The sequence below is a fragment of the Loxodonta africana genome, chromosome 7, assembly GCF_030014295.1.
Source record: "Loxodonta africana isolate mLoxAfr1 chromosome 7, mLoxAfr1.hap2, whole genome shotgun sequence".
NCBI lineage: Eukaryota > Metazoa > Chordata > Mammalia > Proboscidea > Elephantidae > Loxodonta > Loxodonta africana.
Genome location: NC_087348.1, coordinates 79125433 through 79197239, shown reverse-complemented (window position 1 = coordinate 79197239; position 71807 = coordinate 79125433). Strand labels below are relative to the sequence as shown.

At 44.1% G+C, this 71807-nt stretch overlaps 3 protein-coding genes across 10 annotated transcripts; 2 read left to right on the top strand and 1 right to left on the bottom strand.

Moving 5' to 3' along the window:
• Nucleotides 1-24083: 24083 nt before the first annotated feature.
• On the top strand, nucleotides 24084-25137 carry LOC104846101 (olfactory receptor 52W1). The gene has a single exon (XM_010592329.3). The coding sequence runs from the start codon at nucleotides 24147-24149 to the stop codon at nucleotides 25107-25109; it is 963 nt and encodes a 320-aa protein (XP_010590631.2). The 5' UTR covers nucleotides 24084-24146; the 3' UTR covers nucleotides 25110-25137.
• Nucleotides 25138-29743: 4606 nt separating this feature from the next.
• On the bottom strand, nucleotides 29744-65124 carry FHIP1B (FHF complex subunit HOOK interacting protein 1B). 8 transcript variants are annotated; one of them, XM_064288525.1, is made up of 13 exons: nucleotides 65023-65086; nucleotides 63768-63860; nucleotides 50940-51266; nucleotides 50170-50808; nucleotides 49646-49804; nucleotides 49379-49465; nucleotides 48964-49164; nucleotides 45146-45225; nucleotides 44727-44932; nucleotides 43564-44343; nucleotides 40711-40889; nucleotides 40392-40554; nucleotides 29744-37867 (listed from the first exon to the last, which is right to left on the bottom strand). In XM_064288525.1, the coding sequence occupies exons 3-13, from the start codon at nucleotides 51075-51077 to the stop codon at nucleotides 37506-37508; spliced, it is 2994 nt and encodes a 997-aa protein (XP_064144595.1). In that variant the 5' UTR covers nucleotides 51078-51266; nucleotides 63768-63860; nucleotides 65023-65086; the 3' UTR covers nucleotides 29744-37505. The 8 variants fall into 8 exon arrangements, with proteins under 8 accessions (XP_064144595.1, XP_064144593.1, XP_064144597.1 ...); XM_064288523.1 differs by lacking the exon at nucleotides 63768-63860 and having other exon boundaries at nucleotides 65023-65124; XM_064288527.1 differs by lacking the exon at nucleotides 63768-63860 and having other exon boundaries at nucleotides 44769-44932; nucleotides 65023-65124.
• On the top strand, nucleotides 32078-37071 carry C7H11orf42 (chromosome 7 C11orf42 homolog). The gene is made up of 3 exons (XM_003412059.4): nucleotides 32078-32149; nucleotides 35821-36619; nucleotides 36885-37071. The coding sequence occupies exons 1-3, from the start codon at nucleotides 32078-32080 to the stop codon at nucleotides 37013-37015; spliced, it is 1002 nt and encodes a 333-aa protein (XP_003412107.1). The 3' UTR covers nucleotides 37016-37071.
• Nucleotides 65125-71807: the final 6683 nt, after the last annotated feature.

Sequence of the window (71807 nt, the reverse complement as noted above, 5' to 3'; positions counted from 1 at the left end):
GCTGAACAAGAAAAAAGGGCCAGAATGGTAGAGAAAGGGCAGAAAGCCATGTTGAATGGAAGAGAATGCAGTGCAGTAGGTGAGGATGTGAAGCTCTGGAGCCAGGCTTTCTGAGTTCATTTCCCAGTTCTTCCCTGACTAGCTGGGTGATTTTGAGCAAGTTAGGTAACTTTTGCCTGCCTCGTCTTTTTCACCTGTAAAAAGTGGATGTCATGGATTGAATTATGTCTCCCCAAAAATGTGTGTATCAACTTGGTTAGGCCATGATTCCCAGAATTCTGTGGTTGTCCTCCATTTTGTGATTGTAATTTTATGTTAAAGAGGATTAGGGTGGAATTGTAACACCACCCTTACCCAGGTCACATCCCTGATCCAAAGGAAAGGGAGTTTCCCTGAGGTGTGGCCTGCACCACCTTTTATCTCCTAAGAGATAAAAGAAAAGGGAACCAAGCAGAAGAGTGGGGAACCTAATACCACCAAGAAAGCAGCACCAGGAGCAGAGTGTATCCTTTGGACACAGGGTCCCTGTGCCTGAGAGGCTCCTCAGCCAGGGGAACCCTTCCTCCAGAACCAACAGAGAGAGAAAGCCATCACCTGGAGCCTATGCCCTGAATTTGGACTTGCAACCTATTAGACTGTGAGAACATAAATTTCTCTTTGTTAAAGCCATCCACTTTTCGTATTTCTGTTATGGTAGCACTATATGACTAAGACAGTGGATAACAAACTTAATGAGGTAATTGTAAAGCTTAAATGAGTTAATCCTTATATAGTGGTTGGAAGAGTGGGCTATTATTTTTATTTATAACTGTTTGGCCATCATCCTATTATAGTTTTTCCAGGAGGCAAAAGACATTAATGAATATTTAGCAACATTAAAGGCTTATTCTCACCCAAATATGGGTAAAGGAAGCCCTTTCCTAGGAAGAGGAGGGAAAGGGATGAAAGAAGTGCCCAAGAAGAGAAAAATAGCACTGAGATCAGGCCTCTTAGATGGACCCAGTATCTCAGAATGTAGACCTGAGAAGCTTTGGCTGTGCGTCAGGCAGGCCTACTAGCAGATGGACTTAACTTGGGTCAGAATTACCCAGCCAGTAGCCATTCCCACCCTGAGAAATGCAAATCAAAACCACAATGAGATACCATCTCACCCCGGTATTACTAGCACAAATAAAAAAAAAAAAACAGGAAATAACAAACGTTAGAGAAGCTACAGGGAGATTAGAACTCTCATGCACTACTGGTGGGAATGCAAAATGGTAAAACTATTTTGGAAAATAATATAGCACTTCCTTAAAAGGCTAGAAATAGAAATACCAAATGATCCAGCAATCCCACTCCTAAGAATATATCCTAGAAAAATAAGAGCCGTCACATGAATAGACATATGCACATCCATGTTCATTACAGCATTGTCCACAACAGCAAAAAGATGGAAACAACCTAGGTGCTTATCAACAGATAAATGGATAAACTATGGTACATACACACAATGGAATTCTACACAACAGTAAAGAACAATGATGAACCTGTGAAGCATCTCACAATCTGGAGGGCATTATGCTGAGTGAAATAAGTCAATCACGAAAGGACAAACATTGCATGAGACGACTACTATAAAAACTCACGAAAATATTACACACAAAAAGAAACATCTTTGATGGTTATAAGGAAGGAGAGGGGTGGGAAGGGAAAAATGCTAAATAGACAACAGATAAGTGGTAACATTGGTGAAGAGTAAGACAGTACACAATACTGGGTAAGCCCACACAACTTGACCAAGACAAAGTCACAGAAGCTCCATAGGCATATCAAAACTCCTTGAGGGACCAAATTACTGAGTTGAGGGCTGTGGGACCATGGTCTCAGGGGACATCTAGCTCAACTGGCATAACATAGTTTGTAAAGAAAATGTTCTTTGTTCTACTTTGGTGAATAGCATCTGGGGTCTTAAAAGCTTGTGAGCGGTCATGTAAGGGAGAATGAAGAAGACCAAAGACACAATGGAAATATTAGTCCAAAGGGTTAATGGACTACAACCACCACAGCCTCCACAAGACTGAGTCCAGTATAACTAGATGGTACCCGGCTACCACCACTGACTGCTCTGACAGAGATCACAATAGAGGGTCCCAGACAGGGATGGAGAAAAATGTAGAACAAAATTCTAACTCACAAAAAAAAAGGCCAGACTTACTGGTCTGACAGAGGCTGGAGAAATCCCGAGAGTATGGGCCCTGGACACCCTTTTAACTCAGTAGTGAAGTCACTCCTGAGGTTCACCCTTCAGCCAAAGATTAGACAGACCCATAAAACAAAATGAGACTAAATGGACATATCAGCCCAGGGGCAAGGACAAGAAGGCAGGAGGGGACAGGAAAGCTGGTGATGGGGAAGATCAAGAAGGAGAGAGTGTTGACGTGTCATGGGGTTGGCAACCAATGTCACAAAACAATATGTACACTAATTGCTTAATGATAAGCTAGTTTGCTCTGTAAGCCTTCATCTAAAGTGCAATAAAACACATAAATAAAAAGAATTACCTAGGCAGCTTTCCTCAAATGCTTGAAAACACCTATCTCTCTCAGTAGAAGCAGAGAGAGATTCTCTCCATCATTTTCAGAAGCCCCCAGGGAGATGGCAGAGGGGTGGGAGTCATTGCCTCAGCTCTAGAACAAGGGAGAATTGGGAGTGGACATCATATGGAAGACATGGTCCAGGCTAAGGAGAAATGGAGCCACTTCTAGCTGCAGCCCCTGACCAGACTCTGCTCTCCCTTCCTCTTCCAGTGTCTTCCCTTCTTCTGTGAGCCCCACCCAACTTTATATTTGGGTGATGTCCATTCCCTATTTAGGGGCTTATGTAAAGGCTTTTTATGTCTCTACACAGTCTTAATTTTGAAAGACCCTCCTAATAACAGAAAAACATATTAAGATGCACCCAAAGACCACATTAGATATATATTTCAGATAACTATATAGGGGGTTGAGTTACAGTTACTTTTTTGCTTAATTGCATAGTCTAGACATTTATTTAAACAAGTATTAATTTCATTTTTTCATGTTCCTTGTACATTTGTTTCAGATTTTTCACCACTAAGTTTCTTCAGGAAACCCTGGTGGCATAGTGGTTAAGCGCTATGGCTGCTAACCAAGAGATTGGTGGTTTGAATCCTCCAGGCGCTCCTTGGAAACTCTATCGGGCAGTTCTACTCTGTCCGATAGGGTCACTATGAGTCGGAATCGACTCAACGGCAATGGGTTTTTGTTTTGGAAGTTTCTTCAAAATGCACAGGCTCTATACACTGAAGACTTGTCCCTAGTAGATAAAACAGCTCTGCCCTCCCCTCAGGCCATAGGCCTGGACTCTGTTTGCAGCACACTACATGGCAGACACTATTGCAAGAAGTTTGTTTCTAGTAATACATAAAGTACCAAACTTTGGAAATGGTTTACTCTCTTAATAAATTGGAGCAAGTTCAGATTTATACCTCTAATAACCTCACTCCCATTCACATGCACTTAAAAGATGGCATGTAAAATGTTTTCATAATCTAAAGCCAGTCTTCTCTACACTGCAGAGGTTCTGAGCTAGATTTACTGACATACTCTTAGAGGAGACTCACATTTTTTAATGGCTACGCACCTCAAGAAAAATATTCATCTGCCCATTTGTTTTATTTCCCATAAATATCTTAGGAATTCTGTCAAAATTTCAGTAAGCATATGGTGGTGTATCATGTATAAACGTTATCTGCCATGTCCTTGTGATGTGGTAGCAAAAATAGGGAGAACCCCAGCTCTAAGCCACAATATCTTCCTTTCCCAATTTCTGTATATGTTCTGCAAAATGCAGGACAAGTCAGGGCAGAGAACAAGGAGAATTTTTCAGGTTTAGATACTGTTGACATCCAGATTCCCAAGAGAGCTTCTTCAAGATTCCTCCCCACTTTGAGACCGGGGAGTTCATAGTAATAAGCACAGAGCCTGCACATCAATAGGTACATAGGAAATATTTGAACATAAAAGGCATGGAATTAGTGAATTAATCCTTCTTTAGTAGCTTTCTTGTTTTGCCCAAAAATGAGGTGGTTTTTAAAACCTGAACCATTTTCATGAATAGCCCTACTAGTATCCCCTATCCTGGCTGTGTTTATTCTGACCTCTATTTGAGCTGTCCTCTAAGCTACCCTTATTACAAACCTATTTATTAACAAGTCTCTATTCCCTAGATCTTCCTTGAGCCTTATGTGATCCCCCTCTGCATTCCTATTCCTGTCTCTAACCAGTGTCCACGGACTAGTGCCACTGATATCTCCTCCAGTGCCCATACTCCTCCCGTGTCCTATTGTGCTGCAATTTCTTTCTCAGTCTTTGGCTTATTGATCCTTTGTCCTTCCACTTCCTCTCTCCTAGCCCCCGGTCTCCATCCCTTACAGGTACTCCTAAATATTCACATACACACACACACATCCTTGCCAATCCTTCCACCTTAAATGCTTCTAAACTCACCTACTACATCACAGTATCAGATGAACGATTAAAAAGTGTTAGAGAAGAGCTGAAAACAGCTTACTCTGAAAGAAGAGGAATAAGACGAGTAGGCTGGAGACTGATCATGTTGGCGTGAGGGATGTCACTGTTCCCACTCTCTACAGGGCCTTTATATCTAGACACTGAGAAGCCACATGCTCCTTCTTCTGGACGCGGGTGTCAGAGTCACCCCTGGGATCATTTAGCACAAGGTCAGTTAGCCAAGGGAAAAATGAAAACCTTTCCCCTAGTGTCAAGAGGGAGCACTAGACATGTAGTGGCTCCAGATAAAACGTACATAGACTATTTAAAGGCACAGCATAAGGTTAGAAAGGAGGCAGGAATCCTAGCAAAATAATATAACTGCTAACATTTTCAAGGCCTCTAAGTTTCACAGAAGCACTGGTGGCACAATGTTAAGCTCTCAGTTGCTAACCAAAAGGTCAACAGTTCAAACCCACAAGCAGCTCCAAAGGAGACAAGGCTTGGCAATCTGCTCCCTCAAAGATTATAGCCTAGGAAACCCTGTGTGGCAGTTCTACTCTCATATAGGCCACCAGGAGTTGGAATCAACTCCATGGCTCACAACAACAAATATTTGTTGAGCTACATCCTTATCATCGGGTTAAGGGTTTAAAATAAATTACCTCATTTAATTCTCACGACAACTCAATGAGATAAGACACTATTATTATACCCATCTGACAAGTGACAAAATAGAGGCTTAGAAAGACTAAGTAGCTGATAAGGAGAAAAAAAAAATGCCTTTAGCTGACCATATCAAATCATTCAGATTTAGTCCAGAAACACTGGTTATGGGTAGCTAGGAGGGATAATTTTGAAGCAACATTGTACAGTCAATAATTCAACACAAGTTCAAGAAAAAAAATAGAACAGAATAAATGAAAAGGCAATAAAAAACTTTTTCACTATTAAAACAAAAATTTATCTTGTGTGAGAGTTTAATTACAGTATTCTAACATCGTTGGAAGGAGAGTACTTTTTCCCACCTCTTCTTGTAAAGTTTGGAGTAAAGATGTTGCTTGGAATCCAATAAGGCAAAAAGAAAAAAGAAAATAATGGCATGAATCTAGCAATCCTACTCCTAGGTATTTACCCAAAAGAAATAAAGATGTAAGTCTACAAAATCCTTGAACATAAATACTCATAGCAGTTTTACTTGCAGTACTGAAAAACTGGAAAAAACCTGTATGTCCATCAATAGGAGAATGGATAAACAATTTGTGGTATATTCATACAATGGAATATTACTCAGCAATTAAAATAAACAAACTACTAAAACATGTAGCAATATAAATTAACCTCAAAATAATTATATTGAGTGAAAAATGCCAGACACAACAGCCTATGTACTGTATCAGCCTGTTCATATGAAGTTCTGCAACAGGAAAAACACTATTAATCAAAACAGTGGTTGCCTCTGGGGTGGAAGGGAGCAGAAGGAACTTTTCTTTGAAGAAAAGATTCTATATATTGATGAGTGTGAGTTACATGTGTGTTTGCATTTGTCAAAAGTCATTAAACTGCACTTATAAATTTTGCTGTATGAATATCTCAAAAAAATGTTACCCGTGTTGCAGCAGTGTCCCCTTCTTCTAGGGAACCAAAGAAGAAAGAGGAGAGGTTGGAGACATGAAGTGGGAGAGAGAATAGAGAGAGAGGCAAGATCTTTCTCCTTTTCTTACAATCTCTTGCCTTAGATTTATTTGTCCTCTTTATGTAATAGAAAAACTTATATCCAAGCCTATGGTCAACCACATATCTCTGGACTGTGATAAGAGAAGAAATATATTTCTTTGAACTACTGTGTTTTTGCATTACTGTGCTATTCCTTGTATCCTAACAACAACAGAGCTCACATTTCAACTTTGCTTGTAGGGGCCTGTCTTTCCTTGGGTTTTGTGATGGGTTACGATTGTGTGTCCACTTGGCTGGACCATGATTCTCAGTGGTTTGGCAGTTGTGATGTAGTTTGGCAGCTATGTAATGATGTAATCACCTCTGCAATGAGATCTGATATAATGTAATCATCTCCATGAAGATATCTGCTTTAAGCAGCCAATCAGTTGAAAGAGAGTTCCCTTGGGGGTGTGGCTGACATCCAATGTGTGTGGACTTTATGGCAAAGCTCACTGGCTATTGCTCACTCTGGATGCAGCAGCTGGCTCCTCATCTGATCTCCAGTTCTTGGGACTTGAGCTAGCAGCTTACCAGCTGATCTTGGGATTTGCCAGCCTCCTCAGCCTGTAAGTCAGTGGGCTACCCATCTTACCTGCCAATCTTGCTGATATTGGGATTTGTTGGCCTCTGCAGCCTGTGAGCCAGCAGCCTGCTGTCTGACCTGCCAACCTTGGGTTCACCAGCCCCTGCAGCTACATGAGCCAGGAGAAGCCTCCAGCCTGGCCCACAGACTTGGGGCTTTCCAGCCTCTACAACCTGTGTGAGTCATTTCCTTGATATAAATCTTCCTCTTGCTCTTTCTCTGTCTCTGCCTCTCTCTCTCTCTCTGAACTGCCAACCTTTTGGTTAGCAGACAAATTCTTAACCACTATGCCACCAGGGTTTCCATATATATATATACACACCCATTGCTGTCAAGTCAATTCCGACTAATAGCAACCCTATAGGACAGTGTAGAGCTGCCCCATAGGAGTTTTCAAGGAGTGGCGGGTGGATTCAAACTGCCAACCTCTTGGCTAGCAGCCAAGCTCTTAACCACTGCACCACCAGGGCTATATATATATATATATATATATATATATATATATATATATATATATATATATATCACTGGTTTTGCTTCCGTAGCAAATCCAGCCTATAAAACATTTGGAACCAAAAGTTGTTCTAGAGAAACAAAATTTTAAGGATGAGTTTTCTAAATTGATTCTCAAGCCTGGTTAGTCTTAAAGATGTTGATTACTCTGCTTCCAGTAGTAAAGAGGGCACTGCTAATCTATGGCATGAGGTAGCAATAGATATATGCAAAATATCACCACAAATTGATCAGGCATTGGTGAGAAGCAAGGTTCTGGGTGATCACATGTTTGATACCTTTCTACAAAATTTCTCAGAATGCAAAATATAAGGAAGCTGGTTGGTTGGTCCTATTTTCACTAGACAAAGTGGTGAAAGAAAGAGATGATGCCAGGGATTCAGGGTCATAGCTCAAATGCTGCATAAATGACCTCAAAGTTTCCACCTGTACCTTGAAAAAAAGCCTTATTTCTTGCAGCAACAGAGTTGAAAACCAAACCCAGGGCCTTATCTTAAGAGTGGCTGAATTGCAATGCAATTGAAGTCCCAACTCAAATGGTGTCTGAAGTTAAGGTAAGGGCATTGATTGGAAAGAAATGGGATCCTGAAATTTGAGAAGGGGACATATGAGCAGATAATCAGGAAGCTGGGGATGCTGAGCCCCTACATTCTTTTGAGTCACTCCTGCCAACAGAATCGGCCTCTCACTCCTGAATCTGAAGCGATTACTCCATCTTGTCTGCTAGCCACCCTCCCCAGTAAAACAACTATCCCCTCCACCCCCATTTGATGAGATTAATCCAGCTGTGGCTGAAGAGCCTTTGTCTAAATCATCCCCTGGGGAGGTGTCAGAGTCATTGCCTGGGGCCTTGTCTGAGGCAGATGCCCTACAGGATGTTGCTGAATGTTCTCAGAACACGTCCCCACAACCCATTTTTGCTTCTAATCCTATAACCAGATTTAAGTCCCAGCGAGCCCCAAAAGGTGAAGTACAAACCATGACCAGGAGGAGGTATGCTACACTCCAAAAGAACTGTTTGAGTTTTCTAACGGGTACAAAAGAAATCTGGGGAATATGTGTGAGAATGGCTATCAAGGGTGTGGGATAGTAGGGCAAGGAACATAAAGTTGGATCAGTCTGAGTTTATTGATATGGGCCCACCAGGCACAGATTCTTCATTCCACGTTTCAGCTGGAGAGATTAGGAAAGGATCTAATAGTTTTATTTGGTTGGTTCACTGAAGCATGGATTATGAAGTGGCCTACACTAAATCAAGCTGAAGTTCCAGACCTGCCTGGGTAAACTGTAAAAGAAGGAATCCAATGTCTTAGGGAAATTGGCATCTTAGAGTGCATTTATCAGGTGAGACCACAGAGCCACATATGAAGTGCCCAGGGGACACACCTTTTACCACAATGATGAGGAACAAATTTGTGAAGGGAGCCCCAGCATTCTTGAAGACTGCTGTGATTGTTATTTTATGTAAGTCAGATTTGACAGTGGGAACTGCCCTAACTGAATTAAGATACCTAACTATAATGGGGCTGATCAGACCTCAGGGTGGTAGGAGCCAAGTGAGGGCACTCAATTGACAAAGACAAGGTGGGCTTGGTTACCATAATGGATAGTGAAGTCAAAGCAGTAATCAGAATAGTCTGACTCATACGGACTTATGGCAATGGCTACTTATCATGGTGTCCCTACGAGTGAAATAGATAGGAAATCTAAATATTTACTTGATCTCTACAAGCAGAAGAATTCTAGGTCAAGTGAACAGCAGTCTAACTCAAATTGCCAGAATAGAGAGTCATGGCCCCTCAATCAATTCCCAAACTTGAGCCAGTTTATAGACCCACAACCCCTTAAATGAATAGGAGACTATGTCCCCTTGGGGAAGGGGACACTACACTACCAAAAACTTATACTGTTAATCTTTCTCCCAGCCTTCCCCAAAGGGAACTACTACTTTTTATGAGAGTGACTATTCAATGGGGAAAAGGAAATAATCAGACTTTTCAGGGATTACTGGATATGGCTCTGAACTGACACTAAGTCCAGGAGACCCAAAATGTTACTGTGGCCCACGAGTCAGAGTGAGGGCATATGAGGGTCAGGTTATTAACGAAGTCTTAGCTCAGGTTCAGCTCACAGTGGGTCCCCAAATTCATCTTGTGATTTTCCCAGTTCCAGAATGCATAATTGGAATAGATATACTCAGCAACTGGCAGAACCCCACACTGAATCTCTGACAAGTGCAGTTAGGGCTGTTTTGGCAGGAAAAGCCAAGTGGAAGCCATTAGAACTGCCTCTACCTAGGAAAATAGGAAACCAAAAGCAATACCGCATTCCTGGAGGGATTGCAGAGATTACTGCCACTGCCATGGATTGAATTGTGTCTCCCAAAAAATATGTGCATCAACTTGGTTAGGCCATGATTCCCAGTATTCTGTGGTGGTTCTCCATTTTGTGATTGTAATTTTATGTTAAAAGGATTAGGGTGGGATTGTAACACCCTTACCAGGTCACATCCGTGAGCCAATGTAAAGGGAGTTTCCCTGGGATGTGACCTGCACCACCTTTTATCTCTCAAGAGATAAAAGGAAACGGAAGCAAGCAGAGAGTTGGGAACCTCATACCACCAAGAAGGCAGCACCAGGAGCAGAGCATGTCCTCTGAACCTGAGTTTCCTGTGCTGAGATGTTCCCAGACCAAGGGAAGACTGATGACGAGGACCTTCCCCCAGAGCCGACAGAAAGAGAAAGCTTTCCCCTGGAGCCAGCACCCTGAATTCAGAATTGTAGCCTATTGGACTGTGAGAGAATAAATTTCTCTTTGCTAAAGCCATTCACTTATGGTATTTCTGTTATGGAAGCACTAGATGACTAAGACAGCCACCATCAAGGACTTGTAGGATGCAGGGGTGGTGATTCCCACTACATCCCCCATTTAACTCATCTATTTTTTTTTTATTGGCCTGTGCAAGAGAACAGATGGATCTTGGAGAATGACAGTGGATTATTGAAAGTTTAACCAGGTGGTAACTCCAATTGCAGCTGCTGTTCCAGAAGTGGCTTCATTGCTTGAGCAAATTAATACATCTTCTGGTACCTGGTATGCAACCATTGATCTGGCTAATGCCTTTTTCTCCATAGCTGTTTTAAAAGGCCACCAGAAGCAGTTTGCCTTCAGCTGGCAAGGCCATAATACACCTTCATTGTCCTACCTCAGAGCTATAGCAACTCTCCAGCTCTATGTCATAATTTAGTCCACAGGGAACTTGGTCGCTTTTCCCTTCCACAAGGCATCCCACTGGCCCATTACATCGATGACATTATGCTGACTGGACCTAATAAGGAAGAAGTGTAATGACTCTGGACTTATCGGTAAAACATTTGCATGCTAGAGGGTGGGAAATTAATCCAATAAAAATTCAGGCATCTTCCACATCAAAGAAATTTCTATAGGTTCAGTAGTGTGGGGGCATGTCAAGATATTCCTTCTAAAGTGAAGAACAAGTTATTGCATATGCACCTTCCACAGCTAACGAGAAGGCACAACACCTGGTAGGCCTCTTTGGATTTTGGAGACAACCAAAAACCCATTGTCGTTGAGTCGATTCCAACTCAAAAGTAAACCTATAGAACAGAGTAGAACTGCCCCATAGAGTTTCCAAGAAGCGCCTGGTAGATTCGAACCGCTGACCTTTTGGTTAGCAACGGTAGCACTTAACCACTATGCCTACCCCTAATTTGGATGTGCTATTCTGGCCTAAAATCAAGTGACTCAAAAAGCTGCTGGTTTTCAGTGAAGCCCAGAACAAAAGAAGGCTCTGCAACAGGTTCAGGCTGCTGTGCAAGCCACTCTGCCACTTGGGTCATATGATCTGGCTGATCCAATGGTGCTTGAAGTGTCAATGGCAGATAGAAATGCTGTTTGGAGTCTTTGGCAGGCCCCTATTGGTGAATCACAGTGCGGCCCTAAGGATTTTGAAGCAAAGCCCTGCCATCCTCTGCAGATAACTACACTCCTTTTGAGAAGCAGCTTTTGGATTTTTTCTGGGCCTTAGTAGAGACTGAATGCTTAGCCATGGGCCACAAAGTCACCATGTGGCCTGAGCTGCTCATCATGAATTGAGTGTTGTTTGACCCACAGAGTCATAAAGTCAGACATTCACAACAGCACTTCATCATTAAATGGAAGTGGTATATACCAGATCAGGCCCAAGCAGGATCTGAAGGCACAAGTTGCATGAGGAAATGACCCAAATGCCCATGGTCTTTACTCCTGTCACGTTATCTGCCCTCTCCCAGTCTGCACCTATGGCCTCATGGGGAGCTCCTTATGATCAGTTGACTGAGGAAAAGAAAACATACACCTGGTTTACAGGTGATTCTGCATGATAAGCAGACACCACTCAAAAGCGGACAGCGACAGGACTACAGTCCCTCGCTGGAATTTCTCTGAAGGACAGTGCTGAAGGGAGTTCCTCCCAATGAGCAGAACATTAAGCAGTGCACCTGGTTGTTCACTTTGCTTGGAAGGAGAAATGACCAGACGTGTGATTATATACTGATTCATGGGCTTGTGGCCAATGGTTTGGCTGGTCAGAGACTTGGAAGGAACATGATTGGAAGATTGGTAACAAGGAGGTATAGGGAAGAACTATGTGGATAGACCTCTCTGAATGGACCTAAGAAGTGAAGATATTTGTGTCTCATGTGCTCACCAAAGTATTACCTTGACAGAGGAGGATTTTAAAAGTCAAGTGCATAGGATGACACGTTCTGTGGAAACCAGTCACGCTCTTTCCCCAGACACTGCCATCATTGCCCAATGGGCTCATGAACAAAGTGGTCATGGTGGCAGGAATGGAGGTTATGCATGGGCTCAGCAACATGTACTTCCCACTCAGCAAGGCTGACTTGGCTACAGCCTCTGCTGAGTGCTTGATCTGCCAGCAACAGAGACCAACACTGAGTCCTTGATATGGCACCATTCCTTGAGGTGATCAGCCAGCAACCTTGTGGCACATTGATTATACTGGATCACTTCCATCATCAAAAGGGCGGCATTTTGTTTTTACTAGAATAGACACTCTGGGTACAGATTTGCCTTCCCTGCATGCAATGCTTCTGCCAAAACTACCATTTGTGGACTTACAGAATGCCTTATGCACCATCACGTTATCCAACACAGCATCATCTCAGATCAAGGGACTCATTTAATAGCAAATGAAGTGCAGCAATGGGTCCATGTTCATGAAATTCACTGGCCTTACCATTTTCTCCATCATTCTGAAGCAGCTGTCTTGATAGAACAGTGAAATTATCTTCTAACGACACTATTACAGGGCCAGATAAGTGGCAATACCTTGCAAGGCTGGGGCAAAGCTCTCCAGGAGGCTGTATGTGCTCTAAAGCAGCATCCAATATGTGGTGCTGTTTCTTCCATAGCCAGGATTCATGGGTCCAGGAATCAAGGGGTAGAAATGGGAGTGGCACCACTCACAAATGCCTCTAGTGACCCACTCACAAAATTTTTGCTTCCTGTCCCCTTGACCCTATGCCCTGCTAGTCTAGAGGTCTTAGTTCCAAGTTGTGGAATGCTCCCACCAGAAGACACAACACTGGTTCCATTGAACTGGAACTTAAGAATGCCACCCAGTCATTTTGGTCTCCTTATGCCTCTGAATCAACAGGCAAAGAAGGGAGTTACTGTATTGGATGGTGTGATTGATCCTGATTACCAAGAGAAAAATCGTATTGATATTACATAATGGAGGTAAAGAAGAGTATGTCTGGAATACAGGATATCCCTTAGGACATCTCTTGGTACTACGATGCTATGTGATTAAAGCCAATGAAAACTACAGCAACCCAAATCCAACATGACTACTAATGGCCCACACCCTTCAGAAATGAAGGTTTAGGTCAACCCACCAGGCAAAGAACTATGACCAGCTGAGGTGCTCACTGAGAGTAAAGGGAATACGGAATGGGTGGTGGGAAAAGGTAGGTCTAAATATCAGCTATGACCATGTGACAGTTGCAAAAACGAGGACTGTAACTCTTACGAGTATTTCTTCCTTGTATGTGTGTATCAAATATTTTTGTTTTCTTCACTTAGAAAATATAAAATGTAAACTGGGCTAGTGCATTTTCTGGTACACATTTATATCATGTTAAGTACAAGTACGACTTTATGATTGTCTTTATTTAGAGATTGTGCATGGTTTAGGGAGATGTGTGAAGATGTCAAGTTGACAAGGGGTGGACTGTGATAGTTAAGATTGTGTGTCAACTTGGCTGGACCATGATTCTCAGTGGTTTGGCAGTTGTGATGTAGTTTGGCAGCTATGTAATGATGTAATCACCTCCGTGATGAGATCTGCTATGAGCAGCCAATCAGTTGAAAAGAATTTTCCTTGGGGGTGTGGCCTGGATCCAATATATATAGGCTTTCTGGCAAAGCTCACTGGCTTTTGCTTGCTCTGAATCCTGCAACTGGCTTCTCATCTGATCTCCAGCTCTTGGGACTTGAGCTAGTAGCTTACCTACCAATCTTAGAATTCATCAGCCTCCTTAGCCTGTGAGCCAGTAGCCTACTGTCTGGCCTGCCAGTATGGAGTTTGCCAGCCCCTGCAGCTATGTAAGTCAGGAAAAGCCTCTGGACTGACCAATGGACTTGGGACTTTCTCGTGTCTACATCTGCGTGAGCTATTTCCTTGCTCGCTCTCTCTCTCGATATATATATATTCACTGGTTTAACTTCTACAGAACAGAGTTTTTTAGAGAACATAGTCTAACACAGGTTTCAAATTACTTGGTTGCCTGCTCTTTGATGAGTTCAAGGGAAGTTGTTAGTTTGTAGTTTATTTTGCTTTTTCTTGTTGTTAGAGTGGAGAAATCCTCTTTCCAGCTTTCTAAATCCTAGGCAGAAGCCATTAATTAATATTTATTGAATGAATGAGAACAAATAAAAGTAACCATGCCCACTACCTAGACAACATGAGGATGTCTACCTGCACTATGTTCATCACAAAAGGATTTTTGCTAATTTTTTTAGTAAGTGGAAAATAAATTCTCCACTCATTATTATTCTTTGTAAAATATTTCTTGCCTGTAACACCAGTAAGTTTTCTGTGAAAATGCAAAAAGCCAAAAATAGCAAAGAAACTCTTGAAGGAGAAAATCAACTTGGGAGAACTCATACAGCTTTTGTGGATATCAAGAATTATCATAAAATTATGGTAATTAGGTCAGTCTTATGCTGATATAAAAAAGAAAGAGACAAATAGAGCAAGAAACAGAAGAGAATATCCAGAAACAGACTCATACAACAAACGTATATTTATGACAAAAGTGTCACTGCAAATCAGTGAGGAAATGAAGGTCCTCTCAACAAGTGATGGTAGGACAATTAGTTATCCATATTAATTTTTTTTCCACATGGAAACCTCACCCCTATTTATCTTCTTATACAAAAATCAATTCCTGGTGGCTTGTAGAACTAAACATAAAAGAGAAAGCAAAGAAGTGTTCCAGAAAATAATTTGGAGAATGTCTTCATGATACCAATTTACAAAAAGTTTTGTTAAACTGATTACAAAAAGCACAAATCTTAAGTTAAAGGGTTGTTAAATTTTACCATATTAAAAATAAGGACTACTATTCATCAAAAAATGTATCCTGAAGAGAATGAAAAGGAAAGCCATGAAATACGGAAATATATTTGTAATGCATATAACTGAAAATGAATTCAACTTCAGAATATTTAAAGAATTCCTTTAAAAAATCAGTAAGAAAAAAATCAAACAATCCAAAAAAAAGAATGAATGATACTGAATGATTTGAGTATGACTGTAGAGTGATTTTAGCACACAGTGATGGTTAGTTAAATGTGACAAAGTTTAGAAGATAAGGCAAATGCTGTTATCAGGCACAAGCTGTGTTAGGGTTCAAAGGAGAAAAGGAAGCTGAGAGGTTCAGAGACAACAGGCTAAGCACAAGAAACAAACATCAGAATGAAGAAGATAACTTTGTGATGGCACGTTGAAGAGAACTCGAGACAGCCCATGTCCGGACTCCTTAGACTACTAAACAGCTCTGTAACATTGCCCCTTCCACACAAAAAGGGAGAAAAGCATGGCCTAGGAATATATGCAAAGAGGTGATTGGTCAATGCAGAAAACGGGAATGTCACTATTCACATTGTAGAAGAGGCAGATTTGAGTAAAGTGAAAAACTGAGGCAACCATCTATAGTACTGTACTTGGCACGTAGCAAGTTCTTAATGTTTTCTGAATGCTGTGGGTGACATTAGCACTTTCCCTTGTTTTAAGTGTCACTCGTGCAGCGCGTGTTTGTTTGGAGGAAAGAGGTAATTACGGAAAAAGATAAAGGCACTACCTATTACCTCAGAAAAGAACTTCAGGGAGTTAATTTCCTGAGAGATGGTCTCAACCCAATCCCAACAAAGGAAGTCAATTTAGGAGCCCTCTTCTAAATGCCAGATTCAAAGACAAAAATAGATTGAAAGTGAAGGGATGGAAAAAATGTTCCATGAAAATAGTAACCAAAGTTAAAGGTAACTACTCGTCTTCTGCAAGGAAGTCTTTGGTAGACCATTCCAGAATTGGCCTCCTCAGCCAATATTCATCAAAAAGGCCAAGTCAAAAAATGTTCTTCCACACCTCACATGGAAGTAAATGATCAGATAAGTTAAGGGGGTTCAGGGTCCTAACTCAATCTTACAGGTGCAGTGTTGCCTTGGAGACAAGCATGGGAACTATGACCTCAGTACGTAGGAGGGGACTAGGTTCACTTCTATATAGGGTCAAAGGCTGAGTCAGTCCCAGGAGTGCTGACAATATGGCAGGAGGGTTGATAAAAATTAGATGTGACCTCTCCGTACCCCTACCAAAACCTGACTTCCACCATATCCTATTATAGTGGAAAGGGAGAACAATTACTCTCCTAAATCTGTGATATCAGTGCCCGCACATCCACTTTCCTAAAGATTAGTGACTCCCAGTGCCCCCAGATCTTTATAGAATATTAAGGACCTTTTCGAGGAAGTACTGGGGAAACCGAGATGAAAAGGAATGGTGAAGCTAGAAGATAGAATGGGTAGAGTTGTTCCATGACACCTTCCATATCTCCATAGGGTGGTGCCATCTGCTCCTACCTTAGGTTATGGGAGTCACTGTGCCACTCCTAAAACTGAGGGAAGATGAAGCATGGAGTAATGCGGTAACACTGGTTACAAAGGGGCCTCATTCTAACCTGGGAATTGAGACGTGGCAATTGAGTACTTGCATTAGGAAGTTTCTAAAAGAGGTTTTAGCACTGAGTGACACTCTAGGACCCAAGATTTTCTGATCCATAATCTATTGAGTAAATAGATAATCTATTCTTATGAGTTGCTGTTCTTGGGTTATCATAAACAGAGAACCAACCATAGACTAGGCCCACATAGATACAAGTTAAGGTCGATCCCTAAACAGAATCCTCCTCTTCTATTTTCCATGCTAGTGCTGAACCAACTGAGTGGTCCAGTGACCCTCAGGGCTATCATGTCTCTGGAGAGCAGGTTATAGAATACAGCCCCACAAGGTCCCAGGTGCATTGTCAGATCCCCTCCTCTAATGGCCAATAAAGCAGGGAAAGTCCAGCCAGTTGACCCCCGACACGTGCTCAGAGAACTCCCATAAGAATGGGCTGGGGCCTAGCAGACCAACTCAGAAGATTTTCTAGAGAAAGTCAATGATATTCCTTAATACATCTTAGATTACTGGAGAGAAATGCATAGTATGGCAGATTTTCAGGAACTTAATGACTTCAATTTTGGACTTTTTGAGCTTAAGGAGCCTGTGATTTATCTTCTGAACAATTAAAAGCTACCGCCCAGGACAGGCAGGCGGCAGCCATTAGTATTCTCGCTTAAGGCCAAGGACATTTTTTTTCCCCAGCCCTCTCCTTCTTCTTGGCTCTCAACTGACTGCTCCCATTACCCAAGAGCTCCTCTCTCCCCCTCAATGGATAAGAGATACCATTTACTACAAAATAATTGCAGCTCTTTCTACATTTCGCTATTCAGCATTCCTAGCACCCCCTGACAATCCCAAAGTCCCCTAAACTCATTCTCCCAGGACCAAGTGTCTTTTGCCCCAAGTGAATTAGTTTCCTGTGGCTGATATAACAAATTACCACAAACTTAGAGGCTTAAAACAACATAAGTTTATTTTCTCACAGTTTAGGAGGCTAGAAGTCTAAAATCAGTATCACTGGGTTGAAATGAAATATTGGTAGAGCCCCACTCCCTGCAAAGGCCTTAGAGGAGAATCTGTTCCTTGTCTCTGCCAGATTCTGGTGGCTTCTGACATTACGGTCTTCAAGCCCAGCATCTTCAAATATTTCTCTTGCTTCATCTTCACATTATCTTCTTTTCCTCTTATAAAGATGATATTCTTCTTCCTCCCTCTTATAACCACACATATGATTGCAGTTAGGACCCACTCTGATAATCCAGGATAATCTTCCCATCTCAAAATTCTTAACTTAATCATACCCACAAAGACCCTGTTTCCAGGTAAAGTAACATTTTCAGATTCCAGTAACTAAGATCTGACATTTTGGGGAGGCCATTTTTCAGCCTACCACACCAACTATCCTAGAACACTCCTGTTGTTATTAGGTGCCATAGGGTTGTTTCCAACTCATAGCGACCCTATGTATAACAGAATGAAACATTGCCCAGAACTGTGCCAGCCTCACAATCATTGCTATGTTTGAGCCCACTGTTGCAGCCACTGCGTCAATCCATCTCATTGAGGGTTTTCCTTTTTTTCCACTGACCCTCTACCTTACCAAGTATAATGTCCTTCTCCAGGGACTGGTCCCTCCTGATAACATCTCCAAAGCGTGTAAGATGAAGTCTGGCCATCCTCCCTTCTAAGAAGCATTCTGGTTGTACTTCTTCCAAGACAGATTTGTTTGTTTGTTTGTTTTGGCAGTCCATGGTACATTCAATATTCTTCACCAACACCATAATTCAAAGGCATCAATTCTTCTTTGGTCTTCTTTATTCATTGTCCAGCTTTCACATGCATATGAGGCAACTGAAAATACCATGGCTCGGGTCAGGCCAAAAACTTCTATTCAGTTGCTAAATCACAGCTGAAATGTTTGAAGTTGTGGCTAAGCTAGACTGCTTAGGTTAGTATCCTAACTCTGCCATTTACCAGCTGTGTGACTTTGAGCAAGGTACTTGATCTCTCTGTACCTTAGCTTGCTCATCTGTACAATGGAAGGAAATAACCATACCCATCTCAAACGGCTGTTGTAAGGATGGGGCTTAGAGCAGTGCCTGCACACAGGAAGTTCCATGGGAGCGTTAACTATTATTACGATTTTTCAGAGAAGACTTTTCTGACACTGCCAAGAAGAATAGGAGGCTCCTTTCACATTGCTACCGTGGTATCTTGTACTGACCGGAGTTAGAGCAATTACCTTAATAGTATTCTGACAACTGCTTACATCACTGTGTCCACTAACTAGACTGTGAGCTTCTTGAGGGCAAGGTCTTGTTATTGCCATTGTAGCCTCACCACTTGGCACAGAGCCAGGTGCAAAAGAGATTCAATCAGCTCTGTTTAACAAGTGTTTTGAAATGCAAATTTGTTCCAAAACAATTGATATTAGGGATCTGAATATAACATGAATTTTATGTTTTCTTACATAAGATTACCTGCCGGAGAAAGACTAGGTGAACATAGAAAACTACACCCAATTGAAGCCAAGCCATGTAAAAATAACCAAACCACAGACATGCACAAACTTCAACCATCTATCAGCTACCTCAGTTCGCTGCGTATGCTGTGAGCCACGTGCATCTACATCTGGTGTTACAACTTTCCATTAGATTTCAGATAACCCTCCTTTCACCATTTCACAATAACTCATAAGCTGCAAGACTTCCAGTACTAACTTCCGCAAGGGACCGTCAGGTCTTTTTCAAGGTAAAGTGCCATATCTATACAGTATTTATATATTTCCTAACCATTTAGCATATGTCAAACTGTGCTACCATTTTTATTAGGTTCCTTTTTTTTTTAATGTAGCACTGATGAAGTCTTTTTTTTTTTTAATATACATTTTTCTTTTAAGCTGGAAAGCCCACTTAGATCACGTCTTAGTTATCTAGCACTGCTATAACAGAAATACCACAAGTAGATGGTTTTAACAAACAGAAATCTATTCTCTCATAGTTAGGAGGCTAGAAGCCTGAATTCAGGGTGCCACCTCCAGAGGAAGGCTTTCTCTCTCTGTTAGCTCTGGGGGACGGCACTTGTCATCAATCTTCCCTTGGTCTAGGAACTTCTCAGCTCAGGAACCCTGGCTCCAAAGGACACATTCCACTCCCAGAGCCTCTTTCTTGGTGGTATGAGGTCCCTCTCCTCACTGCTCATTTCTGTCTTCTATTGAAATATAAAAGAGTCAAAAGAGATTGACTCAAAATACAACTTAGTCCTGTAGATTGAGTCCTGCTTCATTAACATAACTGCCTCTAATACTGCCTCATTAACATCATAGAGGTTAGGATTTACAACACACAGGACAATCACAAAATGGTAGACAAGCACACAACATTGGGAATTATGGCCTAGCCAAGTTGATATACATTTTGGGGGGGACACAATTCAATCTGTAACAGATCACAAAAGTTCCTTGCTTTACTGAAACAGAAGTATTTTGAGAGGAGGTAGGTGTAAATATTAATCTGGGACTTGCAAGCTGACATCAGATTTTGCTTTTTGTTTGAGACTATGTATTGGTTTCACATCAAGCACAGTCTTTTCAATGCAGTTTCTCAGTGCTGTTAATTTTTTTCACATGTACAATTTAGTGACACCAGTGACATTAATCATGTTGTGCAACCATCACTAATATCCATTGCCAAATTTTTCATCACCATAAACAGAGACTTAATGCTTCCTAAACAATTGCTTCCCTTTTCCCCCTCCCTCCTGCCCCTGGTAACCACTAACAAGCTTTGGTCTCTATACATTTGCCTACCCTAGATATTTCATACAAGTAGTATCATTCAATATTTGTCCTTTTTTTTTTCCAAATGATAAGGAAATATTTTTATTAAATAAGGCATTAAATATCATGACAGGTGGGTTCGCGCAAGGAGCAATATTGTTGTCTGAACTCATGAGGAAGGAGGCACAGAAAATAACATGGTTTTGGAATCTCATAAAGTGCTAGCAGCAAGTCCACAGTAGAATATAGAATCATTTACTGAATTGTTATTTCAAACACAATTAATAAAAGGCCATGATGGTTGAAGTGGCCAAACTCAAAACTGACACACTGAATTGATCTCAGATGACTCACATAATCATAGAATCTGCGAGTTCCAAGAGTCCTTTGATTGTATTTCATTCAACGCCACCAGGCAAGGAAACTGATACAGAATAAGTGTAAGTGATTTTCGCAAATTTATCAGTGGAATTCTTGGGACTAGAACTGTTTTTTTTGTTGTTGTTTGTTTTTTATAAATATTTTATTTAATTTTTGGTGAAAATTTACACAGCAAATTACGTTCCCATTTAACAATTTGGATACATACTGTTCAGTAACATTGGTTACATTTTCCACATTCTCTATTTCCATTCTGGTTGTTCTGCTTCCATTAATCCAGCTTCTCTGCCCACCCCCGAAACCTTCTCATCTAAGCTTTAGGATAAATGTTGACCATTTGGTCTCATATAGTTTTTTTTTTTTTTTGTACTTAGATGAAGGTTTACAGAGCAAACTAGTTTCTCATTAACACACAAGCCCAGGGGCAAGGATAAGAAGACAGGAGGGGACAAGAAAGCCGGTAACGGGGAACCCAGGGTCAAAAAGAGGAGAGTGTTGACATGTCGTGTGGTTTGCAACCAATACTTTTCCTCGTGACTGACTTATTTCACTCAGCATAATGTCTTCAAGCTCCATCCATATCGTAGCTTGTATCATGACTTAATTTCCTTGACTAGCGGTGAAGTATTCCATTGTATGTGTGTACCACATTTTGTTTACTCATTCATCTGATGATGAACATTTAGGTTGTCTCCACATTTTGGCTATTGTGAATAGTTCTGCAATGAACATTGGTGTATATATGTCTGTGTCTCTGCTTTCAAGTCCCTTGCGTATATACCTAGGAGTGGAATTGCTGGGTCATTTGGTAGTTCTAGGAAGCCCTGATGGCATAATTGTTAAGAACTACAGCTGCTAACCAAAAGGTTGGCAGTTCAAATCCACTAGGCGCTCCTTGGAAACCGTATGGGGCAGCTGTACTCTGTTCTTTAGGGCCACTATGAATCAGAATGGACTTGATGCCAACGGGTTTGATTTTTGGTTTTAGATGGTGGTTCTGTGTTTAACTTTTTGAGGAACCGCCAAACTGCTTACTGTTTTCCCACAGTGACTGTACCATTTTGAATTCCCATCAGCAATGGATAAGGGTTCCAATTTCTCGATATCCTTGCCAATTTTTGTTGTTTTCCTTTTTTTTAATCTTAGCCATCTTAGTGGGGGTGAAGCGGTATTTCATTATGGTTTGGATTTGCATCTCCCTAATGGCTAATGATATAATGATAAAATTTTTGAGTACAGTACTCCTAACCCTATTTTTCCCATATACCCTATGACTTTTATTGAGTGACTTTGTAATAGTATGGTGATTTTTAGGTATGTTTCATTCTAGACATTCAGACTTTGGTTGATAGTGAATAATTCTTTCTTGTCTCCATGAATACCTACTGCTCCTGAAGTTGTGGGAGCCCCTGTTAGTCAGCAGAATCTCTGGGCCAACAATTAAAAGCAATAAATATTTTTTCATAGTCAACTACATGCCAGGCGTTGTGACGAGCAGTGGCGATATTGTGGTTAATAAGAAACAATGCCTGTAATTCATTCAGTCTATGGGAGTTTCTTAGTTACCTAGTGTTGCCGTAACAGAAATATCACAAGTAGGTGGCTTTAACAAACAGAAATTTATTTTCTCCCAGTTTAGGAGGCTAGAAGTCCAAATTCAGAGCACCAGCTCTAGGAAAGCTTTCTCTCTCTGCTGGCTCTGGGAGAAGGTCCTTGTCTCTTCAGCTTCTGCTTCTTGGTTCCTTGGAGATCTCCATGTGTTTTGGCATCTATCTTACCTCATCTCTCTTCTGCACGCTTGTTTAATCTTTTATATCTCAAAAGTGACTGACTCAACATATACTCTACACTAATCTTGTCTCGTTAACATAACAAAGACAACCCATTCCCAAATGGGATTATAACCACAAGCATAGAGGTTAGGATTTACAACACATATTTTGAGGGAACCTAACTCAATTCTGTAACAGTGGAGAGAGAGACACACAAGTAATTACAGTAGAGTGGGACAGATGCAAGGTCCTCTCTCCCAGGCTTCAGGGAGTCAGGGAAAGACCTTCCACAGGGTGTGTTCCTCTTTCCTAGATCTTTCCACTCCCACTAGTCTCCTTGCCTGCCCCCATCTCTGCCTCCTTACTCTATTTCCTGAGTTACTGAGCCTATTATTACTGAGCAAAGAGGCAGAGCAGGGAAGAGTTAATGTGGCATAGGTGGGAGGGGGAAGGGCCCTGAGGGAAGCAGGTAGAAAGGGCACATAAAGAGCCCCTCGGGCACTGGTCAAGAAGAGAAGTCGTCAACACACAGTGCTCAGATCTGTCCCCAGTCATGCCTTCTGCAGTACTTTTTTCCTCATTCATTTATCCTTTTAACAATTATTAGGTTTTTGCTGTGAGTCAGATTCTGAGAGAAGTCAGCTCTACTTGCCCTTCCTCTTCCAACATCAGAGATACTTCTTCCTCATATGGCTGCTATTCTAGGTTGAGTGTAATTTCCTCCGCCTCTGCCACCTCTGATACTGCTGGCACCCCAGGAATGAAACTACTCTAGTGGGGATCCCTTCTGTATCAGAAGAAAGAAAGGAGACAGAGAAGGGAAGTTCCTTTACTTGCTGCTATCTGTCTCTTTCTCCGTTGCTTCCCAGCCCCAACCGCAACTCTCCAGCTGGTGTTAAAGTTCACTACTTTATCATCGAGTTCAGAAAAACGTGAGCACCCCCAAAAATCCCATCAGGATTTTTCCTATCAGGTCAGTCTTCCAGCTTCACTCCTGATCCCATTTACCTCCACCTCCTGTTTCTCCCTTTCTGTCTACTGTTCTCCTTCCTTCTTAGAGGGTTGGTGCCCAGAATATTAGAGTTGGGCAAAGCTTAAGATCATATGTCCCACCACCACTGTAGAGCTGAGGAAGCTGAGGCCCAGAGAAGGAAACGGCTCTGCCCAAGGATACAAAGTCAAGGACAGGTCCAGCTGAGTCCTGATCCCTACCCAGCACTGGCTTTCTCCCCATCTACAGAAACAGACTATTTCTATATGAACCCTGAGGAGAACCATTCACCTCAGTTCCACCCTCACCTGACCTCCAACTGGAGGCCTTTAACTGTACCAGACACTGCAGCAGTCACCACCATCCCCCTTCCTCACTACCATCCTCCTCCCATTTCTCTCCCTACAACACTCATGGGCTTTCAGGTGCAAGGGATTATCCCATCCTAGCCATGCTTGTGACCTTGATTATCCATCCCAAACTTCCAACCAAAGGCCTGTGATCCTAGCCCTGAGATATGCCTACACACATTCCATGGATGGGTTTGTGTGGTCGTGACACCCGCGAGGTCTCTCCCCTTGCCCCTCCTCTGTCAGGAGTCATGCTCCCATAAACCCTAAAACTTCACACTCCACCCCCACCAGGATGGTAGAAGCTCCACAGCCCAACTCCACCTTCTTACGCCCAACCTTCTTCCTACTGACTGGCATTCCAGGGATAGGGAGTGCCCAGGCCTGGGTAACACTAGTCTTTGGACCCATGTACCTGCTGGCCCTGCTGGGCAATGGAGCATTGCTGGCAGTAGTGTGGATAGACACCACTCTGCACCAGCCCATGTTCTTTCTCCTGGCTGTTCTAGCAGCCACAGACCTCGGCTTAGCCACATCTATAGCCCCAGGGCTGCTGGCTGTGCTGTGGCTTGGGCCCCAGCCAGTGCCATATGCTGCCTGTCTGTTCCAGATGTTCTTTGTACATGCACTGACTGCCATGGAATCTGGTGTACTGTTGACCATGGCCTGTGATCGTGCTGTGGCGGTAGGAAGTCCACTGCACTATTCTATCCTAGTCACCAAAGCCCGTGTGGGCTATGTAGCCCTGGCACTAGCAGTAAAAGCAGTGGCTATTGTTATACCCTTCCCTCTGCTGGTGGCACAATTTGGGCACTTCCGAGCCAAGACTATAGGCCATGCCTACTGTGCACACATGGCAGTGGTAGAGCTGGTAGTGGGTAACACACAAGCAAACAACTTGTATGGGCTGGCACTTTCACTGGCTGTGTCAGGTTTGGATATCCTGGGTATCACCAGCTCCTATGGACTCATTGCCCATGTTGTGCTACGGCTGCCTACCCAGGAGGCACGTGCCAAGGCCTTTGGTACGTGTAGTTCCCACATCTGTGTCATTCTGACCTTCTATGTGTCGGGTCTCTTCTCCTACCTCACACACCGCTTTGGTCGTCACACTGTCCCAAAGCCTGTACACATCCTCCTCTCCAACATCTACTTGCTGCTGCCACCTGCCCTCAACCCCCTCATCTATGGGGTCCGCACCAAGCAGATCAGGGACCGGCTCCTAGAAACCTTCACGTGCACAAAAAGCCAGTTCTAGTGGGCAGTGTGTTACAGGTTAAACTGTGTCCCCCCAAAATATGGGCTGTAAATCCTAACCTCTATGTCTGTGGTTACAATTCCATTTGGGATTGGGTTGTCTTTGTTATGTTAATGAGGCAAGATTAGTGTAGGGTGTATCTTGACTCATTCTCTTTTGAGATGTAAAAGAGATTAAACAAGCAAGCACAGAAGACACGGTGGAAGAAAGATACCAAGCCACATGAAGATTGCCCAGGAGCAGAAGCTCAAAGAGACAAGGACCTTCCTCCAGAAGCGAGAGAGAAAGGCTTCCCCTAGAGTTGGCACCCTGAATTTAGACTTCTGGCCTCCTAAACTGCAAGAAAGTAAATGTTTGTCAAAGCCATCCACTTGTGGTATTTCTGTTATAGCAGTGCTAGTTAACTAAGAATTTGGTACTGGAAGAGTGGGGTGCTGCTCTAAAAGTTATCTAAGAAGTACAAGCAGTTTTGGTATTGGGTGTTGGGTAGAGGCTGGAAGAGTTTTAAAGTGCCTAATAATAAAACCCTAGATTGCTCTGAAGTGACTGTTGGTAGAATTATGCAATCAAAGGCAATTCTGGTGAAGGCTCCAAAGGAAGTGAGGAAGGTATAGAGGAAATCTCTACCATCTTAGAGAATACATACAGTGCCAGCAACAGAATGTTGCTAGAAATGTGGAGATTAAATGTGCTTCTGGTGAGGCTTTAAAAGAAAATGATGAATGTGGTGACTGGACAATGGAGGAAGGGCAATGCTTTTTATACAATGGCAAAGAATTTGTTTGAATTACGTTCAAATATTTGGTGGAAGGTAGAACTTGTAAATGATGAACTTAGATATTTAGCTGATGAGATTTCTAAGCAAGATCTTAAAGGGGCCACATAGTTTCTCCTTGCCACTTATCGTAAAATGAGAGAGGAAAGAGAGGGACTTAAAAATGAACTGTGAAAAATGGAAACAAAACAAAAACTTGGAAATTCTGTTGCACAAATTAAGGACACATGTCCTAGAATATTTACCAAGGACATAGCTACACAATCTTTTGTTAAAGAGATTAAGCCTGTGACTGATGGATCTAACCAACTACCACAGCAGAGAACCCATCAGCTTAGACTGAAGGAGACAGAGAAAAAACAAAAGGAGAGAATCCTTTCTGCCTTTTGGAATTCTACAGGCAGGAAACAGGCCAAAGGAGCTATGTCTGTTGTCCTGCAAGAAAAGAAACATCCCTGGAGCAGCTTGGAGATCCACAGAACTGTTAGAAGGAGCACGGTAAGCAGAGCTGCCTCAGTCTCAAAGGGTGGGGCCATGGCCTCTGGGATTTCAAAGGGTGGGGCCATGGCCTCCTGGATCCCAAAGGGTGGGGCCGCAACCTCCTAGATTTCAAAGAGTAGTATCTTCAGACTTCTGATCTCTGATTAAACTGTGAGAAAATAAATTTCTGTTTGTTAAAGCCACCCACTTGTGATATTTGTTATAGCAATACTAGATAACTTAGGTGCAGTGGAAACAATGAAGCCTGGAAGTGGAGGTGGAGGGTCACTTTGAGGAGAGTCTGGGGCCTGGGGGTGTGGATTACACGATCTTTATCCCACTGTCTGTATATGACTATGATAATTACTCAATAGATATTAACATATATTTGCTGTGAAATCCCTAATATGTGCATCACTGGGAACTGTAGACCTTGGCCTAAGTATGTGTCCTGCTTGGGAGAAGGTAGGAACTATGCATTATCATGCAGGGAAAATAAGAAAATCAGGGAACTAGTGTGGGATCACAGTATCCAAGGTTGAAATTAAAGAACACTTCCCTACATTGTTTCAACCTAAGTTTACCTATGTTCCCACACAAATGTTCCTTTACAAATCCTGAACTTGGGGGTCTGGAAAGGCTGGCACTACCTCTGGAGGCAGATGCTTGGATACTTGCCTAGGATCACAGCCCTCTATTCCTGAAGCCAGATTCTGTTTTCAGCCCGTCCCCTGGGAAGGAGTTATATAGGCTTATTCCCTACCTTCTGAGAATCTAGATAATATGCCCTGGGGTTCCAATTTGGCCAGGACACTAGTCTAAAACATTCCCAGTTCAGAGAATCCTCTTGGTCTCACAAGTAATCACTAGCCTCCTACTCCCTAAAGCCCCAACAATAAAAACAGTTAGAACTTCTCTCGCTGGACCTGTGGCTTATAGGTCCCATTAAAAGAAACTTTGATATCCCAAAATATCTTTGTAACCTTGTCACTTGCTTGTCTTGGTCCAAAGTCACTATGGTCTTTTGCCAGTCTCCCCTTTTCTGCACCCTCAGCCAAGAATGTACAATCCCCAAATAAAATTTCCATTAACATCCCCATTTGTCCTAGCCAACATCACTGGAAGCACATGATGTTAGTGCAGATGATGAAATAGGGATATTTCACACTGCTGCCACTGCCTGAGATTATTTAGAGATATTAAACAGAAAGTGTCATGATGCTGTCCAACAAGGGATTCATTTTCAGCTAAGATCTTCTGTTGTGGAAGGGACTTTGCACAGCAAAAGATCTTTCACACCAGCATGAAAGTTCAGAGTGAGTATAATCTCAGGCAGAAGGCAAGGAGTCACCATTATAAGGGCAGAGAAAGCTGCGGGCTGCATGGGCAGACCCAAGCTCTCTGAGAAACTACCATGACCACAGGCTTGGAGTTTGCCGAAGACCTGAAGCCAGGAGCAACCCAGCCCAGATAGCTGGACCAGGTATGATGGTGTCACACAGGAGGCTGCATATCTGAAAAGGCAGGTGATACCATCTCCAGGGTTGCTAATAGGTGCTCATTAGCAAGGAACTGAAGAGATAGCCCAGAAGCTCCCAGAGATTTCCAGAGGTGCCATCACACTAAAGCCAAGTGGATAAGTGGTAAATCTACAGTGTCTCTCAACCCGAGTGAAGTATGGGATCAATCATTCTCAAGACAAATTTTTTTCATAAAGTTCAGAGTTAAAAAGCCCACCAGGCAATGATGTTTGTGGATAATTGTGACAAAATTCTTCTCCTAATGTGTGTTACGAGTCTTTAAGATGTGCATAACTTTCTCCTAGCGATTTCCTGTTAATAAATCTCTCCTGAGAAAATAATTAGAGATGTGAACAAACATGTATGCATTAAGATGTTTATTACAATGTTATTATAAAGAAATGTACATGTGACAACTCTGTGCCACACAAACACTCGTGCACACCACTTTTTGCCTTTCCCCTCTGGTTACATGAACAGGGAAATCATATGCAGCCAATGTTCATAAGTGATAAGTTCTCTCCCTCCCAACACAGGAAGCCTCTGTCCTAAAGCACCTTCGCCCTTCTCGTTGTTCACAACTCCCCCAAGGCAGCTGGTTCCGAAGCTGAACATTGTCCATTTTAAGAACCGTCTTCCTTCAAGCCAAAAATCCACCACCTTGGACTTACATATTTTGTTCCGAATTGAGATTGCACACAAACCTACCACATGCTGTGTTCAGCAAACTTTACCAGCACTCATTCCTCACAGCACCTGAGAAGAATTATAAACCCGTATCCCTCATCTACAATTCCAAAATAGAAAAACTCTGAAGAAACAATAAGTTTGACCCAAAACCTGACCTGAACCATCAAAATCCTATTTATAGTCTTTATCTCACTTAGTGTGATTACTCATAATTTAGCTGCAAAAATACTGATGTGTCTGATTACAGGGCACTGCCCTGAATCCCACTGAGGTATTTCTTAATATATGATACATGCATTATATCTCCCTTTTAAAATCTGAAAAATTCTGAATTCCAGAACCCAACTGTCCCCAAAGGTTTCAGGTAGCGATTACAGACTTCTATGATTATCCCCATAGGCTGAGAAAAGTGAAGAGAGTTGTTATGGCTCTTTATCACTCCAAAAGCTTTGCTGTCAACACTATTCTTTACTGCCCTACAGGTTCTCACTGAGAGCCTCATGTTCTCTGGATAAACGGGCACCGTCAGTTTGTTCCCCTCACGCTCCCCACCCCAGTCACCCCAAAGATAAACTGCAGATGATCTGTGCCTCTTTCCCAGGGACATGCCACACCAGAGGCAAACTCTAAGAGTAAGATATGGTCCCAACAGCCCAGACCTTGGGTTCACCAACTCCATCTAGGACTCACTTATGTTTTCCTTTAGTAACTTTGTTTCAGTCTCAGATTCTATAAGGCAAAGGAAAGGCAAACTTACTTGATGTCAAGATGGGGCAGTGTGGAATTTAGGGAGCGAAGAGAATCATGGTGGAGCCCTGGTGGCTCAGTGGTTAAGAGCTCCGCTGCTAAACAAAAGGTCAGCAGTTTGATCCACCAGCCCCTCCTTGGAAACCCTATGGGGCAGTTCTACTTTGTCCTATCAGGCTGCTATGGGTCGGAATTGACTCAACGGAAACAGGTTTGGGTTTTTTAAGAGGATCATGGTAATCAGACAGGAAGAGATGCAGAAAGTGTGGGTAGGACTGACTGCTGGCTGAGAAGCTCATCAGTACTTCCTTATCCTATTTCACTACCCTGCACCTACCTCATCTATCCTCTTCTCATCCTGAAGCCCTCTCAGGATCTGGGTGTGCATCATTCCCTGCTTGTTTTAAATAACTTTCATTGTCTCTGTACCTCTACTGTCTTTTCGCATTGAACTGTCAGTTTTGCCCCAGGTCTGTGGCCATTGTCCTTATGCATGTATCTATTTCAGTTTACCTCAATCAGAATTCCTTTCTGGAGGGAACCAAGTGCTGATACGGATTAAACTATGTCCCCCCAAAAAATATGTGGACGTCCTAACCCCTGGCACCTGTGAACATTATCCTGTTTGGAAACAGGGTCTCTGAAGATGTTATTATCAGTTAACATGAGATCATATCACAGCAGGCTGGGTCCTAATCCAATCATACTGGTGTCCTTATAAAATCAGAGAAGAGACACAGGGACAGAGGAAGGGCATCATGTGACACTGCAACTACAAGGAATGCCCTGACCTACCAGAAGCTGGGAGAGAGGCATGGAACAGATTCTCCCTCAAAGCCTCAGAAGGAATCAACACAACCTGATCTCGGACTCCCAGCCTCCAGAACTGTGAAACAATAAATTTCTGTTTCTGTAAGCCATCGAGTTTATGATATTTTGTTATGACAGCCCTAAGAGACTAATACAGATGCCAACTGTACTACACCAGGTGGTCTCTCCTGGTCAACCATAATATAAAATGAGCTAACCGGGCAGTAGGAGGAAGACACTTGGTTCCGCTTGTCTTAATAAAAAACTCAGGGTTTCTAAATAAGGTTTGGTCCATTGTGGCTCCTCTCATCCTGTTCATTTTCCTTTACTACACCAGTCTGTGCTTTCTATCTAGTATGCATCCCTCTCATCACACACCAAGGCGAGCAGAAGGAACATGTTTTCTCCCTTCTCCAAGAAGAACTACTGTTTGTCAAAGTTGAAATTAGGCAGACTTGGATTTGCATCTCAGATCATCCATTAACTCACTGTACGGCCTCGGGCTACTTATTTAACCTCTCTGAGCCTCAGTCTCTTCACATTTAAAATTGGGTAATAATAGTACTTACTTCTCTAGGTTACTGCAAGAATTAACTAAAATAATGCATAGTATCCAACACAGCCCCTAGTACACAAGAGCTCAACAAATATTTGATATTATTCATCCCTCTCTTGGGTTATAGACCCACACCCACTGTAGAACCTTTGTTCAAAGACCTGGCACCCACACTATTGACTCTGCCTAGGTAGACCTGCCTTCCTCTGAGGCCATTCAGTCACATATTGACAATCCTACTTCCCACCACTGTAAGACCCTTCCCTGTGCCTCTACACTCATTCCATACCAGCCAGCTTAGGCTACTGCCACCTTTGTGAAATAACCCTATATTCTAGGTTAGGGAAGGATATATGCAAGAGGTCTCCCTCAGCACACAGAAGATTTTCTAGAGGGACTCGGAGAGAACTCCTTGGACAGATATGGGGAGGAGTGGGAGAGTAGCTACTGAAAAGGACCTTTAGAGTGGTTCTTCCACAGAGAAGAACAATTCTTCTTCACCAGCAAAACACCAGGTTGTGATCTCTGGACAGAGACACAAGGAGAAATCACAAAGATCAGGGCTGGAGTGGGAGAACAGCTACTAGACACAGATGAACCTAGGACAGGGAGTGGAACATGAAGAAAAATTTCCTCAAATATAGCTGGGTAATTCTGGCTTCCTGAAAGCTCCCTCCAGTTACTAAGGCAACATTATCCCAATTAGATTCTTACTCTCCAAGTTGTCACTGCTCTACATGACAACCCCCTACACACCATCTGGCTTTCATTGTAATTATAACCCATCCATTAATAATGGGCTTCAACCTAGGTTGCACATGAGAGTTTCCTGGGGAGCTTTTACAAATCCTGATACCCAGGCATACCCTGGACCAATTAAATCAGAATCTCTGAGGGTAGAACCCAGGCATCAGTAATTTTTAAAGTCCTCAGGCAATTCCAAAGCACAGCCAAGGCTGAGAACCACTGCTTGGTTCTCTGTGTAAGTCCTGACCTATACTTCTCCCACAGTCCTCTAAGACCTTAATCCAACCTCACTAAAGAGGCATCTGCTGCTGACAAGATAGAAAATCTCTTCAGGGCAGAAGAGAGGCCTGATCCTGTTTGCCTAAAGAACTCAGACCAAGAATTATGATACCTGCATTTTCCTTCCTTAAAGCAGTAGAATGCATAGGTGACTCAAGAGTATGGACTTGGGCTGTAGGTATAGTAAGGGTAAGGAAGTGACTGTCCTCTCCCTACCCAAGGACTCATCACCTAGCTAGACCTCTATGACCTCATGCTGCAGTAGATCAGAGCCCAAGGTTGGGGGCCTCACCTCCCTGGGTAGCTTGGGGTTCTTGCAGCAGCCACCACCGTGCCCAACCCTTCCCACACCCCATACCACACCATGTTGGTTGGTACCCCCCACCTGCTGACACTAGATGAAGCTGATGCCACCTGGACCCTCATCAAGGATAAGGTGGGTAAATAAGGGGGTATGAGACCAGAAACATGAGGAACTAATCAAGGATAAGTCTTAAGTCAGGAAAGTTTCCTAAAGAGTGTGACATCCTAGCTAGACAAGTAGGAGTTATTCACACAAAGGGGGAGAGAAGTACCTGACACATAAAAGGTGCTTAAGAAATACCTGAGTAAGGTAATAAGCAGAAGGGAGGGTGAGTGAACAATGTACTAATCAAAGAGGTAGAGCATGTACAAAAGCCAGGAGAGGAAAAAGAAAAATATGTATTTTTGAACTGTAAGTGGTCTGCTAGAGTAAAATTCAAAGAGGTAGTGGTGAAAACGAGGCTGAAAAGGCATAAGGGCTGATCAGGAAAGGCCCTTTAAGTGTTTTAAAGAACATGGTCTTTACCTTCAACTCTTCAGATATTTCCCTCTACCTTAATTTCCAAAGAATGAGAAATTTGGGTTGTAGGCCAAATATGGAGATTTCAAGGAGTAGGGAGATCTCAGCTGTACCTGGGATGCAGGAGTCCAACAAATTCCACCAAATAACTTGTCAGTTGCAGGCTGCAAATTTCTCAGGTTGGAGAATTTAGGGATCAGGCTCTGGCTATGGGATTTAAAGCACACACAGAAGGCAGACACAAAGCTTAACAGAACCATCTTAAAGCAGTGCCTACCAGACTCAAAGCAGCCTTAATGGCATGTTGCTGCCATTCCAAATGGAGTAGCTGCAAAGGCCAGCTTCCCAGAGAAGCAGAAACAAGACAGCCAAGATTCTCCCAAGTATTAGAGAAGCTAGTCTCAACAGTGTAGAAGGTTGGTTCTGGACTAGATCAATCAGAATTAGGGTAAAAGTAAATAGGGTCTCAACTATTAGAAAGTTATACCATCTCCAAGTTTCAGAAAAACTCCCTATCCTATTTAAATGGCAAACAGTCAGGAAGTCAGGGTAGAGAAGTGCAGGATAAATCACGGGTGGAATGTGGCAAATTCCAAATAGGTCATCTTTGAGTGATCTGGTTTCCTCTCTACACAAAACAAAAACCTCTCTACAACTGATGACAATTAGGCATGTTGTAGAATATCTGGATGAACAGAATGTGGCTCAAGAGCTCCCCCTTCAGAATTCAAACTACACAGGATATATCCAGGAAGACAATCTTCCACCATCATCCTCCTGAGCCGCCCTTAAAAAAAAAAAAAAAAACCCATTGCCATCAATTCCAATTCATAGCTACCCTATAGGACAGAGTAGAACTGTCCCATAGGGTTTCCAAGGAGTGGCTGGTGTATCCAAACGGCCAATGTATTGGTCAGCAGCAGAACTCTTAACCACTGTGCCACCAGGGCTCTGAGCTGCCCTTAAAAGACCTAAATTTTCAAGGTCTCTAAGTTTCATAGAATTGGACCCACAGATAAGGAGCCCCGGTGGGGCAGTGGTTAAAGTGATCAACTGCTAACCAAAAGATCAGCGGCTTCAGGAGAAAGATGTGGCTTTCCATAGAGATTTACAGCCTTGGAAGCCCCATGGGGTCACTATGAGTGGGAATCAACTGCACAGCAGTGGGTGGGAGCCCAGAGGTAGAAGTTCAATGGAAGCTGGTAGTAGTCTCAGATGGTGACTCTAGCAAGGAACAGTCATCCCAGCAAAGAACTAAGCTCCTCAATTTTCCCTATTTTAGGATAACCACTGGGGCCTTTGGGGCCCTTAAAAGTAAGAGGACCTAGTAAACCTCCATGGAAAATCAATGCCTATATACTAGAAAAAAATCTCCAGGTAAGGCAGGAACTCACCCTTTTATCAGAAGCTTGGACCATAAGCACCAGATATTTTAAATGTCATACTCCTCACTAGAGGGGCCTCTCCTGGAGATATTTCCATTTGTCTTACTTGTGAAGGAGGCTAGACGTAAACGGTAAGCTTCAGGATTTACACTTGGTGACTATGCTTTGTCATGGGGCACAGCACTCTATCTAAAAATGCCCAACCCACTGGTGCTCTGCTTTCACCCCTGGAAACCTAGCTGGAAACTTAATGCCCTGTTCTTCAGGCACCCAGAAGAAAAGTGCTCCATGTCTCAGTGAAGCAAAGAGAAGGAATGGGAGGGAGATTCCTCCATAAATATCAAGAAATACCTATTTCCTTGGCCAGGTGGCAAAAGATCACAACCTTCTAGCTACTTCAGTTTGTCCACAGTAGATACAACTCAAATCAGAAGGCTACCTTCCTCTTAAGCTAGAGGGCAGCACTTCAAAAACAGCTTTATAACAGAAAGAGCAGCCTAAAGGAACAATGGGGAATTCTACCAGCAGGCCAGCAAAGCGGGCAATGCCATGAGGAGGTACACAGACACGTAGCATTTGGTGGCTGGGGGTAGGGAGTATACCACTTTAGGCACAGGGCTCAAACATGAAAAGGGCCCAAAGAGGGAATTTTATGTGCCCCTTCTCCCTAGCAGAACACAGAGCCAGAAATCTCAGCCAACAATATCCTGGACAGGTCAAAACCATAAAACCTAGGTACAATTACTAGAGAGGGTCTTGCAGGGTTTCCAGAGTTAGGTTACCAAGCCCAAAAAGGCCAAGACAAGGACAAAAACTAAGGGAAACTAGAATCCCTAAAAGTGTGGTAAAATTAGCATTACAAAGATGAGGTCTCAGATTCCATTGAAAGAACTATCTTTTTATAACCCCTGAAGACAGGGCAAATGTATGCTAACCCAGTGTCATCGAAGAGTAGAACTAGGGGGTTATAAATACCATGTATGAAAAGACATTCCCCACCTACTTCTGTGTACCTATTATCAGTTAATGACATCACCCACCTAACCAATCACCTAGGAATGATCCTTGAGGATCCCTTTCCCCACAATCCATCCGTGATCAAATTCTAGTGATTCTACACCCTAAATCTCTCTAATATCTTCACCCATTATTTCAGTTCTGGTCTTCATCATCTCTTGCCCGGAGTTTTCAGTACTTTAACTGATCTCTCTACCTCTCCTTATCTCATGCCTTCCTATTCAAAATTTGCTTTCTTAAACAACTGATACTTCCCTCCTACCCAAAGCCGTTGAAGTGGCTTCCTTCCCATTCCCCTCAGGATAAAACTCCAGTCACAATAGCAAATCACAAGGCCTTTCGTAATCGAGTTCCTGTCTGCCTCTCCTTCTTCATACCCTACATTTCAGTAATATGAAATTAATTATGTGTTCCTGAATGTGCCCCTCGTGGTTTGTGAGTTCAGATGTTTTTACTGGTTGTCCCCTGTTTGAACTGACCATTCTTCTGCCTCACTAATTCCTTCAAAGCTCAAGTATTACCACTTAGAAACCATCTTTGGTCCCCTTTCCATCAAAGACAAAGACTGTTAACCACTTCTGTCATCTCCATACCCTGCTGCGTAGTATTTCATTTAACTAATTTTTGTCTCCCCCACTAAATGAGCTATATCAGGACAAGAACAAAGTGTCATCCTTTTATGTATTCCCTGTATCTAGCAGAATTTGGCACACAGACATTCCGTTTTGCTGCAGAAGAAAACTGGGAGATAAGCCGGAAGTAGGATAATTTGAGTACATTGTGGAGATGTAGTTGAACAGCGGGAAGATCTGTCTAGAGTAGGCTACTAAGCTAACTTCTGACCCTTACTCAGTCCCTGACCTATAAACTGGCCACCCGCAGGTCATTGAGGAGCGCTTTGGGCCCGGCGTAGTGGCAGTACCTTTCCTGTCGGATGCAGCCTGCTATGACCTACTGGGGGTGCTAGTGAAACAGTCCCGCCCAGCCCATACCCGCCTGGCTTTGCCAGGTCGCCAGGGTCGGCGGGCACTGCAACCAGTGGGGCCACTGCCAAGCCTCCTGGAGCAGACAGGGTCTGAGGGTACTTTTGCCTACTGTACTCGAGAATACTCACCAAATGACCGGGCAGAGATAACCTATGAAGAGATGCGACTGTTGGATGGACAGCCCTGCCGAATCCGCTTACATTTGGGTGGTCTGCGCAAGAAGGTGGCCTTCCTGCTGCTACCACCAGGGCAGGTTAGCCTACAGCAGACTCTTTCTTGGCTCCGAGGCACCCACAGCATCTATGTCATCTACCAGGTCTTCTCCTGCTCCTGGCTGCAGCTGGGGCTATTGCCCACGGCCCGTGAGCCCCAGCTGCTTCGGTTACAGCGGTCACTGCCTATTGCCTTCTCCTGCCTCAAGTTTTCACTGCAGCCCAAGGGTGTGCTGGGACCACAGAAGCCCCTGAACAAGGACCCATTGCCCCATGGGGCCAACTGGGTCAGACCCAACCTTAGCATCATGCCACCTCTGGCGCCCACATTAGCCCCTGCTAATATCCCCGAAGCTGCTGCTGTACCCCCACCTGTACCAACCCCATCGACACCACCTCCCCAGGAAGGGCCAGAGGGCAGACCCACCAGATTCTCCTACAAGGGCCGAAACCCCTTCCGGAGGGGACCACTGATGCTGTCAGGTACTACAAGGGGAAATGGAAATGAGGGATGGGACAAGGCAGAGAGGGAGAGGACATGGGGAGTATAGCCCAGGAATGTGTGGAGCACCCATGACTGTGTACTGGACCCTGGTGAGGGAAAGTGAGGGAGGGAGCCAGGGAAGGGCAAGACGGAAGCATGGCCCTGGCGAGGGGTGAGGACAACACAGAGGTCCAAATGGAGGGAGTAGGGAGGCAAAAGACCAGGGCATGAGTCAAGCTGTGACTATATCCCCAACCCCGGCAGAAAACTGGCTCTTCAGCCCCCGCAGCCCCCCACCAGGAGCCCAGGGTGGGGGCCCCGGGGACCCCGACCGGCACTCCATGTCCCTGCCCCTGCTGCAGGGTCTGTCCTCGGAGTTCGACAGCGACGACTGAGGCTGAGGCAAGAGATGCAGGGGGCAAGGCCCCCAAGATCTGGCATAGGGATACTGGTTCCCAATAAACACCAGCTGCTGCTCCCCCAAACCATCCTGGCCCCATGCTGCTTCTTCCTTCTGGGGTCTGGAGGAGGGGGGAGAGTCCCTACATTTTTCCAGTTTTCTTGCCTCTGAGGGGATGGCACATATGACATAAGAGGAACCTTGAAACTTGGCATCAATGTCCTCACCAGAGAAAAAATAACCCCTAATCATCTCCCCATCCATGTACAGCCTTCTTGGGGCCCCAGCCCCACAGAAAAGGGTGGGAAAGAAAATGAGCACAGAATAGAGATTTCCCTTTTATACATATTGCAATAAGTTCTCCATAAAACAGTTCTTCTGAAATAAATTAAAAAGTCCTCTTGCCACTGCCTCCAAACAAAAAGGAGCCTGCGCCCTGGCCCCAACCCAGGCCACCCACGGCCCTGATTGTCCATGGAAGAGAGTTAAGGATTGAGGGGCCCAAAGCCTGAAACAGAAGGGGCAGAACCCTCCTCTGAAGTATCCAACAAGAAAGGCGAGGTGACAGCATGGGCCTGGGAGATGGCAGCCAATTCCTTGAGAAACTCAGGGAAAATGACTGCACAGTAGACAGCATTCTTGACACGCAGAGCCTCACCTTGGCGCTCAGGGGCCCCGCCCCGGGGGAGCAGAACTGGAGTTGAAGCCCCAGGGGAGCCCCCACCTAGGCCAAGTCCTGCTCCGTCTCGCCCAGGCTGAAGGACCAACTGTGCCGCCTGGCGGGCCCTGGTTGGACTGTGTGCGTGCCGCAGGAGCAGCTCCCCCAAGGATGGCCTCCGGCTCTTCACTGGGAATAAACGGGTATCACAGAAGCGCTGGAGTGAGGGAATCTCCCTTGGTCTGGGAAAGGCAGCTCCCCCACCCGCTAGATTCCTGGACTTCTTGACTAGGGTTCTGAGGGAATGGAATAAAGGACACCATTTCCTGTCTCATCCCTCAAGATGAATCTGAAGACTAGAGTGGGAAGGGGCTCTTTCTCACTCTAGCACCAAAATGCTGCCTGTCCAGCCTTCCTCCCTCTATCCAGCCTCCCCACCCAGCTGACCTCCATCCTCACTCTTCTCAAACACTTCAGCCACTTCATTCTCAGCCACTTCTCCATACCCCCTTATGCAAAGGGATTCTCCTATTACTCTCATTCCAATCACTATTCTACCACCGCCAAGATATTTCTCCTCAATCCATAACAGGTCCTTACTTCATGCTTCCCATCACCCTCCTAAACTAGTAGTCACCCACTTCCACCTTCTCCCTTCCTATCTGTACACAATGCCTGGCCCCCTTCCTCGCTCTTTCAATACTCACAGGAACTATACATGCAATCACAGTTTGACGACTACTTCATTTCCTTCAAATGCCACTGTCCCTCCAGGTTCTACCCTCCTGTACAACCACTTCGCCTTCCAGCAGTTCCTCTCCTACAGTCACCAAAGCCAACCACTAACTAGTGTGGCCAGAAAACTTCATGTCACCTTAGACTGAAATGAGCCATTTAAAACGTTGCCTATTCTCCTAGATTCTAACTTTCTGCCTAGATTCCTGACTCTGGATCCATGCCCACTATCTAGGGCCTAGACTCTAGCCTCTAGATCACTATATGGCCTACCTATAATACTGGCTACAGACAGATGCTATACAAATCTATTAAACATGGCATTCAGAGCCCTTCACATGCAGGCTCCACCTACCCTGTCCAACCTCTTCTCAAAGCTCTCCATAGCTACCTTGCTTTTGCATTCACACCTCTCCCTGAAACCGTCCAAGCACTCTGCATGCTTCTGTAAGCTCTCTTTGCCTAAATTTTGCTCTCCCCACTTTTTCAATCCTTCCTGGCCTAATTTTTACAAGTCCCACCTCTCCGGAAAACCTCCTCTGATTTCCTCTCCGCTATGTTTCTATTTTACTGCCCTTACCACATCACACTTCAGTCATTTGTTTACATATCTTCTACCTCTTACATTAATCTATACGCTTGGAGTGTGACTTATTTACCTTTGTATCCCTGGGCGCTCCACAGTGACCACAGTGCCAGGGCAGTGGAAACAAGAATATTCACAGTGCTGGACCAGGAGGAGATCACGTTAAGGAGTTTCCAATGGATCCTCGCAACTGTGTGGTATTCTTCCCAACCCATACACTTTTCTCCTTAAGTCCCCATCTCACCTCTGTTCTCTTGCTCTCAGCGTATTATTTTGATTAGCAAATAAAAAATGACATCAATTCTTTAACCGTCCTCTCACTTCACAACTCTATTCGTACATGTCATTTTCTCTTTACTCTCTTCATTTGTCGCAGAGGGGAAAAAAAAAACAAACCCTCCAAGCCCTTTTCCTGTACAAATCCTTACTGGTACCCTGGAGCCCATTATTTCCACCACCTCTGGGACCTTGTGCCCTCAGTTATTACATACCCTAGTTACTCTACAGATTCTATGTTCTTTGAAGGCAGAGGCCATGTCTTGTATTTCACTGAATCCCCTGTACCAAGTGCCTAACATATATGGCAAGTGCTCAGACACCTGGTGAATGAAAGATCTAGATTTACAACTTCAAGGCCATATTTAGTTCTTCCTCCTTCCTTATAGCACACAACCACTTACCAAATTCTGCCAATACTTTCTTCCCATTTCTACCTCATCAAACTCTTCCTTTATATTCCCACTACTGCAATTCAAGCCATACAGGTCACATCTGCATTACTGCAGAAGCCTCCTGACTGCTCTTCCTGCTTCCATTTTCTTCTAACTCCAATTCACCTAGCACGAGACTTAACATACTCATCTCACCACTCCCAGATCCAAAAATCTCCAATAGTTTCTCACTGCCTAAAAGATTACAACTTCCACCCAGCATAACTTCTACTCTGAGAACCTTCTGCTCTGGTCAAATCACCAACTGTTCCATCACTTTCCAAAGTGACTCCAACTAAATGGTCCATACTGTCCCCTGAACAAAAGATTAAAAACCTCCCATTCTTTTGCCTACCTAAGTCCTACCCATATCTCAAGGTCCATGACAAATATAATGTTCTTTACCAAGCTGTAAACAATATTTCAACCCTGAAGGCTACTCTGTCCCTTTGCCTGTTCCCAACTCCAAGTGCAATTTTTACTGGTACTGCTAATTTAGCTCTTAGTGGACAAAGCTATGTTCTATCCTCTAACCAGACACCTGAGGACAAATATCTAGACTCAATTTTCTACAACTTTTCAGTTTCTGACACAAGGTTTCACCCTTAATAAGTGCTCAATTAACTTGGGCTAATTAGCTGTCCAGGAAGGGTAGGGAGAGGGGTCATAGGGCAGGCCTCACCTAGAGGATCAGAGCGGCGGGGGACAGGTCCTGCTGCAGGCCCCTCAGCCCAGTCCAGCTTGCCACGGGCAATGAGGTACTTCTTGGCTTTGGAAAGCAGTGCTGGGAAGTCCTCCTGGGAGGCGGCGAAGCTCTCAATCTTATTCTTCACAGAGCCCAGCACCTATGAAGCACAACTTCATGACATTTCTGAATGACTCCAGACTGACACAGTCCCTTCTAGCCCTACTGGGCATTCCCAGCCAACCCCCCAGAGCCACTCCAGCTGCAGACCTGGCCCACCATGGAGCCTGGACGCACCCATGCATGCATCGCACACCTGCAGCAGGGACTTGACACTGGGCTGGAAGACCATGTTGGTGTTGAGCAGGAAAGAGCGGAGCAAGGGCTGGGGGTGACAGGCCAGCTGGGCCACCAGCCCCGTCAGCAGGAAGTTGACATAGACGGAGTTCTGCAGCATGTTCTCGAGTTTGGCAAAGAGCACAGCCATGAAGGGGCCTGAGGGGGGTGGGCACAAGGATACAAGGCCTGAACACAATACGTATTGCAAGCATTCCTCCCCAAAACAAGAGACCCCACTAGATGAAAATTATTTTCATGTCAGCCTCTGACTATGTTGAAATATCCCATGACCACGTATTCTGGACAAGATAAGATGGCAGACACTACATGAATCCACAAGAGTCCATAAACCAGATTTACATACATTCAAGCTAAAGAGCCAGACCTGAGGCTCTGGAGTCACACCTAGACCTAGTTTCATATTTTAGCTTTATCCTCTACTAGTCAAATTATTTGGCAAATCAAAACTCTCTAAGCTTCAATTTATACTTGGTAAAATAAGAAAATATACCTACCTCATAAGGTTACTAAGAGGTTCAATGAGATAATTATCAATATAAAGCATTTAGCCCAAGATTTGGAAAACTGTAAGGTTCAATACAGGCTACATAATATTTCACGTTTTTTTAAAAAAAGCTTCATCCAAGAGGCAGAACAGAAGAAAGAGCAGGCAGGAAAGTGATGAGAACCAAAAAGAAAAATCAGGTTACATATAAGACACTGCATAACACTAGACCTGGGTCAGAAAGAAAAGAAAAGTGTAGCTAAGACAAAGAAAGTGACAATGTGGGCCTACTTAAAGTTAGGAGAATAATCTTTGGGGGACCAGAGAAGAAATCAGCTCTGTTCTTCAGGAGCTGGGAACAAGATGGAATAGAATCTGTAGAAAAAGGATAGCTTAGTCAGGATCAGAGAAAAATGATTTAGGACAGACTCAATGGTAGAGGAGAAGACAACAGAAGGGTTTAGAAGGATCTACTGGGAGAACTGACCTCTAACTGAGCCAGGTCACCAGCACTAAGATTCTAGAACCACTACAGTTCTTCTGATCAGGAATTGGTGAGGGAAATGGTATGTATCTAAGAACTGTATTATGAATTGAGACAGAAGAAGGAAGGGCAAAAGGAGATGAGTCTTGAAAAAGATCCCAGAACATCTCTCACTCCAGATGCACATAACTAGACTTAGCTTTAAAAAAACTCTAGTTTAACAGGTTCCTAAGATACCTTGTAACTTTGTCCTTCTACTCCTCTCTTTTCCTGGAACTTTCTTGAAAGAGGCAATTAGTAAAGCTCAAATAAGGTTAAAACGCATTGCCATCGAGATGATTTCAACTCATAGCGATCCTATAGGAGACAGCAGAACTGCCCCAGAGTTTCGAAGGCTGTAATCTTTACAGAAGCAGATTGCCACATCTTTCTACCGTGGAGCAGCTGGTGGGTTCGAACTGCCAACTTTTCAGTTAGCAGCCAAGTGCTTAACCACTGCACCACCAGGGCACCTATCAAATAAGCTTACCAAAAGGAAAAAGTGCAGAAGCTTTAATTAATGCTTCCAGACTGTGGTAAAACCTGCACACCACCTTCTAGTGGTAACTAAGTAGGAAGGAACAGGCAAAGGGTAAATAAATGGAAAGATGTATTTTCTACAGTCTGTAAGAAGAGGGAGTTTGCATGACTCTGGGGCAGAAACCCTGATGCTGTGCAAGCAGGATAGCCAGCATATTCCAGGCCCAGGTACTGATCAAGGTACGGCAATTTGACTACAAACTGGAAAACGGGTGGTTGCCTCGGGCAACTTAAATCTGCCAGGCATCCAGAGATGACAATCCTACTGAGAAGCTACCACTTGCTGAGTCCTCAGTGTGCCAGCATTGTGCCTAGTGATTTACGGGCACCAATGTCATAGAAGAGTTACTAAATCAAGGTATGTCTAATCCAAAGCCCGTGGTCTTAGCACACCTTCCCAGTGGTGTTTTCGCTTGGTTTTGTTTTTTTCCTGGTGCAGGCTGAGGAGTGAAGATAAGAGCAGGATGAGGGCTAGGCTAGGTAGGGCTGACTTTTAGGCAAAAACAAACAGGAGTTAGTCCAGCCACTCTGGTCAGGTCTAGCTCCACTGGCATCCTAAAGCACCCAGAGGAATTCAGCTGGGGAACATACAGCCACACCTTGTCACTTGCCCTGAAAAAGGTATTTCGCTGTTATCAGTTTCAATCCTAATTACTAACCATAAATCTCTAAGAAAGTCTCACTGGGCAGTCAGAGCAACCAACAAGGTACAAGGATGGGGGAGGGGAGAGAGGGAGGCAGGAGAAACTTGAAATTGGGTCTTTCTTTAAAGAAGCAGGGAGGAAGGAGCCCAGGCAAGAGCAGGGGAAGAGCACCAGAAGAGCAGACCCTGGGATTACAGGAGAACTGACAGGAGACACAATGCCCAGGGAGACATACTGATAGGAACAATATGACTCCCAACATGAAACAGAGGAATGCAGGTGCCTCTCACACAAGATAGCAGAGATGCCTTTCATAAGGGTTATTGCTGTGATTCGCCAAGAGACACCAAACACAGAATATCCTGATCGCAAATCCCAGGAAACAGCCAGACTGGAGGAAGAGGAGGAACATGCAATACACAAATCAGCACAAGCATGGAAGACATACAGACAGACAGATGACATGATACGTATCTTGAAGGAACCCAAGCAGAATGGATGAGGGGCTAGGCAAGGATACATAAATGACATAGGCCAAGAAGTCTCAGGAATCAGCACAAACATGTCGAGAACATGCAGAGATTACATAAAAAAGGAGACCTAGGTTAAGTAGCTTACCAGTAAAGGGCTGGCTTGGCAGCTGGTTGAGAGTCCGCAAAGGGCTGCTGAGGAAGGGGCCAGGGGGCTCAGGGGGGCAGCTGAAGTTCTCGTAGGCCTCCTCCTCCTCAAGAGGTAGTGGAGGCTCTAGGGGGGGCTCTGTGCCAGCCCCTCCATTGCTCAATGCCACCTCCAGCTCCTGGAGCTCCTGCCCAAAGCCCTCTAGTCCTGCCATGCCCTCGGAGGTACCCTCCAGCAGTTCCCCAGCTCCCTCCTCTGGCACCCGGCGAACCTTCTTGGCCCCATCTGGCCATGGTCCTGGCACCCCATTGAGCTGGGGAGGGGGCAGGTGGCCAGGGTCCCCCCCTGCACCCCCAGCCAGTCCCCCACTCCCCAGCTCTTCCTCCTCCCCTTCCCCCACATTGTCCCTGTCCTCCTCAGGCAGTAGGCTGCGTTTCTTAGTCCGGGAGCCAATAGGACTGGGCTCAGGAGGGGGCCTCTCGCCATCATAGGGAGCAGACCAGGTACGGCAGGCTCGGACACAGCGGTCTACGCCACGACGTGCCTCACGCAGATACTCCAGGTAATTGTCTTCCAGCTCACCAGGCTCCTCTGCAGGGCTGGGCCGTCGGCTAGGGCTGGAGGCTGGGGATGCGGCAAGCCCTGGGGAGCGAGGAGCTGGGGCTGGGGGTTCAGAGCCACCCAGGCTCTGCTGCCGCAAGAAGAAGGCCAGACGAGATGGTGTAGAGGGCCGGGGCACCGTCACAACAGAAGAGGAATCAACACTCGGGCTTCCAGGGCCTGCAAAGGGAAAAAAAATTCAAGAAAGATCAGAGACAAAGGTCCAGGAAAGACAGACATTTAGAGAGACTGAGAAAGGGGGCAGAAACATGGGACTTATTCAGACTGCTGACTCTCTACCTTCCAGGTTAACCTTTTCCTCAGCCCGCTCACAACCACCAACACCAAAGAAATAAGGGAAACAGGAAGAGTACATATTGGAATCACAAACAGGAACAGCTCTGCTCAGAAGTCCCACCCTGAATTTCTTTGGTGGGGTTAAGGATCCTCTCAGCAAGACCCCTCATCAACCTCCTCAAAGACGGGACGCCACTTACGGCCACCTCCCTCCCCTCACCCTAACCCCACCTTCTTGCTAGGCTTCTTCAGAACCCAGGCCATACCCGTGGTGTCCTCCCTTCTCCCTGCCTCTCTGCAAGGCCCACCTCGTGCCCACGAGGCATGCTCTGGACGGGGTGGGCTAGGGGCACGGTGCCGACAACAGCGTGGGATTAGGGAGAGAAACTTGTCAGCTGCTCGCCCATATAAGTCCACATCACGCACAGCTGGCTTCTGGCTCAGCATCACGTGGTTACATGGGACAAGATACCTGGGAAAGACAAAAGAAAGAGGACACAGGTGGATCAGGAAGGAAGACAGGGCCTGGGAAAACATCAGGTCAATGGAACTATACGGCTAAGTCAGGCTCCAAGAGGAAACACATGAGCAGCCCCAATACAGCCCACAGCCCCAGCAATTCACAAGGCCCCGAGGGCCCTGAGAGTTCAGGGTCAGCCAGCCCCAGTCCTGCCCCCACAGGTACCTGAGAACCAGCTGCAGTAGGACATCCTCACAGCTGAGGTTCAGTAGGGTCCTGAAGAGACTCAGAGAAACCATGCAGAGCTGGTGGGTGGGGGAGGAGGGAGGGAGTCACCATAAGAGCTCTCTACACTCTAAGTTTGTTCACCAAATGGGAAGCCCCCTGCCCCAGCCCCACCCAGCCACTCTTGGAAGAACAAATGTGCACAGGGCCAGGCACATAATAGTCATTCAAACACTAACTAAATAAATGATCACATGATCTTTGTGGTCAAGACTTCCTATTCACAGATAGGAAGGAACCATGTAACAGACTCAGTGTATTTCAACAGATCACACACATGTTAGCAAATCATCTGGCAATATACATCAACAGAGACTCCAACAATACTTAAATGGAACGAATACCCATAAAAAGACACTCTAAGAAGGAGATAAACAGGAGACTACAGCAACATGGAAACTAAATGATGGGCCTGTCAGCAGGGACTGTAGATGCACAGTAACTAAATGCCTACCAGCAAGAAACCAGAGGGAAACTGGAAGAATCCCAGCTAGGAATGGGTGGGGCTGTGAACAAGGAGTCTGAGTTCTTTCACCCCAGTATCTCTCAGAAGGTAGAATAAAGATAAGCTCAAAGGCAGCTGACAGGATAAGGAAGAAGTAGGCGGATCTAGAAGTAGAGGAAGTCTTTTGTTTTAGAAAAGGAAGAAAGGGTTATTCATCTTTGGCTAGGTAAGGAGAACAAACACATATAAGCTCTCTCTTGCTCCTCTGAATCCCCACAGCACTTTCTCTGTACTTCCTTTGTGGCAAGTATGTCAGACACCTTAAGTTCCCTCAAGATAACTATTGGATCTTAGCCTGGAGCACTATCTGGCTGGTCTAGGCACTCATCATTCGCTAAATGACTAGAAGAGTTAAAAGCTAACCACATAGTGAAAAAGAGATGAGATAGCAGTCTGCATTTTGAACAGCATGGATGTTCAGAAGGCTTATCCAAAAAGACCACTTTAACTAGCAATGAAAAACCTCAAGACTCACAGAAAGACAGTGTGGTAGACAGAATAACGTCCTCCAAAGGTGTCTACATCCTAATCTCCAGAACCGTGAATACGTACAAGGCAAAAGGGACTTTACAGATGTGATTAAAGTTATGGAATTTGAGATGGGAGGATTATCCTGGATTATTGGAGAGGGTGCAATCATATCACATAAAACCCTTAAAATCAGACAGCCTTTTTCAGAAGAGAGATTTGAAGCATGAGAGGGACTCAACCCACTGTGCTGGCTTTGAAGACAGAAGAAGGAGGCCACAAGTCAAGGAATGTGGCTGGTCTCCAGAAGCTAGGAATGGCTCTCAACTGACAACCAGTAAGAGAACAGAGATCTCAGTCCTACAACCACAGGAACTGAATTCTGCCAACAACCCAAATGAGCAAGGAAATGGATCCTCTCCAAGAACCTCCAGGGAGGCACGTGGCCCTGCCAACACCTTGACTTTAGCTGGTGAGATTCATGTCAGACTTAGGACATACAGAAATGTAAGACAAAAAATCTGTGTTGTTGTAAGCCGCTAGGTTTGTGGTCATTTTTTGACAGCGATAGGGAACTAATACAGATAGGCACATAGACCAGCTAGTCAGTATGATTCACTTCGAACCACAAAAGACAGGCTACCTAAGCTACAGTCTGCCACGCCAACAGAATTAAGCTTGAAAGGGTTAGATAGCAGAAAGCAAAGTATCACATGTTTAACACGGACTTCCTGAATCAGAAGAAATCTGGCTCCTCCAAGAACCAGGAACCAAGGAGAAACATCCCAAGAATGTAAAAGGCTCCTGAGACCAGGGGAAAATGAGAGGCTAACAGAAATGAGTTCTAAGGACTAAGGACAACTGAAGAAGAATCATAGAAGAGCAGTTAGGATAGCTTAAAACAAAATGAAGACAGAGCTCAGCACAAGAAAAAATCAACCTCAAGAAGGAAAGCAACTACCCCTAAACATGAACAGGACATTCTATGAGGTCAAACACATCAGTCCATGGCCTAACTTCAACAAAATGAGAAATAAAACTTTTCTGGCATCTTTGTAGGACATTGGCTTACAGCAGTAATATAAACCTATGGGCCTATACCAGTAATTCTTAAGGCATGTGTCGTAATTACTTTTTGGAACATTCAAATAATATACATGCTCTGGGCCTACTCCCAGAGATTATAATTCAAGAAATCTAGGGCAGAATTTAATACCTGTTACTGTTATAGTAAGCTTGTTATTGTTGTAGTTGTCGTCATCAAAGCTCCACTTTGTACACTTGGTTCAGAAACACTAGTCTAATCAGAGTCAATCTGTAATATCTCACACATGCCCACACTTATTAAGAAACCTCACCTACATAAAACATAGCTATCTAGGAACCTCACCTACATGGGACCACATTCCAAAGTACCTCAATTACCTAGAAGTTTTCCAGAACCCTTAGTGATCTAAGAAACTCTCCTATTTTAAACACAAGGACACAGGGACTCAAACTATTTGAAATACAGGAAGAAAACAAAAATAGTCCCAAAGCCAAAAGAGATACCATAAAGCCTATGGCTAAAACTCATGCTTTATTTTCCTGGAAAGCCTCCAGGTCTTTATTACTTGTAAACTATTTATTCCTATTTTATATATATTTATATTGGTTAAAATCCAAACTTTTTACCACGGTCTACAAGGCCATGCATGATCTGGATCTTAGCTACCTCTATTCTCATCTAATTCCCTTCTCCTCTGTTCTTACTACATCTCCAGCCACACCGGCCTTGCATTTCCTCAAATATATTAAATTCTTCTGCATTTGATGTCCTTTGCATGTTGTTCCCTTTGCCTAAACTGGTCTTCCACAGCTAACTCCTTCATGACCTTTAGGTCTCAGCTCGACGTCACTTCCTCAGAGAGCTCTTCCTTGACCACCTTCCCTATTGTTTCCTAAGCACCCTATGCTTAAAATAATTTTCAATTACTTTATTAATGTGTTTGTTTGTCTTCCTCCACTAAAAAGTAAGCTCTATGAATTCAGCAACTACATCTAAAAAAAAAAAAAAATTTTTTTTTTAATGAATTCAGCAACTACATCTACCTTGCTCATCACTGTATCCCCAACACCAGCAAACAGTATGGCCCATAGTGACCACTCAATAAAAATGTTCAGAAGCAAGGAATGTAGGTAAGTTGGTGGGTGGATAAGCGTCCCAAGTCATTGCACCTGAAGTGCAGTAAATCCAAAGGAGACAAAAGCTAAGTATGCCAGTAGCCGCTGGATTATTTATCGAAGCAGGCCCAGATGCAGTGCCATCGACTCAATTCCGACTCATAGCAACCCTATAGGACAGAGTAGAACTGCCCCATGGAGTTTCCAAGGAGCGCCTGAAGGATTTGAACTGCCGACCCTTTGGTTAGCAGCTGTAGCACTTAACCACTATGCCACCAGGGTTTCCATCAAAGCAGACACAAAACTTAAAAAAGAAGTGGCTTAAGTCACCCATAGCAGGCCACAGAGCCATAAACAGCTGAAGAGAACCTCAGGCCAATGCTACATTATGAGAAAAGCACAATGGAGAAACCTATCGTCACAATGAGCAGCCAAAGTCATCCAGAAAAGATCACTGTGTTCTAGATCTATATATTACAAAAGCAGGGAAGTGGATTAGAATCTGTACCCAAATGGTTAAAGGTTTAACACCACTGATTTTGAACTGACTGCTGGAGACACAGGCCAAAGAAGGGCAAGAACACCCTCCCAAAACAAAGATCAGAGAGAGAAGATGGCTCACCCAAGTAAGCCAGGACAGAGGTAGGGGCCATACCCGGGAGTTGCTGCCAATACGGGCAACAAGGGTGTCAAGGATGGTGTGGGTGTCATGCCGGTGTAACAGCAGGAATCGCAGGAAGGTACGGAGCAAGGCAGGCTCTGAGATACTCCGTAGGAAAAGTTCCAGATAGGCGGTACTGGCGATCATCTCCTCCACCGAGGTCTGGAGGAAGGAAGGGAAAGTTTGGAAATTTAGGGTTTCCCTGCAATACACTGAGCAAAGGGTCATATTTTCTGAGTTAGTCTAAGGAGGAACCAGGAGCAGAGAGGGAAAAAATGAGGAAGACCTAGCCCACTGCATCCCACATTGGTCCTGGCACTGAGGTTACCACCCCTTAGCCTAGCCCCTAATCCGCCTTGCCACCCATGACTCTCACCTTGTGCAGGGCAGGGCCCATGACAGGCACCAGGAACCCATTATGGATATAATCTACCAGCTGCTTCTGCACCAGGGGGTGAGCCACCTGTAGGGGTGCGAGACAGAGGAAAGAGGACTGTGTGGGGGGCCACTGTCTGGAAAGGAATAAAATGGTACAACACAGGGCCAATATGGCAGAATAGCAGAACTCCAGGGAATGCACCCTCTCTCATCCCATCTTCCCAGGATGACCCAGGGGCAGACCTGCAGGGAACCCCAGTCCTACCTGAATAACTGCATTGCAGAACTCTAGGGAGCTCATGAACAGCGCAAGAGCTGGCACTCCCAGCCAGTCCTCTCGTCGCAGGCAATGCCAATCATCTCCTGGAACCTCAATCTTTCGGGGCAGTGAGGAATACAGGGCACTCAGTCCTGTGGCCAGCACCTAGGGGCCATCCCCAAGGACAGGTTACCAAAGGCTCAAACAATATAAAAAGGGGGAACAGGGGAACTCTTAATCCAGAGTTCAGCTACAAGTAGGGAGAAGAGCTATTACCAGAACAGGTATTCAGTTACCCAGTGGGCAAGGATATCACCTGGGAACACTGGACCACAAACAGCCTTAGCACCTGCTCCATCCACCTAAGCCTAGGTTTCATCCCCACCTCAACTCCGTCAAACCTAGCAGGCTACTTCCCGGAGAAGCAGGCCCTAGTATGTAGCCCCTCCACAGCTCCAAGGTAGGAAGGCACTATCCAGTGTCTACATGCCATACCCTACCCACCCACCCCGATCCCAGGGGATGCTGACCGGGCAGAAGTAAGAGTGATCTGCGATGTAGCGGCCCACAGTGGGGCTCCCAGCTGACAGAGCCATGAGCAGGAGTAGGGCATCACGGGCCTGCTGACCCAGAGTGCCCTCTCGATGGACAAAGGGGACAAGGCAAGAGAAGAGAAGAAGACGAGGGGCAGCTCCAGGCTCAGGAGGTGGCTGCAGGAAGAACTCAAGCAATGAAGGCTCCCGGGCCACACACACACAGAGCTGGCTGAGGAGTAGCACCAGGCCTTCATCCAGTGCTGGGCTACTGGGCACAGGGCGGCCGCAGGCATCCAGTAGGACCAGCAGAGCTTCTCGAACTGGACCATGCCGCAATAATGGCTGGCGAGCTTCGCTCACTAGCATCTCAAATAGTTTCAGCTGTTCAGCCCGCCGTTCCTCAACCCCATCTCCAAGCTCATCCCATTGCAGCTGCCATGCCAATACACGGGTCAGCAGATCCTCACGCAGAGCAAACTCCAGCAGGGGCCCAGGGGCTGTGGGTGCTGAAGGGACTGCACGATCCTCTGCCAACAGTGTCAGCATCTGATAAGTGTGGTTGCACACAGCACTGAGATCATCTGTACCCCCAGGAGCTGCCCTAGGGCCTCGCCGCTCCAGAATTCGCACCACCTGGGGAAACAGGACAGAAGATGGAAGGAATCTAAGATCTAAGGTCACTAAATGGAATGGTGAGAGAATGCAGAAGGTTAGAAGGATGCAGGCAGCCAGTGAACCAGGCTCTCTGGCATATAGTCTCCTACCTGGGACCAGTGATTCTTAAAGACCATGAGGCAGGTTTCAGGGTCAGCCATGACAGGGGTCTGCAGACTGGCCCCCGGAGGTACACGGTGCCCAGGGCCCCGGGAGGCCAGTCTGCTCAGCCAATTCATCCTCTCCATGAGGCAGGCTGGGCAGAGCCAGCGGCCAGAAGGCCACACTCAGGGGATGTGCCAACTGGAGGCTTTCTCCACTTGTGTCTCCAGTCCGCTTCATCCGGTCTGTAAGAGCCAGTAGCTGGCCATGGAGCCAAGGATGCACCAGGCTGGAGTACAGACACCAGAGGTCGCTGCCCAGTCCAGAATACAAATCTAATTCAAAGAAAGAGAATAGAAAGGATAAACGGAATTTAGCCTTTCTCCACTCCCCAGAAGGAAGACTGAGAGCCACTACACTGAAAATGTACATGCACATACACACACACAGCCCACTCGTATAGCTAGTCAGCACCTCAAGTAAATTTAACATGTCTAAAACAGAACCCATAGTTTCTACCACCAAACCTCCCCTGCTTTCTTCATCTCAATAAATGATACTAACAATCACCTACTTGCTCAGGCCAAAAACCTGGGCATCATTCTCATTTCCTCTTTTCCTCACCCCTAATAGCCAGGTCATCAGCAAACCCCATCATCTCCACCCTCAAAATATATCGCTATTGCAACAGCTCCCAGTCTGGTCTCCATGCTTCCATTTTTGTCCCCCTTAGAGTCTATTCTCTACACAGCAACGAGTGACATTTTTAAAACCAAAACTGCATCTCTCCCCTGCTGAATACCCTTCCATAATTTCCTATTACACTAGTAATAATCTATATTTCTTACCTTGGCCTATAGAACTCTATATAATCTAATCTTTGACTATGTTCTCCTGCCATCTTCCTTGTCACTCATATTTGAATCATACAACTCTTCTTAAATACTCTGTTCCCTCTGCCTGGAATGCTCTTCTCCTGATCTTCACATTGCTCACATCATTCAGTTCTTTTCAGATGTCATCTTCCCAGAAAAGCTTTACTTAACAATTCCAAGTAGAACATCTCTACTCACCTTTACTCTTCAGCCTCCTAATTTACCTTCTTAGCAGTTTTTGCTATCTGAAAATTGTTTATTTCTTTGTCTCTCTTTCCCACTAGAATATAAGTAACCTCTCTGAGGTCAGGATTTGTCTATTAACTGCTGTATCTCCAGTGCCTGAAGCAGTGCCTAACACACACACAAAAAAAAGCAAGGCCTAGGGGCTCAATAATATGTGTTGAATGTATGAATGCTTAAGTGAATAAATGAATGAACAAATAAACAACCAACCAACCAGGAAACCCAGTCCTGACCTGACTTTAGTCCTCTGGGACTGCTGAGGAAGAAATTTTTTTCTGCCTACCACTGTTCCCTCCCTAGGAACACATCCAATAGCCTCCAGGAGGTGGACAAATAGATCCTTAATACCCTTTCAGGGTACAATTATTTTCAGCTTTGAATTTTTTTTTTATATACATTTGCATTAATAGAAGCATGATGAGTCAAGGAGTGTGTTTAAATTTATACTTGGTAATAACCCATTGCATCAAGTCGATTCCGACTCATAGCGACCCTACAGTCAGTAATATGGATTTAATATGGTTGGTAATATGGATTTCCCACACACGTTTGTCAGTTTGTCATACTGAGGCTTGCATGTTGCTCTGATGCCAGAAGCTATGCCACCGGTATTCAAATACCAGCAGGGTCACCCATGGTGTACAGCTTTCAGCTGAGTTTCCAGACAAAGATAGACTAGGAGGAAGGATCTGGGGGTCTACTTCTGAAAAAAATTAGCCAATGAAAACCTTATGAATAGCAGCAGAACACTGTCCGATACAGTGCCAGAAGATGACCCCCTTAGGTTGGAAGGCACTCAAAATACAACTGGGGAAGACCTGCCTCCTCAAAGTAGAGGAGGATGGACTCAAGCTTTCGGGACCTTCATCTGCTAATGCGGCACAACTCAAAATAAGAAGAAACAGCTGTAAACATCTATTGATAACCAGAAAGTGGACTGTACAAAATATGAATCTAGGAAAACTGAAAATCATCAAAAATGAAATGGAATGCATAAACATTGATATCCCAGGTGTTAGTGAGCTGAAATGGACTGGTAATGGCCATTTTGAATCAGACAAGCAACTCATCTACTATGCCAGGAATGACAAATTGAAGAGGAATGGCGTTGTGTACATCATCAAAAAAAACATTTCAAGATCTATGCTGAAGTACAATGTTGTCAGTAATAGGATAATATCCATACGCCTACCAGGAAGACCAGTCAATATGACTATTATTAAAATTTATGCACCAACCACTAAGGCCAAAGATGGAATAAATTTAAGATTTTTACCAACTTCTTCAGTCTGAAACTGATCAACCATACAATCAAGATGCATTGATAATTACTGGTGACTGGAATGTGAAAGGTGGAAACAAAGAAAAGGAACTGGTAATTGGAAAATATGGCCTTGGTGATAGAAAGGAAGCCGGAGGCCTCGTGACAGAATTTTGCAAGACCAACGACTTCTTCATTGCAAATACCTTTTCTTCACCAACATAAACAGTGGATACTAGATAGTACATACTCATGGATCTAGCCTGATGAAATACAAAGGAATCAAGCTGACTACGTCTGTGGAAAGAGATGATGGAAAAGGTCAATATCCTAAGACAGAATAAGGCCAGGGGCTGACTGTGAAACAGACCATAAATTGTTCATATGCAAGTTCACGCTGAAGTACAAGAAAATTAGAACAAGTCCACAAAAACCAAAGTATGACCTTGAGTATATCCCACCTGAATTTTAGAGACCATCTCAAAAACAGACATGACACACTGAACACTAATGACCAAAGGCCAGACGAGTTGTGGAATGACATCAAGGACATCATCCATGATGAAAGCAAGAGGTCATTAAAGAGACAGGAAAGAAAGAAAAGACCAAAATGGATGTCAGAAGAGGCTCGGAAACTTGCTCTTGGACGTAGGGTACATAAGCAGAATGAAGAAATGATGACGTCAAAGCTGAACAGAAGAGTCAAAGGATCCCTCAATAAAACAAAGTAAAGTATTATAACGACATGTGCAAAAACCTGTAGACAGAAAACCAAAAGGGAAACGCAAACTCTGCATTTTTGAAGCTGAAAGAACTGAAGAAAAAATTCAAGCCTCGGGTTGCAACACTGAAGGATTCTACAGGGAAAATATTAAATGACACAGGAAGCATCAAAAGAAGATGCAAGGAATACACAGAGACATAGTAGCTGAATTGAATCGGTCAACATTCAGCCATTTCAGGAGGCAGCATATGATCAAGAACTAATGGTACTGAAGGAAGAGGTCCAAGCTGCACTGTAGGTACTGGCGAAAGATGAACTGACACAGTGGCTCCAACAATGGGCTGAAACGTAACAACAACTGTGAGGATTGTGCAGGACCGGGCAGTGTTTTATTCTGTTGTACACAGGGTTACTATGAGTCGGAATCAACCTGATGGCACCTAACAACAACAACAACAATATGGATTTTGAGAAATATTATCTGGTACTACATGGTTACCACAGAACTTTTAAGGTTTTTGAACCCACAGTTAGTGGTTGCTCGTCTGTGCCACCAAACCTAGGCTGCTGATGTTTTTCATGCCACCTTCCATTACATGGGGAAGGTTACATGGGGAACCTCTGGTTTTCCAAACATGACACACACAAAAAAAACAAAACCCACCAAGGGATATGGAATATGCCTAACATCTCATCCATATTTGATTTAGATGATCCAGAAGATGACATTTTGGACTTGGAGTAGTTTTTAAGACTTTTGGATAATGTCCTTCGAGTCAATGTGTTTTGCATATGGCAAGGACATGGATTTTGGGGGGCCAAAGGGTGGAATGTAATGGATTTAACTGTGTCAAATGTCCCTGACAGGGAACCATAAATGCGTTTACAAGGCTTATCTAGGGGTTCAAAAGCCAAAAGAGACAAAATTTTTACTCAATTACACTTCCTGGTTGCACTACCTTACTTGCAAGCCTCGTACCCCAGCTATTTTGCTTTAACTAACATTGCTTTTGCCTTTGCTGTTACTCAAGTCCCCATTGGAGGGAAGCAAATACTTTCTGTGGTAAAAACATACTACCGAAGAACCTGAAAGCTAGAAAAAGTAGGTGGTACACCGTATATACCACAGATCATCAAAGGATTTTAACCTGAATACTCCTGAAAGGCAGAAATCCAGAGTCACTCAGAAGAACAGAACTATCTTCATTTTAGCAAAAAAGGCATGGACACACTCCCACATATACACACATCTCCCACTTCTGTCAGATACACAACACTTACTCCTAAGACATGATATGACACCCTCACAAGAGAATACTCGAGATGGCTGGTCGGAAAGGGGTGAAGTACCAAAATAGCTATTCGCCCTGGCTATGGCCCATATGGAGCTGTGGTGGCACAGTGGTTAAGCATTTGGCTGCTAACTAAAAGGTCAGCAGTTCAAATCTACCAACCCCTCCTTGGAAACCCTATGGGGCTGTTCTACTCTGTCCTACAAGGTCGCTATGAGTCAGAATCAAGTCGACGGCAATAGGTTTTTTTTTTCCTATGGCCCACAGTTCCTTCTCCATTACACCCACCACTTCCTCATCGGTATTGTCTCTTTCTCACATAAAAACTTCACAGGAAAGGTGTGATTCAGTTGTCCTTCCTCTTTATACTCAACTAGGGCTGATGGAACCCGGAGACCTGGCATCAGCCCCACATTTTGCCCTGCGGCTATATTAGCCACCACTTTCTTTCACCTAGATACTCTCTCCCTCACTATTGCCAGTTCACAACTTTGCTTAAGGAAACCTCCGGTAGGACAGGCGATAGTCTTATAAGAAGAGCCAGTCCCAAAGAGCAGGTAGGGCACATTCATTGATAAACAAAATGTTACATCCACAGTGACATATACTGGTCACCGTGTGAAGTAAGCACTGACAATACAGAGATGAATAAAAACAGTTGGAGGGGTATAAACACAAACTCCAATAAATACTATAAATAGAGACATGTACAAAAGTGTCATAGGGCAGGAAGGAAAGCAACAAATTCTGCCTGGGGGACTATAAGAGGGTTCCAAAAAGGAAGGATATCTGACACAATTAAATTCATGACATCCCACGCTTTGGCCCCCTAAAACTCATGTCCTTGACATATGCAAAACACATTCACCCTAGTACATCATCCAAAAGTCTTAAAAAACAATTCCAAGTCTAAAATCTAATCTTCTCAATCATTTAAATCAAATATAGATGAGACTTAAGGCATATTCTATCCTGGGGCAAAATTCCTCTCTTTCTGTGAAGCTGTGAAATCTAGATTACAGTTTATCTGTTTCCAAAATACATGGTGGAATAGGCACAAGGTAGATATTTCCACTACAAATCGGACAAATTGGAGGAAAAGAAGGGAAGACAGGCACCAAGCAAATCCAAAACCCAGCAGAACAATTTATATTAGCTCTCAGGGATTGAAAATAATGCTCTGGTTTCTTGAGACCATCTGGGCAATGGCCCCAGCCTCCAGACTCTGGGTATTGGCCAAGGCCTCTGGATTCTGGATGGAGGCCCCTCAGCCCTGGGCTTCAGCTCCCCCTTCCAGGTCCACCTGTATGGCAACTCTGCTCCCTCCACTTTGGGCAGCCCCATTCTTCTAGTCCATCTGAGTGGCGACCCCACCCCCTTGGCCCCTGCAGGCACTGTTCCTCTGTCCCTTGGGCACAGAAGCCCTGCCCCCTAAGCTTTGGGCAATGGCCCCATCTCCCTAGCACACCAAGCTGGTGAAGATCTGACTCTTTGAAACCTAGGAGGCTGTGGCCCCACCCTTTGCAATCCAGGAGACTGTGGCCCCACCCTGTGGAACCAAGAAGGCCCTGCTTCCTGTGCTCCTTTCAACAGTTCTGACCTCCGAGCTGCTCCAGGGATGGTCCTTTTCTTTTCCTGGAGGACAACAGATGTAGCTCTTTTGGTCTGCTTCCTGCCTGTAGAATTCCAAAGGCAGACAGTGTCCTTTCCTTTCACTCTTTCTCTGTCCCCTTCAGTCTAACCTGAGGGGTTTTCTCCTATGGTAGCTGGTTAGATCATCAGTCACAGGCTTAATTTCTTTAATAAAAGGTTATGTAGCCATGTCCTTGGCGAACAGTCCAGAACTCATGTCCTTAGTTTGTACAACAGAATTTTCCAAATCTTTAAGTTGTTTTCATTTTTCACAGTTCATTTTTAAGTCCATCTCTTTCTTCTTGCATTTTATCATCAAGCTTCAAGAAATCACACAGCCCCTTTAAAATCTTGCTTAGAAATCTCATCAGCCAGATATCTAAGTTGATCACTTACAAGTTCTACCTTCCACCATATATTTCAACATAATTCAGACAAGTTCTTTGCCACTGCATAAAAAGCACTACCCTTCTTCCAGTGTCCAATCACATGTTCACCATTTCCTTTTAAAGCCTCACCAGAAACATATTTAATGTCCCCATTTCGGGCAACACTCTGTTCCTGGCACCATACGTGTTCTCTCAGATGATAAGAGACTTTCTCTATAGCTGTCCTTACTTCCTTCAGAGCCCTCATCAGAATCACCTTTAATGTCCATAATTCTACCAACAGTCTCTTCAAGGCAATCTAGGCTTTTACTATTAGGTACCTTAAAGTTCCTCCAGCCTCTACCCATTACCCAACTCCAAAACCACTTCCACATTTTAGGTATCCGTTAGGGCACCACTCCCACTTCTCAGTACCAAATTCTTAGTTATCTAGTACTGCTGTAACAGAAACACCACAAGTGGATGGCTTGAACACAGAAATTTATTTTCTCACAGTTTAGGAGGCTAGAAGTGTGAATTCAAGGTGCCAGCTCTAGGGGAAGGCTTTCTCTGTCGGCTTTTGAAGAAGGTCCTTGTCTCTGGGCTACTTGCTCCTGGGCAATCTTCACGTGGCTTGGCATCTCTGTTCTGCCAGCTTACTTGTTTAATTTCTTTTATATCCCAAAAGAGACTGACTGGAAACACACCCTACAATAATTCTGTCTCATTAACATAACAAAGATAACTGATTCCCAAATAGGATTATAAGCAGGCATAGAGGTTAGGATTTACAACACATATCTTGCAGGGACACAATTCAATCATAACACTGACGTAGATCTTTAAAAACGACACACTGACCACATATCGCACCATTAATCTGCTCTGATGTATAAATATAGTCCCTTTATTAAAAGAGCAGCAGGAAAGGCCTCCTTCATATTAAAAACAGTATGTACAAAAATACAGCACTGTGAAAGAGCATGACAAGTTTGAAGAACAGTTCCAAGTTCAGTGTGGCTTACTCGTAGACTATCTAGAGAAAAGAGGCACAATAATGAGTTGAAAGGCAAATAGGGGTAAAGGTTATAAACATCACTGAATACCATGGTAAAGAGCTTGAGTTTTATCTCTTGATATCCTGGAGACAAAGGAGGTTTTTAAACGAGGAAATGACAAGATCAGATTTGTCTTTAAAAACATGTCAGACAGCAATTTAAGGTGCAACAGAGACAGATAGCAGTGGAAAATTTTTAAAAAGCTGCTTTAATAGTCCATATGAGAAAAAAAGGATGGCATGAACTAAAGTGGGAGTAGCAGGATTAGAAAAGATAAATCTGAGATTCACCTCTATGTTAGCATATCTCATCTAATACCGAAATTATGTATACTTGTAATGTCTCTGCCAATGAATAGCAAGCTCTTTGACAATAGGAATCACATCATTCATTCTTCTCTGAAATCCTAGTTCCGACAGAGGGCCAAACATTCAAAAATGTTTATGGAACTGAATGCTGAATTAATAATAATAATTATAATAGCTAACATATGTTCAGCAGTTACTATGTAGCAGGTTCTGTTCTAAGCACTAGGTGTACTAGCTCATTCAAACTCAAAAAAACCCTATATTTACTATTATCCCTTTCTTACACACAAGAAAATCAAACCCAAGAGAAGTTAGGTAACTTGCCCAAAGTTACCCAGCTAGAAATTACCAGGGCTGGGATGCAAATGCAGACAATTTGCCTCCAGAATCCATGTTCTTAACCATAAGGTAGAAGCAAAAAAACCTGGCAATTAAATATGGAGGGTGAGAAAAAACCCTAATATAAAGTATAGGAGAATCAGTAAAAGATAATGCTATTAACAGAGACTAGGGTCATTATCTTAACATAACAATGGGAACCGTGTTTTAGAAAAGAGGAGGAGTACAGTTTTGAACACACTAAGTTTTGAGCCACCTACAGGATATCCATGATGTCCACAAAAAGAAATAGCATGCTTGAACTCAAGACTGAAATCGAGACTAGAGATATATTTTTGGCAAGGTATCCAATCTTAGCAAAGTAAGGCCTTAACATGTCCCAAACTAAACTATCTCCAGCTTCTGGAACTGAATTTCAGAAGTTAACAAACTGAGCCTACCTCACAATATACCTGGGGTGCCCACTATTGCTCGCCTATTTGACAAACAAAGAGAAAACCTCACAGACTCAAGAAGGACTTGCCTCTAGAAACTGTCCTCACCCTCATGCCTTTCAAAGACCTCGAAGGGAAGTGCCACACTGGAACCAGCTCAGAACCCAAAAACCAACACTTGACCCCTGGACCCTGCTGACACACTCCAAAAACAAAACGGAAGGTCATAACTTACAGTTCCTGTCACCTGTTTAGACTCTCTGACCCCCTATAAACCCTGCAAAATTTGGACTAAGACAAAGAAGAGACTGGAATCACCACATTCTTACTTTCTTCTCATATCAAAAGACAAAAAAAAAGCAGACCTATTCTTCCCAGACTTACCCTCAGACTCAGCCACAGGGAAAAAAAAGGGAGAAAAGGAGCTGATCTCTCAGACCCACAAATGACCCAAGGCCAGACACTGACCATATAGCCCAAAATACAGCCTCACAGACACAGTCAGCAAGGGCATCAACCTACCTGAGAACAGCAGGCACACGGCAGGAAGTGGTTCAGCCTCACTTAGGAACCTTTGCCCTGGGAGGGGCAAAGAAAGGGAGGGAGCTGGGGGCAGGGCTATACCTGCAATACCTACAGCAGAGGGGGAGAGACCAAAATGACCTCCCAAAAACAGGTCAGTAGAGTTCTAAGGCTTCTCTCTCCCTACAGTGGCTCTTCCTAGGCAAAATGACTGCTTACTGACATAAGAGGCACGGAGGAGCTGTTATCCTTAATAATGAAGGTAGAAAGTCCTGACTAAAACCTCATAGAAATAAGAAAGGAAGAAGGGAAGAAAAATCCGACCTCACAGATGCCCACCAATCTAGGGCTCATCTCACACACACTCTCCCTCTCTTCTCTCCCTCAGGCCTGCATGTATAAGTCAAATGGGATATCAGTGTATGGTCCCCACTGCTTCCCTCCTATTCCCCTCCTCTCCTCCTATACCACCTCTGCTTCTTGCAGGGATATCCTCACCTGGCTCCAGCAGAGCCCTCGTAACTCACAAAGTGAACCTCTATCACACAGTGACTCCTTTATAACAGAGAATGCCCCACCACACCTGGTCATTTCTACCCTTGTTGTACGAGGGTGACAAAGAAGATGTTAAAGAGGAGGTGAAACTGAACTGGTTTCTAAAAGATAAGGAAAGTTCACTAGGCAGAGAAGAAAAGGCATTCCTAGTAGAGGAAGCAGCTATTGCAAAGATCCCAAGGCTCAAAAAAGTAACATGTTTGTTAGGGAACTATGAACAATTTATTCAAACCAGAACACAGAGTAGGGAGTGGCAGCAGATAAGACTGGAGGTAAGTCCAGGCCAAACACTGCCATATTAAGGAATTTGGATGTTATCCTACAAGACACGAAGAGCCAAAAGTTTTCAAGCAGAGAAATTCCATGATCAGATTTGTATTTTTAGAAAGATCATTCTAGGGATGGACTAGAAAAGCGTAAACTTGAAGGCAGGAGACTGCTGCGGACGGGGGGATACGAATAAGAGATGATGAGGAGCTAAACTAAAGCTTTAACTGTGAAAATTGTAGCAGTGGAGATGAAAAGAAGAAGAGAAATAATCAAGAAAAATGTATTAAGATTTTAGTGATTAGCTGCATGCAGGGGATGAAGGAGGGAAAGGAATGGAAAATACACTGAAGTGTCTGGACTAAGACAGGGCACATGGGTATAGAAGCAGGCTTTCAGGGTAAAGACAGTGAGTTCTGTTTTGGACATGGAAATTTGTAGATACCTGTGGGGATACTGATATCTCAACATACATACACACACACACACAGAGAACACACGGAACACAGGGAGAGACTAAGACCAAACACAGAGAGGTTATCACCTCATTACGATATATTTTTATATTTCACATTGTTTCTCTAATTTGAAATTATCTTTTCATGTGTCTATCTCTCCCAACTAAACTGAGAATTCCTTGAGACCTCAGAGAATCAAGTCTTATTGCTCGTTATCCCATAGAAGGTAAGTGTCAGACTATATCTATACTCAAGAAGTATTTGTAGAATTAATATATAAATGAATGAATTTGTTCTCCCAGCACTTAGCAGTGTACCTGGCACACCAGATGTTGAAAAATGGTGACACACATTGTTTCCCCACAGCACCTCAAACGTGTTCCTGTCTCTACATCATCCTCATCTATTATCATCCTCCCAGTCCTACCACTTGGAGTCCCTGGGTAGAACAAACAGTTAAGTGCTCGACTACTAACGGAAAAGTTGGCAGTTCTAATCCACCCAGAAGTGCCTCAGAAGACAGGCTTGACAATCTGCTTCTGAAATGTCGCAGCTGGAAAAACCCTATAGAGCAGTTCTACTCTGCACACATGGGGTTGCCATGAGTCAGAATTAACTCAACAGCCAACTAACAACAACAACAGACCTACCACTCAGCTATATGCCCTAAGCAAAATTCATTATATTTAATGCATTATTTCAACAAAGATCTCAGTATAACAAACAAAAAGCTGAATAAACCCAGTGCTTTCTCAAATACTGGAATTCAGACAGTCCCTAAGAACTCTCCAACATGTGACTTGACTCATCCTATCACTCCCCGCCCCCAGTACCGTCGAGTCACTATCACTGTGTAATCCATATTACGTGGGTATTATACCTATCTGTTTCTATGTCATCAACACAATATTAAATACAACCCTCATCCCTATGTCACTCTCAAAGTCCCTGTAATCTCTTTGGACAAAGAACAATTGTAAATCATACAAAAAATGCTTTCTGTCAATGTATTGTCCTTTATATTATCACAACTGTTCTTATAGATCAGATACCTTTTGCTCCACATCACCTTCATTCGGTGTTACAACTTTTCTTTCCCCAAGTCGTTCTCACCCTCAAATTTTGAGTCCAGCTTTGCCATTTACCACCATGTGACCTCTGTCTTCTGAATTTGATTCCTCCTCTTAAAATAAGAATTCCTGTCCTTGCCTAGCTCACAAGGTATCTGTGTAGCAACAGTAAAATTTGAGGTTGCTATGTAAAGTATGAATGCTGTTCAGACATCAGAAGTCATACAGAATTATTGCATAAACCCATTTTCCCTCAGTCTAATACAACAGCAACACCCCATCACTCTAAATTGTGATCTCAGATTTCTGGATTTCATGAACTAACAAAAATAATTTTTAAAAAACTAATAATTATAAAATAGAGTTGTCACTTCCTATTTTGGCAAATAAGACCATATTTTAAAAATCCACCATCTACTGTCACCATCTTACTGATGAAGATCAAAGACTACAGCCTTCAGTATGGATTATACCTCAACATAAAGAAAACAAAAATCCTCACAACTGAACCAATAAGCAACATCACGATAACTCAATGCCCATGGAAGCAGCAGTGAAAAAAATCAAATGACTCACCAATGACCACTCTAACAGGTATAACAAGGCAGCGTCCCAGATAGAACAGGAGAAAAATGTAGAACAGGATTCAAATTCACGAAAAAAGACCAGATTTACTGGTCTGACAGAGACTGGAGGAACCCCCAAGACTATGGGCCCTGGACACCGCTAACCCAGAACTGAAACCATTCCCGAAGCCCATTTTTCAGACAAAGACTATAAAAATCCCAAACAGGCCTATAAAACAAAAAATAACATGTGAAGAACATGTTTCTTAGTTTAATCAAATATATAAGACCAAATGGGCAACTCCTGTCCAAAAGCAAGATGAGAAGGCAGGAAGGGGCAGGAATTGGATGAATGGACACAGGGAACCTGAGGTGGAAAGGGGGAGCATGCTATCACACTGCAGGAATTGCAACCAATGTCACAAAACAGTATGTGTAAAACTTTTGAATGAGAAATTAAAAGATACCAAACAACAAATTGCGTTGGGCAAATTTGCTGCAAAAAATCATTTGCTGTCAAGTCAATTCTGACTCATAGTGACCTGTAGGATGGAGTAGAACTGCCCAATAGAGTTTCAAGGGATGGGCTGGTGGATTCAAACTGCCAGCCTTTTGGTTAGCGGCTGTAGCTCATTCTAGGTCTTAACCACTGTGCCACCAGGGCTCAAAAGGCCTTTTTAAAGTGTAAAAAAGCACTTAAAGACTAAGGTATGCCTGACCCAGGCCATGGTATTTTCAATCACCTCATATGCATGTGAAAGCTAGACAATGAATAAGGAAGACAGAAGAACTGACGTCTTTGAATCATGGTATGGCGAAGAATATTGAATATACCATCGACTGCCAGAAAAACAAACAAACCTGACTTGGAAGAAGTATGGCCAGAATGCTCCTTAGAAGCGAGATAACAAGACTTTCACATCTCTTGGACATGTTATCAGGAGAGACTGGTCCCTGGAGAAGGATAAAATGCTTGGTAAAGTAAAGGGTCGGTGTAAAAGAGGAAAACCCTCAATGAGATGGATTGACACAGTGGCTGTAAAAATGGGCTCAAACATAGCAATGACTGGAAGGATGGCACGGGACCAGACAGTGTTTCATTTTGTTGTACACAGGGTCACCATGAATCGGAACAAACTCAACAGCACATTAACAACAACTGTCACCATTATTTCATAATCTTCTTTGTGAGTCTAAATATAGTGCTGTGACAAGCCATGTGACCTCCATGAAAGTAGAGTTAAAACTTGAAAGTGGTCAGTCCGATACAGATAACAATTATCAAAGCCCCAAAGCTCAGCACAGGTGAGGAGTAGCAGTGGAGTAAGGCTGCCTAGAAGCAGGTGGAAAGAAGACAAACATAGTCATAGCCAAAAAAAAAAAAAACCTTTATGAGAAAGATCACCTTCAAGTCTGCAGTCCAAAAGAGGAACTTAGGTACTAAAGTTCCAGTAATTCCTCTGTTGAAACAGCTCCCAAAATTATTTTTATTACTATTGCCTGTGACACCTCCAATTTTTGCACTCCAGAATATGTAGACCCTATTTTTTTTATGGGTACAGGGCACTCAAGTGCACAACATTTCCACCCAAGCTCTCCTACTTAGTCTAAAATTATTGTTCTCACTGGGCAGAACAGTCCATCAAAAGAGGCCTCAGAACCAATCTCTCACCCTCATCTAAGTCTCACAATCTTCATTCCTTCCTCCCACCCCTGCCCTCAACTCCTTCACCATCCCACATGCTCCTGCCTTCGCCCTTTGCTCTCCTCCTCCTCCTCCTCGCACAGGCATTACCCCCTCACTCTGGTACCAAGGTTGTCCCTCGTCCCCGCCCTCAGGAGTCCCAGTCCCTTGCTAAACGGTGTGCACAAGTCCTTTCAACTTGGCCCCTGAGAAAGCACCCCAACCCTTCACACAACCCAATCCCTTACCTGTCCACTTACCCCTAGGCTTTCACCTTGCTCCCCTAGTTAGACACTCACACCTGGCCCCTCACGACCTGCCAGACCTACACCCGGTCCCCTCACAACCAGTACAGTCGCCAAGCCAGGTACTGTCATTTCCTGGCCCCTCATGTTCTCACGTGCCTCTCCGGGCCTCCCGGCCCATGCTTACCGTTCACTTACAGAACCTCGACCCTGGCCAGGCCCGGTCGCCGCGCCCCTGCTAGGTGAGCTCAGGCCGCGGCCATCGTTCCTCAGGCGTCCCAGCCGCGCCCCGCCCCGCGCCACACGCAGCCCGCGCCCCCGCGCACCCACGTAACCGCCCAGCGACGCACGACTGGGCAATGGCGTACCTGCTCATTGGATGGACGCAGCCACAGCCAAAGCGTCGACGCTTGTTTCCTGGCAACGGCCGAGCGCAGGGGCGGGGTCGCCAACGGAATTCCGAGTGAGAAACACTACCTCTCTCTAGGTACCGCCCCTTCTTACTGTAAGCCCCGCCCCTCAGGGGGGCTCCGGCCTGTCATAGGCAAAGACCTTTCGGAAGGCGGAGGCCCGCGGGGCGGAGGCGGAGCCTGGAGAGGAAAGGTCGCATAAGAGGGCAGAAGGCGGGACTTTGAGAGGCAGGAAAGGGCCTGGGGGCGGGGCTAAAGAGGAAAGGGCGGGGTAGAGTGGGAGAGTGGGCGTGGAGAGGGGCGCTGAATGAAAGTCAGAGGGTCAGAATCAGTACATGGAAGAGCAGAGCCTTGGAGAGGGCTGATCTGGTGGTGTAATGGTTAAGTGCTACGGCAGCTAACAAAAGGTCCGCAGTTGGAATCCACCATGCGCTCCTTGGAAACCCTATGGGACAGTTCTACTCTGCCCTATAGGGTCGCTATGAGTCGGAATGACTCCACAGCAACGGGTTTGGTTGGAGCTGGCTGCGGGAGAGCTCATTTGTGCCACACCTGGGTGCATGGCTTGGCTTCAGTACCCAGGCGATGACCACCCCTTGCGCCCTCTCTCATTCAATCAATGAACGCTGAATACGCACCTCCATTGCAGGCTGGGATTCCAAATCAATTAGGATCCATCTGCTTCCACAAACTGAACGCTTTAACTACATGCTGCGACATTGTATGTAGTACATATTACTAAGCGAAAAAAAAAAAAAAACAGATGGTGCTAAGTACGGTTTGTCAACCAGACTACCTGTACTATATAATAGGAGGCCCATTAAAGAGCAGTACTTGATTTGCTTGTATAGAGGATGAGGGGAAGGAAGGGCAAAGGCTTCCAGGAGATGATGTCTGAGCTGAGCCTTGAAAGACAAGCGAGGTTAAGATAAACTAAGACACAGAAATGGAAGTTTCAAATAAGGTCTGTAGTTTAACACATTGTACCAATGTTTATTCCCTGCTTTTGATTATTGTAACTATCTTTGTAACTTTTCTGTAAACCAAAAATTAGTTTTAAAAAAAGAAAGACATAATCAACAAGACAAAATAGATAAACCGGAGTTCATCAAAATTAAAAACTGTTGTAAATCAAAGGACTTATCAACTTAGAGATTGGGGGAAAATAAGACTATAATATCCAGTAAATATTTTTAAAACTCCCACAACTTAACAACAAAAAGACAAACAATCCAATCAAAAAATAGTCAAAGGACCTGAAGAGACTTTTCATCAAATGGCCAACAAGTACATGAAAAAATGCTTAGTGTCATTAGTCGTTAGGAAAATGCAAATCAAAACCACAATGAGGTATCACTTTACCCCTGTCACCAACTGAATTATGTCCTCCCAAAAAAGTGTGTCAACTCGATTAGGCCATGATTCCCAGTATTCTGTGGTTGGCCTCCATTTTGTGATTGTAATTTTATGTTAAAGAAGATTAGAGTGGGATTGTAACCCCTTTTACCAAGTCACATCCCTGGTCCAATGTAAAGGGAGTTTCCCTGGGGTGTGGCCTGCACCACCTTTTATCTCTCAAGCAATAAAAGGAAAAGGGAGCTAGCAGAGAGCGGGGCCTCATGCCACCAAGAAAGAAGCATCGGGAACTGAGCGCATCCTTTGGACCAGGGTTCCTGCACCGAGAAGCTCCTAGTCCAGGGGAATATTGACAAGAAGGACCTTCTTCCAGAGCCCACAGAGAGAGAAAGCCTTCCCCTGAAGCAGAAGCCCTGAATTTGGACGTCTAGCCCACTAGACTGTGAGAAAATAAATTTCTCTTTGTTAAAGCTGTCTTGTGGTATTTCTGTTATGGCAGCACTAGATGACTGAGACACCCCCACTAAGATATGAACTAACAACAACATCAGCAAAGATGGCTATAACCCAAAAAACAGAAAACAACAGATACTGGCAAAGATGTGCAGAAACTGAAAACGTCACCCATTTCCAGTGGGATTGTAAAATGGTGCAAAAGTACAGCAACAGTGGAAAATAGTTTGGCACTCCCTCAAAAATTTAAACATAGAATTACCACAACCAGTCGCCGTGGAGTCAATTCCAACTCATGGCAACCTCATGTGTGTCAGAGTAGAACTGTGATTCATAGACTTTTCAATAGCTGATTTTTCTGAAGTAGATCACCAGGCCTTTCTTCCAAGACACCTCTGGGCCAAGCACTTAGCTGTTTGTGTCACCCAGGGATCCCAGAATTACCATATCACCCAGCAATTCCACTCCTAAGTAAGTACCCAAAAGAATTAACAGCAGGAACATGAAGAGATACTTGTACACCAATGTTCACTGTAACAACATTCACAACAGTCAAAAGGTGGAAACAACCCAAGTGTCCATCAACAGTTGAATGGATAAACAAAATGTGGCATATACTCAACCATATAGAGAAATGAAATCCTGATACATGCTGCAACATGAATGAATCTTGAAAACATGCTGAGTCATAGAAGGACATGTATTATATGATCCCACTTACACAAAATATCTGGAATAGGCAAATGCATAAAGACCAAAGTTTATTAGTAGTTACCAAGGGCAAGAGGAAGGAGGAAGAGGGGCACTGAGTTTCTGTGTGGGGTGATGGAAAAATCTGGAAATAGATAATGGTGATGATTGCACAACATGATGGGTATAATTTTTGTTGTTGGGTGTCCTCAAGTTGATTTCGACTCATAGCGACTCCATGTAACATAGTAGAACTGCCCTATAGGGTTTTCTTGGCTGTAATTTTTACAGAAGCAGATCGCCAGGTCTTTCTCCCACAGAGCCACTGGGTGGGTTTGAACCTCCAACCTTTCCATCAGCAGCCAAGTGCTTAACTGTTGTACAACCAGAGCTCCTTATGAGGGTAATTAATGTCACTGAATTATAAATGTAAAAAAATAATATATACATATATACATATTTGTTGTTGCTGTTAGCTGTCATCAAGTTGATGCTGACTCATAGTTGCCCTATGCACAACAGAACAATACACTGCCCAGTCCTGCACCATCCTCACAATTGTTGCTATGTTTGAGCCCATTGTTGCAACCACTGTGTCAGTCTATTTCGTTAGGGGTCTTCCTCTTTTCACTGACCCTTTACTGTTATATAAAAAACATAAAAACAAACCCAGTGCCTTCAGGCCAATTCGGACTCATAGCGAACCTACAGGACAGGGTAGAACTTCCCCATAGGGTTTCCAAGGAGCGACTGGTGGATTTGAATAGCCAACCTTTTGGTTAGCAGCCGAACACTTAACCGCTGTGCCACCAGGGTTCAGTACAGTAAAAAAAAAAAAAAAAAAAAGTTATAGATATATATAATTTAAAAAATTGTGATATACATGCTTTTTTTTTTTTTTTTTAAAAAAAGGAAAAGAAATGGAAGTTTCAGCCCAAAGGATCAGCATATACCAGGACAAGGAAGAACGGACAGCATGCAGGGAGGAGGGGGATGGTCTGGGAACTGCAGTGAGCACAGTGTGTCTGGTGCCTAGGGCACTCGCAGAGGAAATCTTGCAAGATAAGGCTGAACACAGGTAGAGGTCAGGTCCTGGAGAGCGTTGTAGGACATGTTAAGGAGTTTAGATTTTATTCTTTGGATAAAAGAGAGCTGCAAAATTTTTCAAAATGGTTAGATCGATAATCAGGGGGCCTTTGCAAAAGACCAGACAAGAGCAAATAAAACCTGACTAGGGTGGGAGGGATGCAGGAAGGGGACATGTAGACACTAGAAGGCAGATCACCAAAGCTTCATGATCAGAGGAAAATGAGAGGAAGAATTAAAACTGGTGCTCAGTTTACATAAAGTTCAAAAACAGGCCAAACTAAACTATGGTATTAAAAGTCAAGATAGTGATTACCCTTGAAAAAGCATTAACTAGAAGGGGGCAAGGTGAGGCTCCTTAGGAACTATTCTGTTTCTTGATGTGAATGCTGGTTACGTGGGTGTGTTCACTTTGAGAAAATTGATCGAGCTATATATTTAAGACATATATACATACTTTTCTCTATGTATGTTTGTTCCGGTTACTATGTTGCATAACAAACCACCCCAAACTTAGTGGTGTAAAACAACAGCTACGTTTTTAGGATCACAGATTCTGGGTCAGGAATTCAGACAAGATACAACAGGAATGGCTTGTCTCTGTTCCATGATATTTGGGGCCTCATCTAGGAGGCACAAACATCTGGAGATAACTTGAGGCTGATGACTGGAATTATCTGGAGGCTACTTCACTCACATGTCTGATGCCTGAACTAGCATGGTTCAAAGGTCGAGCTCAGCTGGGACTGTCAAACAAGACATACAGGTGACCTCTCTGTCTGGCTTAGGCTTCTCACAACATGACGGCTAGGTTCCAAGAGAAAGCATCTTGAGAGGCAGCTTCCAGACACTGAGTGTTCTATGAGAACCAAGAGGAAACTGTGTGGTCTTTTCTGGCCTCTGAAACTGCACAACATCATTTCTGCTATGTTCTATTGGTTGAAGCGGTCACAAGGAAGAAACATCAAAGAATTTGTGGCTATTTTATAAAATTGCCACAAAGCTATACAATAATAATAAAAAAATATTGATGCTAGGTTTTCTGGCTGAGAGGCCAGAGATAGGGATCACAGGAGAAAGAGCAGGTGGCAGCGGGGGGAAGTGGAATAACGAACTCAGTTTTAGACCCCGTGAGTTGAAGGTGCCTGTGGAACATCCAGTGAGCAGTTGGTGGTGTACATGTGTTTGCAGCTCAGGAGGAGCTCTTGGGAGTCATTAGATGGGAAAAGAAGTCCTGAGGGTATTGGAGATTGACCGGGGAGCATCGAGAGGGTGGAAAGAGAAGAAGGCCTAGGACAGAGTCCTAAGGAACATCAACATAAGAGGGATGGGCAGAGGGGCCCAGAAAGAGACTAGGAAGAAATAAACGGAAAACCAAGAAATTATGGTGTCACAGAAGTCAAGGGAGAAAAGAGTTTGGTAAAATGTTTGGGGACTGTAGATGTTTGTTCCAAGAAACTCACCAAAAACGCAAACCTAACCATATCACTTAACTGTGCAAAACATTTATCAGGTTGTCCATTGCCTTCAGACGAAATCCAAGCTTTGTAACATGGCTGACAAAGCTCTCCCCGAGCTGATCCCTGCTCGCCTATTCAGCCTCCTGTCTCTTCACAGTCCGCTCCACACCAGATCAAACCCAAGTCGATGCCAACTCATAGCAGCCCTATAGGACAGAGTAGAACGGCCCTATAGAGTTTCCAAGGAGCAGCTGGTGGATTTGAACTCCTGACCTTTTGGTTAGCAGCTGAACGCTTAACCACTATGCCACCAGTGCTCTACTCTCCCTCAGATCCTCAAAAAATATTGATGTCGCCCTAGTCACCCATGCTTTTTGATGCCTCTATGCCTTTGCACCACGTCCTTGGGTGGTACAGAAAGTTAAGTGCTTGACTACTAACCAAAAGGCTGGCAATTCGAACCCACCTAGAAGCACCTAGGAAAAAAGGCCTGGTGGTTTGCTTCCAAAAGGTCACGGTCTTGATTGATCTTTACTTCATGACCCCTGTGGAGTATATTTCTACTCTGCAACACATGGGGCTACCATGAGTTGGAATCAGCTCTAAGGCAACTGGTACTGGTATGCCTTTGCACGCTCTGTTTGCTCTGCCTTAAGTGCCCTTCGCCCGCCCATTTCGCTCTAACTGGCTAACCTCTATCTGTCCTGAAGAAGCCAGGCTCTGAAGGGACCCTTCCTATATATCATAACAGCCCTCTGTCATCCACCTACTAGAGTACTCAGCAGACTGATGTGTAATTGCGTATTTACCTGACCGTTTCCCCTACCAGTCTAAGAGCTTTGGGGAAGCAGAGAGCATGTCTCATTTACCTCTTACCCCAGTGTTGAGCACAATATTGGCCTGAAACGTAGATGTTGCTCTGATCATGACTCTTGACTGAGACAGATGATGGTAGTAAAAGGGACATGTGGTTGAGGGAGAATTTTTAGGGTTTTTGTTTGTTTTGGTATGGGAGGGATTTAAGCATTTCACAGAAAGGGAAATGGTGAAAGAAGTTGAGGATCCAGAGGAATACCTGGTGGACTCAGGAACTAGAGGTAACTGGAAGGGAATGAAGACAAAGACACTGTTGAATTACTCTCTCATCCTGGGATCAGCAGGACGGAGTAAGGATGCGTGTGGATGTAGATAAGGATAAAACCCACCTACTGCTGTCAAGTCGATCCCGACTCATAGCAACCCTACAGGATGGAGTAGAACTACCCCATAGCGTTTCCAAGGAGAACCTGGTGGATTTGAACTACCAACCTTTTGGTTCGCAGCCATAGCTCTTAACCACTACGCCACCAGGGTTTCCATAGATAAGGACAGAGATGAAGAAAACAGGTAGAGCTTACATCTGATGTGAGAGGCATCTTGCCCCTGAAGACTAGTTCAGCACCTGACACAGAGATAAATAGTTGTTAAATGAGTAAATAATGAGGCCTAAGCAGGGAACTTGCATAAGGTAACAGAGT

Coding starts and splice junctions, on each gene's coding strand:
- LOC104846101 (XM_010592329.3), top strand. CDS start 24,147: ATGGTAGAAGCTCCACAGCCCAACTCCACCTTCTTACGCCCAACCTTC.
- C7H11orf42 (XM_003412059.4), top strand. CDS start 32,078: ATGTTGGTTGGTACCCCCCACCTGCTGACACTAGATGAAGCTGATGCC. Junction 32,150..35,820: donor GGACCCTCATCAAGGATAAG/GTGGGTAAATAA, acceptor GGCCACCCGCAG/GTCATTGAGGAGCGCTTTGG. Junction 36,620..36,884: donor GGGACCACTGATGCTGTCAG/GTACTACAAGGG, acceptor CAACCCCGGCAG/AAAACTGGCTCTTCAGCCCC.
- FHIP1B (XM_064288523.1), bottom strand. CDS start 51,077: ATGGAGAGGATGAATTGGCTGAGCAGACTGGCCTCCCGGGGCCCTGGG. Junction 45,226..48,963: donor CTCTGTCCTGGCTTACTTGG/GTGAGCCATCTT, acceptor CCCACCCACCAG/CTCTGCATGGTTTCTCTGAG. Junction 44,344..44,726: donor GAGAAGGGAGGACACCACGG/GTATGGCCTGGG, acceptor TTCCCTTTGCAG/GCCCTGGAAGCCCGAGTGTT.